At 38.5% G+C, this 64033-nt stretch overlaps 2 protein-coding genes across 2 annotated transcripts; one reads left to right on the plus strand and one right to left on the minus strand.

Annotated features, from left to right (window-relative positions):
- Nucleotides 1-4382: 4382 nt before the first annotated feature.
- LOC134664634 (dynein regulatory complex protein 11-like) lies at nt 4383-15881 on the minus strand. The gene is made up of 19 exons (XM_063521370.1): nt 15736-15881; nt 15201-15367; nt 14899-15110; nt 14610-14793; nt 14382-14516; nt 14201-14312; nt 13972-14120; nt 13645-13804; nt 13193-13360; nt 12909-13057; nt 12393-12555; nt 11942-12045; nt 11583-11728; nt 10771-10928; nt 6105-6210; nt 5731-5851; nt 5208-5327; nt 4825-4894; nt 4383-4590 (listed from the first exon to the last, which is right to left on the minus strand). The coding sequence occupies exons 1-19, from the start codon at nt 15817-15819 to the stop codon at nt 4423-4425; spliced, it is 2676 nt and encodes an 891-aa protein (XP_063377440.1). The 5' UTR covers nt 15820-15881; the 3' UTR covers nt 4383-4422.
- A 19442-nt stretch (nt 15882-35323) lies between these two features.
- Nucleotides 35324-40826, plus strand: LOC134664694 (uncharacterized). Its single transcript, XM_063521439.1, has one exon. It carries the CDS (start codon nt 35673-35675, stop codon nt 40824-40826), a length of 5154 nt encoding a protein of 1717 aa, XP_063377509.1. The 5' UTR covers nt 35324-35672.
- Nucleotides 40827-64033: the final 23207 nt, after the last annotated feature.

The following is a 64033-nucleotide window of genomic DNA, read 5'->3' on the forward strand; positions in this document are numbered from 1 at the left end:
ACGGAACCCTCGGTGGGAGAGTCCGACTCGCACTTAGCTGGTCTTTTATTTATACATATTTTTGCGAAAAAATGCCTTAAGCGCAAATATTTTACCAAAGTGCTGTTGGTTGGGTTTTAATGCTGCGTTGCCATATAAAAAGGGAAGACTTAATTTTTCATATTTTATAGCACAAGTTGTCTAAAGGTAAATTATAAATTCTACTTTTAATACGATTTTTATTATAATTGTATTGACTTTGTAACATTCCTATTTTTTGTCAAGGACTATTGAAACCAAGACGCATACCTACTAGTTGAGTAAGGGATGACTTTTGTTTATAGATCACTTTAAGGTGACATTATTCGTACCTAAATGTAATGTGTACTTAAGTTTCTTTTCATTACTAGGTCAATCGGCCCCATTCGAACTTTAAGATACGTCAAATATTACGTCTAGATACGATATGGATTAGATATGTCAGTGTCAAAAGTAGGTAACGTTTTTTTCAAACAAAATTTTACGTACCTATCTTAAAGTTCGAATTGGGCCGAATATCGGCCTATAAACCACTTAATTTCTAACGAAGTATATTAACCATTTTGATCGTAATTCAGATTATATTGTACCTAACATATGATATAAAGATAACATTGTCTATATAACAACACCTTTATATCTTGTAAAGGCATGTCCAGTAGCAGTTTAGTACTTGTAGGTATACCTTTAAGTGTGAAAAGTCAAGGATTGTGCCAAGAATGTCTATAACAATGTGACAAATCACTTAAGTTCTTACAAAGGCAAATCAAATTATATTTTATTTTTTATTAACCTTCGAAACTAAAGGTTTATATTATTAGATAGATTTGTATTAATAAGGCCCACTTGCACCATCCTACTAACCCGGCGTTAAGCGGTTAAACCGTTAACCAAGTGTCAAATTGTATGTATGGGTAACCATGGCAACTCCAGGTTTAACCGATTAACCCCGTATTAAGGGAATGGTGCAAGTGGGCCTAAACGTCATAGAAATAATCTCGGTGTTAGACTACGACTACGACGTCTAATGATATGATATGACTTTAATAAAAAACATACTTAATTATTTTTCTGAAATTTTGTCAATTCGAAAGTTATTTGTATGATTTGTATCTAATATACACAATAAGGCCCACTTGCAGCATTCCACTAACCCGGGGTTAACCGGTTTAACCTGGAGTTACCATGGGTACCAGTACAATTTGACAATGGGTTAACGGTTTAACCGTTTAACCCCGGGCTGATGGGATGGTGCAAGTGGGCCTAAAGGATTCAAATTACGAATTAAATAACAAATAAAGCTTACAAATAAAAATTAAAACTAATAATTTATAAAAACAAACCGCTATACTTGTCGTATTTGTATTATAAATTTGAAATCATTAGTTTTACGTAAGCTTTTATTTAAAATAAGACCACTAAGGCCCACTTGCACCATTCCACTAACCCGGGGTTAAGCGGTTAAACTATTAACCTAGTGTCTAATTGTATGGCTAACCATGGCAACTCCTGGTTTAACCGGTTAACCCCGGGTTAGTGGAATGGTGCAAGTGGGCCTAAGCAAAAGTATTGTCAGTACATAATTTGAAAATAGACATGTAGGGTAGGTATAGAACCTACCAGTCGGTACCTACCAAAAGTCCTACTATTTAACTCAGACGGTTGTTAGGAAAGTTGCACGTTAGTTTTTTCGTAAAAGATGCTGAATTTAAGCATAGTGCGTAAATTATACTTTTAATATACTGTAAAGTTTAGATTAAACTAGATTACGTTTTTTTACTTACTGAAGCAAATAAGCCAAACAGTGAACCGTAATAACTTCTCACGAATCCTCCGAGTTAAGTGATATACTTATCCCACTAACCCGGGGTTAAACCGTTAACCCAGTGTCAATTGTACTGGTAACCATAGTAACTTCAGGTTTAACCTGGTTAACCCGGGTTAGAGGGATGGTGCAAGTGGTAATGAAAGGGTTTAACCCTTTAACACGAATCACAACGAATAAGCTGTACGTGTTTTTGTAATCACAATTTATTACTTTGTAACATAGTGTACCTAATCTGTCTTATTATGGTTGTTGTTATTCTTTGTATTTATTATGTGATAAAATATAGAGAAATGTTGTGTAACAATTGTTTCATTTTATATCAAAGCGTATTAAAATGTCAAAACCGTTAGTAAGAAAACTGATTGTCATACAATAAGTCACAAGTCATTATGAATCTAGAGTTGGACCAAAAAAAGTCTGCAGCGGATTTGATAGCCCACGTAGTCCAAGTGTCACTTATACGTCATAATTTCATACAAGTTTGACGTTTAAAATAACACTTTCACTGCGTGGGCTATCAAATCCGCTGCAGACTGTTGGTCTGACTCTACCACAAAAAGATTTTGTTAGTTGCACTTTTTTCCCATGTGATTTCACGAGTACTGTTCAAATATATTTATTAATAGTAAATATTAAATATTCTGGCCTATTAAATATTAGTAGTAGTAGTAGTAGTAATCACTTTATTGTACACAACACAGCACAATATTTTGTTTAGAGTTCCGCCAATTTTTTACCATTTGACCGCCTAAGACGTCAAGGGCCAAGGGACAGCCCAATATCAACAATACATTGTGAATCCGAGAAGGTTCACAATGGCTCGCCACTGACGTTAAAAATTACGCTCCATCACGTGTTTTTATATCTACACTAAACGTGTCAATTAGTGGGGTATCAAATCAAGAATCCAACGAGTTTTATGTTATCCGGAGTATCCGGACGAACCCGGATTCGACTGATCTCTCGTATATTTTGAATCTGAATTGAAATTGGAAATGACTCGGCTGTATAAACTGTAAACCATAAAATGATTAGATAACAAGCGATGGAAAGTAAACATGGCTCGGTTAATGAGAAGCGAGTTACCGAGCGTGTAAACGAGACCGGATAATTGCGAACGGGTTAAAAGGGTGCGGCGAGGTGACCATGGCATTAGGATAGTCAAGACTGCGTTCACCAAAAGTAAAAAGTAGATCGACGATATAAGCGGCACTTGCACCATCCCACTGACCCGGGGTTAACCAGTTATACCTACCGTTAAACCAGTATCAAATTGTACTGGTAACCATGATAACTCCAGGTTTAACCGGTTTACCCCGGGTTAGTGAATGATGCAAGTGGCCCTAACGGATACTAATGTTAATATAGGAATCACGAAAAAAATAAACAGCATGCATTTCCATCGCCATCATGCATTCAAAGACATGTAAAAAATCATAACTAATCAGGTACTAAACGCCGGACGACCGGACCCGGACGAATTCGTAAAAAACGGAGTTCCTTTTTTGTGTGGAACATTTTATTATGTAACCCTGTATCTTTACGCGGAATAATTTCTCAAGTAATTCGTAGTTTTATTTACGGAAAGTTTATTCACGGAATAATTGGGATTAAAATCTAAATAAATAATAAAGCCAAACTCCTACCGTGTGGTCACCGCGCGAACCAACCACTGAAAGCTAGCATTTTTGCTCAATAAAGAGCAGAAATCGCGGCGTCAGCACGTTGATAAAAATCGCTAAAACGCTCAAACACCCTCCGATGGAAAGGGCGGGCCTTATTATTTGCATTGCGGCCATTTGGGCAGTTTGAGCGGATTATCGTTGGGCGTTGTTTATAATTATAGCGATTTTTATGAAAAATAACTGTAGATTATACTGTATACTGCATGGTATGTTGGTAAATGGACGTAGGTAAGGTTGAATTTGATTGCCAAAATATTGCTCAAATTGCGCTAATATACAATTATTTCTTTTATTTATGTAAAAAAGGAGAATTTAATGAGAGTGATATTTGAAAAAATGCGTCAATGTGTAGGAATTATACCTAGTCAATGGCCTCAATGGCACATATGATTGAAATTAAAAAAAATCGATATGAAATTCGTAAGTATATGATTGAGTCATCTGCAATAATATACTTACCTATTACTCTTCGAAGGCCACAAAAATATCTGACATGACCTTACTGGCCAGCCATAAGTTTGTTGTGTAACAATAGGTATTATTGCAGGTGATTGTACTTATTCAGAAATAAGTACCTACCTACTCACATGAAAGTTTATTGTATAAAATTAGACATAACTACTTACAGTAAATCACGTCCCTGAGTCCTGATCTAGGAAACCCTGGGTCCTGTACCCAGTTTCGTTACTTATACTAGTTTCTTTAATCTAATGTACCTATTGGTAGGTACAAATGTATGATGCTTTTAGCACTTTTGTTGTGGTTACATGGTGGTTACCTCTTTATTTAAAATTTAATTAGATACCTAATAGTTGAACTATTTAATAAAACCACTCTTTAGCAAAAAAAAGCACGGTTGTAGTTCAATTCTACAAAACTTTTGAACTGAATTTATTCTTCTTTCAACACTGCTACATGTTTCTTATCCTTCTTCTTCTTCTCAACTTCTGCGTACTTCTCCACTGCTGCCCGGAACTCACGGGCTTCCTCAAGCTGCTTAGTTTCTTTCTTGCCCCAGATTGTCTTCTTTGAGTACCATTTCAAGTATTGTTCGTAGTCCTGTCAGTTGAATTGAAGTCAAATTTAATTTACATCTCGACTAACACTTAGGCAAACTCTCATCTCCGTTGGATTATAACCGCATTGGTTGATTTCTGCACAACTTTTCTCATCTCCACCTCAGTGGAAAGGCAACCTTCGGCATTTCCTATAAGGTGCACACACAGTTCATCTTTTTCGCTATCCTAGGTACTTATATTTAAACTAAAGCTATAGGTACTAAAAACAACTCACATGTTTTTCAACACCTGTCTGGATGACATACTCGAAGATTTCTTTCACAGTTAGACCATACGCCGCCATTCTGAAGAGAAATTCATTTTCTTGTGCAAAAGTAGTATGTACCTATCGATAATTTGATAATTAAGTACCTAAATTCTAATCAATAAGTGACCAAGTATTGTGAAAAGAAGATACATACATATGATCTGATATATATTGGTTTGATTGAGTCTGAATAAGCTAACTGTTGCGTGGAAATGTCATTATTAAACACAATGAAGTGCGAAAATGCCACTATAAATGTCGTATTTTCACTCACTCCTCAGACACTGGAGAGTGGAGGAACTATTTCCATACAATGCTTAAGTTTCGATTGGCTAAGTGTAGATCCTCACTTGACTATGCGATCAGGCGTCAGAAAGTCCTGCAGTGTGGTCTTAAGGAATGCGAAATCATATCCTCTGAGCATCCGCGCCAGGGTGTGCACGTCCAAGTCCCGAGGAAGACAGCGGTTACTGAAACAGAAGACTCTTAATTAATTAATTAATTAATTAGGGTTCCGTACTAAAAGGGACCCTATTACGAAGACTCCACTGTCCATCTGTCACCGGCTGTATATGTATATGTCATGAACCGTGATAGCTAGACAGTTGAAATTAGATAGATAGACAGCGTAATGGTACGGAACCCTTCGTGCGCGAGTCCGACTCGCAATTGGTAAGTTTTTTTATGCATGTAAAACAATTACAAAGTTACATATATGTAGGTTACCTAAAATAAATGCGCTGGAGTAACCAGTTTGTTGGCGCCCCGCGCTCAGCTCTTACCTACTTCATATTATTGTTGCTGTAAAAAAAACTCTTGTGTTGTGTTGTTGTAAAAAAACTCAGCCTCAGTTGATTTTCAAACTTAACTTACCTGATCACCCAATTGTTTAACAATTGAACGACCACTGAGTATGTGGTGTCAGGAAGCAGGAGCACATCTGGAAACTGCTTAATAAGGTTTCCGGTTGTCAGCCAAGGCTCGGAGCAGCTGGCTGAAACAGAAGTTATAGTTAAGTAAGTACCTAGTTAAAAGGTACTTACGTTTCGTTCATTAAATCATTGTTGTATCGAGGAAATTGTACCTCTATAATAGGTATCGACAAAAGGTATCGGAATGACAGGACAGGTGCTAGCGTAAATGAAAGTTAGCCTTAGCAAGTCGAGGTGTAAAGTTTCATTTGGCTCGTTTCATTTATCTAATAAGGCATTTGATTCTGCTGAATAATGCTCAGAGAGATAACTTACCAATAACAGTAATATTATCAGTTTTGTTAAACCGTTTGCAGAGCTTCTTAAAAAGGTATCGTTTTATCAGATCTGCATTCGGAAAACCTCCGATAGATTTTTTTTTCTGAAATTAGAATTAGCAATGAAATTATTCTTGTATCCACTCTCTTATGAGTCTGCGTTCAGGCCAAGGCGTTCGACACATCGTATTCGATAGAAACATCAAGTGTGATCACAGAAGGAAGCGTCATACATTTTTGCTTGGGTCCGGACCTTCAAAGCAAATGAATAGAATAGTACCATTAAAATATAGTAGGATTGTGCGGTCATCTACAATTGGGTCAATTTCACCAAACGAGCATTTTTGTCTAATTCCCATGGAATTTTGAAATACCAACATTACACAAAAAAAAATATGCTGAGAATTTGATAAAAAATATAATAAATATTAATTTTCTTATGGGATAAAAATATTCATAAAACTATAAAAGTTATTTAAATTTAAAATTTTGGTCAGGGCATGGGAATTAGTGTGTCCATGGAAATTAGATTTTACTAGGACATAAATTAGAACACGGCACGGGAATTGTTTTCTTAACTTATTTTGGTACTTAAAACTATTATTTATGTATATTTTAATCTACAATAATATACTGCAACCATACTGAAGTGGCATCGGACATATTTACCTTCTTTAATTTTAGTTTCGAACGACAAATCTACGAAAGTATGTTACACTAAAAACTACGTATTTGACTAATCCTTTCCTTTATTTTAATGGCAACTAATCTCTCTTTCTTAGTAAAATGTACATATTTCAAAACAATACTTTGAGTAGTTTCGTAAACTTGTCCGCCTTTACATACAAAACTATTCATTAAAAAGTGTCATTATGTATCTGCATGTAGATAGGTACAAGGTGTATGATCTGGTATAAGGTCGTATAGGAAATGATACTAAGAAATAAATAGGGGCACAGTGAGAAGTTATTGTGTAAGTTAATCTGAAGAAATCGAATATGCTGCCTTCATAAATTAATAACCCAAAAAATTGTTTGAACACATATGAGGTAAGGTGGGGTAAGAATATCACCGGGGTAAGACTATCACTTGTATGGAATCCTCATACTGTTAGTCTTGCCCCGATCAAAATAAACTAAGTTAGTCTTACCCCGCCTTACTTTACACATAGGTATACGGGGTGTCTCTTCCCTGCGGGAAAATCTTCAAAGTGTAGGTTGGTTAAGTAATTTTTCAAAAATATCATAATCTTCCTAAAAAAAACTTGCTTACAAAATACCTCCTGGCACTGACTAAAATAACCGACTTGGTTTCACATTACATCCCAAAACTTTTTTGTAGTAGAGTAGAAGAACTGCGTTGCGAGATTTGCATCTTTTTACATGAATTGAAATGATCCCATCTCTTTTTGTAGGCTGTCCTTCTTTTCGGGTAATCATACCCATACCATACTGATACTATGTATATGTCGCAGTAAGTTAGATATAGCCGTTATATAGTTATAACCCTAGGGATATAATTATATGTCGTAACATAGTTATACGAAAGCGATTCATTACTATCTTACTAGGAATATAACTATAATACGTCTTTAGTTTAGTGATATAGTTATATTACTGGATTAAGTTTAGTGAAATAATTGTAGGTACCTAGGAGTGCGGCGGTGCTGCGGAGGTATAGCTATATCCCTAGGGATATAGTTATATGCCGTATATTACGTATTATAATCATATTCCTAGTATGATAGTAATATCTTATTAGGAATATGATTATAATACGGTATTTGACTAAACTAATGTGGTTAAATGGTTATAAATCTGCCAGGGAATCAAAGAAAACGGTAGGTAAGTATATTCGTTTTTATTTTTATTACAAAATCAACTTTGTTGGTTGCAATCAGTTGTAATACTTTTTAGCAATATTACGTAAAATAGTATATATGACTAAACTAGAAACGTATTATAGTTGATTATAATACGTACTATACGGCATATAACTATATCCCTAAGGATATAACTAGACCTCCGCCGCACCGCCACACTCCTACCTACAGTTACTATCTTACTAGGAATATAATTATAATACGTAATATACGGCATATAACTATATCCCTAGGGATATAACTATACCTCCGCCGCACCGCCACACTCCTACCTACAGTTACTATCTTACTAGGAATATGATTATAATACGTAATATACGGCATATAACTATATCCCTAGGGATATAACTATACCTCCGCCGCACCGTCACACTCCTAGGTACCTACAATTATTTCACTAAACTTAATCCAGTAATATAACTATATCACTAAACTAAAGACAGATAGAGGAGATAGTTATATTCCTAGTAAGATAGTAATGAATCGCTTTCGTATAACTATGTTACGACATATAATTATATCCCTAGGGTTATAACTATATAACGGCTTTATCTATCTTACTGCGACATATATACATATCATAATACATCTTTATTCATACTCACATCGTCCATCGTAGTGTACCTTTACTTTCCCTACTAATTGTAAGAACTAAAAGGTAACGTTGTTATCGCATATATTTCTATAGGATTACAAACTTAATTATGCAGTTATCTTTAGAACGTGACTAATATTGCAGTATTATTAGATTTTTATTGGCTTAAAAAGCTAAAACCTAATTACGTTTCAAATTTGGAACTTGTGGGTATGCTAGAAGTACCTTAAAATAATATTGATTGAGAGTGATTGTGCCAGTGACAAAACTAAGGGATTTTAAAGTGTATTAATTCTTAGACTACATGCTCAAATTAAATGTTATTTAGATAGAATGTTATTGAGATTTGATGGTACGGCCGTGCCACTTTGTTTTGCTCGACTTGGCGGCGGCACTGCCGTGCCCCCAGATCCTTTGTCCTTCTTCAGGCCTCAAACTATCTCCATGCCAAATATGTATTATCAAGATGATATTGTTTCAGCGGCTTAAGCGTGACGAGATAACAGACAGACAGACAGAGATACTTTCGCATTTATAATATAGTAAGAATAGGATATCTTTAATTTTTCTTGTACCTATTAGAAAAGCTAATTTATAACAACTAATCTATTAAACGAGCAATTCTTGTATATATTTCGGGGATCTCGGAAACAGCTCTAACGATTTCGATGAAATTTGATCATATATGGGCGTTTTCTGGGATGAAAAATCGATCTAGCTACATAGGTGTCTCTGGGAAAACGCGCATTTTTGAGTTTTTAGGTAGGTATATGTTTTCCGAGCAAAGCTCGGTCTCCCAGATATTTAAACTTTATACGGCTTACGCTGTCAGCTGTCAAATTTACAAAAAATAACCATTGTAAATTTGATTCATTTTGTTTCATGTAACCTTAGGTACGGGTTTTATAATATGTAATAATTCCAAAAATAGTTTTATGTTTATATAATATTTTAATGTTATAATATGATCAATGAATAAGGTAAGGTGGCGCAAGACTAACAGTACGAGGATTCCATACAAGTGATAGTCTTACACCGGTGTCGTCTTACCCCACCTTACCTTACATATTAAAATTGCCCGGGTTATTCGGGTCCACCCTGTAAGTATGTACTATAGTACTTATACTAAAAAACCATTCATAGATTTTTGTGCATTCTTTGAGATTTCCTTAAATGTAAAATAGAAAGATATACGTCATATTATTATTACATATAATATATATTCAATGCCAATATATATATATGTAACAATAATATGACGTAAACATTGCCAATTAACTTACAGTGCCCCCAATTAAAAATTTGTTGACAATAAATGTAATACTTTCTAATTCCCGTGCCACTTAATCAGCTGTTTTAGGTAAATATTCCATGGGAATTAGGGCACGGAAATTAGAATTCGTAATAAAAAAATTCGCCAAAAATTTAAATCGTGTTTAACCAAACTGTTATGTTATCGCTTACATAAAGATACATAAAGGGCTCCTAAATATGACAATTGTTATTGAAAAGCCATGTGGGAAATAAAATTTATAAGGGGCATCGAAATTAGAAAAAAATTGTCGCCCACCCGGATTCCGAAATACTTATGTGATTTGCTCGAACACGCCGCGGCTTGACGTACATCCGCTTGCTTTGAGAAATAGCCGAATACTGCCCGTACAGGTGAGGCGGGACACGAGGCGGTTCAGATACAGACGTCGGCTGTCAGAGCCCTTTGAGTTTTGCCGACGAAATTTTACTCGCGCGCTCGGACAAAATTTAAACTTCGATCACGAGTTATTTACCACAATGAAGTTAATAGTGTATGTGCTCAGTGATAGTAAATATCATCTAGTTTAAGTATTTGACACCAAATTAGTGATACTAATGTAGAATTTTTCGTAGGATTTTTCATTATGCTCAAAAGTAGATTCCGGACAGGGCACGGGAGTAGTAATTTGAGCCTTTAGGTATTTTTAAGTGTACTCTATAAACCAATTAATCAGTGGATTCACATGGAACCCGGTGTGAAAGTGTGGCTTCTTTATGTAAAAAAAAATGGTAAGTATTATTTGATGCTAACCCGCGATTTTCATCACCGACAGAAAAAAAATCGTGTTCAGAAATTGACCCAATTCTACATCCTGTATTCCATAATGTATACCTACCTACTACAATTGTAAAAAGAGGTGGCCAAAGATTTACCTTCCTGTTAAATAATAAGTGCACATTTTTCATGTAAATGACTGTGGGCTGTGCATCACGAGCACAGACTGCTAGCGCATTCATTAGGTTTTGCAAGTATTCTGGTGTCACCAAATCCACGTCCAACGCCGAAGGGTTGACTTCCAAGAGTGTTGCGTCTACAGAAAATAATAAGTAAACCGTTAAAAAAATCATTTTTGATACAAGCTTTTATCGCTGACTGTACTTTTCTTTCAACTGGCAACTAATATTCATCGAGATATTCTATTATCACATAGTTCCTATGGCCATCTCCAGTATCTATTATCGGATAAGCTGGATGGTACCACAATTTTAGGTACATTGCAGTGGCGGCGCGTTTAGGTTGTTCGTAGGCAAGCCGTAGCTAAGTTGCCCTTCCTTTTCTTCATAAGTTTAAAGAAAATGGCCTAAGAGCCTGAATATCAGAGAAGCCCATGGGAATCGAGTTCTTTGGACGCTCCGCCACTGCAACTTACATATATAGGTAGGTATTTTGTGAAGTTTCAGCTCCATTGAATAATGGGAAGTGGGTTTAATTTAGCCATTTAGCGAGCACCCGAACATACAATTGCATAGGGGGCGCCACAAGTCCGCAGTAAAAATTGCATATACTTGGAAAAAATCGACCTATGCCGCCGTGACCTGGGTGGCCGAGGGGCTGATGCACCTAGGACGCTGGTTCGATTCCAGTCCCGGATCCTGGAGGGCTTGGTAATTTTTTCTAAATATGTACCTGTATGACATATACATATTTCGGTTTATTCCAAGTTAAATAAAAGCTTGTAACATACCGTTGACAGAAGCAAGCGCGTAGACTAGCGTGGACCGACCACTGCCAGCCGGACCGACAGCCAGGATTTTGTGGAACCCGTGGCTTACTTCCCGACAACGCTCCCACCAGAGGCTTCTTATTTCGCCGGCGGATGGGTGCGCCTCTCTGCAATACCATTTAAGTTAGGACAGTGAGAGGTATGGTTTAGCACATTGTTATTGTTACTGGTGAATTCTGAATATTTGAGACTCCGGTGACGGTTAAAACATTCTTGCTGTAGATGCGCTATGCGACTCCTTAAGGCGTGTAAAACAAAAAGAATGGAAAGATTGAGACTGTGCAGTTTAAAAATAATTACTAGATAATACCAAAACTTACATGTCTAAGCAGCGACAGTCGTCACCGACCATATTGTGGTCTCCGAGGAAGTCTTCTAACTTCGTCTGAGGATACTCTTTCAGAAAACCATTTTCAACCAAATACTAACAAAAGAAGAGATATATTACAAAATATTTAATGAGGAATTAGAAGAACCTTGTACTACTAGCAAATGATAATCATGGGGGCATTAAGACCGACATTTGCATATTCTTATATTATAAAAATTTACATTTTTGTAGTTTAAATTGAATTCACTTATTCATCATTTCTTTCATTGTATTTGCAACGCCTACTAAAATTGTGTAAATTTATTAATGTCCTCTAGCTGGATGAGACTGCTATGTGATGCTGTTTTCTTTCTTTATTGTTTTCTTGTATTGAGGTGTGCAATAAAGAGTATTTGTATAGTATTGTCTTTTGTTAAACTAAAAGAAGAATATAATATTACCTCCATTTTTTCTGCAATAACCTCATTGTTAGGTTCTTTGCATTTCTTGATTTTCTTCTTTTTTGCGCGCTTGCTCTTTTTCTCCGGCATCGACTCAGGCATTTCTTCTTGTGCATTTTCATAATCTTTCTTTAAAGCTTTGTTTAGTTTCTTTAGTTCTTGTCTGTAGAAATTCATTAAAATAAGATAAAAACTTCGGATCAACTCCTTCTAATTGAATTTTAAGTCTACTGTTAGGTTAAATAAATAAATTTACTAAAAGCAGACCTACATATTTTGCCTCGCCTGTTGTCTGCCTCTACATTTAATCAATTGTTCTTTTCTTTTAAATCTTTTTACTGAGGTGTGCCAATAAAGAGAATTCTATCTATCTATCTTTTCTTAATACAAAAGGGGTTAAGACGATGGTTCCTATTAAGTACATCAAATTGCATAAAAATATTTTGCAATAATATCTAAAGAAGAAGATGAGGACTACGTTTGTATGGAAAAGCGGTCACGTGAAGAGTAAATTACTTCATATCGTCATCGACTTCAGTGGCGATTTCTAATTTCACTTCTCCAATGAGATTTTCTTCGTCTACTTGTTTGACATTTCCTTGTTTTATTTCCATAGACTCGTCTGCATCCAGTTGGTCCCATAATTCGTGGTAATGGTCTAAAGCCTAAATCAGTGCAGAAAATCGATAGGTACTTCATTAATATTTACTTAAAGGGAGACGTTGCCATATTTGCTAATACTTAACCAGGGAAACTGCTTTGCCTATACAACCTTATACTTTCATAGTTAAATATCGTACCTCGATTAATTTATGAAACTTTTTGGATTCCGGGTAGTTATACCCTGGATGCATATTAGGATTTTTCATCATTTTCCTTTTTAACTGTTCTTCAAGTTTCATTTTCCTTTTCTCTTCCAATTTCAACCTTTTCTGTTCCATTAAAGCAGCCTTCCTTTCCAACTTCGCCTAAAAAATTAAGCAGGTTTTGAAAAACACGGAAAAAAGACAAGAGATTAAGTTCTTAACCTATTTAAAAAAAAATTACAATTTTGTTATTTACAATCTATGTATATATGTGGTCGAGTATACTTCTCGGGTCGAATAATTCCCTATGACAGTTCCTTCAAGTGTCTTTTTGTCGGATCTTCTTGTGCTTTTGTTGATGTGAATTGTATACTACAATTTCCATACTACTTAATTACTAAACGCTAGAAATCAATAAGTTTATCCATAACTACTGATTTTTGTACCTCTTGTCCTGATTTGTTTTTGTTTCGTTGTTTTGCAGCAATGTACTCTTTATATTGCTCGTACCAGTCTTCAGGTGATGGTATTTCTCCCCGCCAAATAGCAACTGACCCACCTTTATTAATCTTTGGTATATTATGGAAGAGTCCGATTTTTTCGTACCTTGAATAAATTATCTGTTATAAGTTCACATTTTTTCTACCGTTAAAAACCTTTACTTTTTGGCCAGTGTATGAAATACAACCAATGATGAATGATGTTATTTATGTTTTAAATATGTTTACAAATACTATATTCGGTTGAATAGACAACTATTAAGAAAAGTTTACCAATCTCGAAACCATTCTCTGATGCTATCTCGATAATGTTCCTTAATTTCGTCATGTTTTCTCTTATAAAAGTCTTCTTTTATTTGCTCGCATTGATGTTTCCAGTCTTTGTCCATTTGTTTATATATTTCAACCCGTCGAACCTTCACCTTAATGATTTGGTAAACTTAAATTAAATTAGAATCTATAATTGTATTCTTCAAGTAAACTATTAATAATTATTAATTACCTCTTTTACTTTGTCTCTTTCGCTGTAGCTAAATTCACCGCAGGGTTTGATTCCCAACACCTCATTTGTTTTACATTCTCTTATTTTCTTCCTTTTCAATTCCATGTATACTCTGCAAACTTTCTTGTTATTAACATCGAACAATTTATTTTCATCATAACGTTAAATGTTATTAAATCACCTGCCAACTTTTTGTATTAGTTTTGCAGCTCGTATTTTGAGTTCTTCTCTTGCCTGTGGTGCTAAAGTTCCTAGTAACTCCTTTTCCCACAGCGTTCGTTTTTGCATCCTTTGCAAGTTCAATTGAGTCGCTCGCCTAGAAATTATCCATAGCTTCAAAACACATTTTTTTATTTCTATGAAATAAGCGACGTTTCCTATTAATACCTAATTTGAATTTTATACCTACCTAGTTTTTTCGTGCGCCTGTATCAAAGCCACCATTTCTCTTGTCTTAAGTGCTTCTTCGGAAAGTTCCTCCTCTTTGTCATACCGAATGAATTTGTCCCCGGTTTCCCCGTCGTCTTTTTTGTCATTATCATCGTCCCACCACGCATCTATTGATTCTGTTTCTGAAATTTCTTCTTCTTTCGCTGCAATATTGCAATTAATGACACAAAGTCGGATTCGGCATTTATAGAATAATAAAAAAACATATTTATAAGTGTCGTGTTGATGTGTCTAAAAAAGTACCTTACCTAGCTCTAATTCCTTTTGAAGTATTTTCTCTTTAACGGCATTAATGGCATCTGTTATCATCTCCTTGACATGTTCACCTCTGTCTGCTCTGACCGGGATATCGTCGAATTCTGCATCATCGACGGTCAAATGATGACGGATCGCACCCTTACTCAGGAATTGGGCCTGACATCCTTCTAGTTTTCGCAGCTGGTGCTTGAGTTCAAGGATTCTGACAAATTTAATCGAAATTAGTCTACTCTCTAAGATCTTTTCCTTTTAGCCTGTCTAAATTTTTTCCATAAAAAGGAAAATCTCTCACCGGTCCACTACTGCACACAAAACAGCATAGATGTCCTTCGTCTTCTGCACCTGCAAGTTCTGTTGCGAGCATTCCAGCACTTCGTTGTAAATGCTGATGTAAGCTGCTAGCATCTCGCTCAGGCGCTCGACGGCCTGGCAACGTCGCTTGTCATGTGCTTTGGTAATCTGACATAATGAAAGGATGTTTTTTTGAGCAAATAACCTTATTCTCAAAAATTTAAGCGACATAGTTTAAGACCCGGTGCAGCATAGGCTAGAATCTATCCATCATCATCATCCTTTCACAAAGATAAAGTCACAGGCAGAAGCTAAGTTGTTCTATAGAGCTCTCAACCAGACACATCACAATACAATACAAGATAATGTTCTTTATTGCACAACCTCAGAATAAATGTAGGTACATGGAAAACACAAAAAATACATGAAGACAGAGGTAAACGACAGGCAACCTAATCGCTATTTACGTATGGTGGAGAAATGAAACTGATACATATTATCCAACTAGGATTTCAATCACTTGACATTTATATTACCTGATATTCTTGATCAATTTGTATTAATGATTTTAACTGCTTAAGTACAGTCTTCCATTTTTCGAAATAAAAATTACTAGACATTTTTGATTTAAAAACAATTCTACATAATTATTGTATTTAAAATCGTCTAAAATTGTTGACTTTGTTTCTAGTTGGCCTTGCTTCAGCAAGGTTTAAATCTCAATGGATTTGCACTTAGGTAGGAACATATCGTAAAACCATATATCCAACTTAGGTAGGTAGTCCAGAACTAAATACAAATTATGATCCATATTTTGATTGTCTTGCTTTTATAAAAATATTTTACCTCAGACCTTTGCGACATTGAAATAATATAATATAAGACACTTGAACGAAGATATTCGATTTAATTTTGGTACCATAGTTGGGAGCTTTTGGATTATTTTACGGTACCTATCTATTATATTATGAATTCATGATTCATATTGAGCAGTGATTATTATACAGGATGATTCTGAAACGGTGTAAGATTAAATTGTCAGGGAATGCCCTGCCTATTTATAAATACCAAATACTATTTTTTATTGGCGAAGTAGCATCACCTTCCGATCGATACTCAAGTGGAGCCTAAAAAAATACCTTGAATGTATTTGAAAAATAAAAGAACTCTGTAAGGACAATATGTAATTTAAATACCTAATAAATTTCGAATAACCCGTCAGCATCGAGCCGAGATAATTTCAAATCAAATCTCCATTGATCTCACATCGTCGAAATATAAAATACATTTACGCCTTTCTTGTACCTACCTAATCCAAGTAGTACAGTTTTAAGCTGTAAAAGTTAGATTATATGATATAAAATCGCTTGAAAATTTGTGTATCCAGTGAAAACATCGCACGTCGTACGCTAATATCATCTGTCACGTATCAAGTCTTCTCTCTGATGTAAAACAGTATTTTTTTACTTATTTTCTTTTGTGTCACCCCCGAGATGTATCGAATTTTTATAAGGTGCCTTATGAGTTCGACAGTTCCATTAAGGTTAGTGTCGGTTACGCCCACGGGAGTGGGGAGAATTTAAAATTTTTCAGAGTGACATGTAACCTGAGTGTAATGAAAAGTGCTCAAGTCAACATTTATGACGGGAATGTGTGCGTAGTTTCAAATTGAGATGTGACAGCAGAAATATTTTATTAGAGTTTGAATTCTAAAGGATGACTCATACTAGACCGAGCCCGGTCCGGGCCTAGGCGTCCCACATGTCATTTTATATGACGGCTGATCGGTGATCACGTGGTGCTTTCCATAGAAAACGAAGCGCCAGAAACTCCGGCCCGGCTCCGACCCGGTCTAGCGTGAGTCATCCTTTATATAACGGGAGACGATACTGATATATTGATAGTAATAAATAATAATATTGAAAGTGATAGATGCACTATTTTGATTAACGTAAACCACCCTGATCATTGTGTGACGCTACTCAATGTTAAAATAAAGCTTTAAATCTTGATTAGAAATATGTACTAGAGATAACCAAATATATTAAGGATGACTCACGCTAGAACGGTCCGGTTCGGGGCCGAGGTGTCTGATACTTCGTTTTTTTTATAGAAATCATCACGTGATCACCGATCACCCATCATATATGTACCAAATTATTTAGGTCAGTTGTCTACGAAGGCGATTTACAAAACACCCTCTTATCAAAATATAGAGCAGCATCACTCTAACTAAAAGACGCATATAATATAACACAGATTTCACAAAGGCAAACAAGAAATAACCATCAATTTTAAGCACCAAACTTAATCACATTCACATCACAACGCCCGTAAAGATAGCTAACAGCAGATTTAAAAGCATAATGAACTCCAAACCGCAGTGAAAGGGCAAACGACCCCCATTCCCCGTTATCAGTCGGAAAACTTTACATCATACCCAATGAGGGAAATAACCGATCTGTGACAGGAATGCTCGGTCTATTCCTTTCCTTTGACGCTTTCAACGCCCTTCTTAACCATGCTTTGCCAATGCAAACTGAACCCTAACCTATACATTTTAAGTAGTTTACCATATATTGTGCCAACGGACGCAAGCGCAATTTGGTTAGGTGTTTTATCGTGCAGCGCCACAGTTTCCGGGCGCGCTGAATGGCGCTGTCAGCGGAAGTAGTAAAGCCTTCCGCAGACAGCGAAATGTGTCGCTGCGCCTTTTTTATTTTGCTTTTTCGTCCTTGTTTAGATTTTTTGTTGGTTTGAATGTTTGGTATTTTAAATCTGCATTTAAATTTAGTCGTTGTGAATTTTACGGAGGCAAGAAGGGTTCCGTAAATTGTGTCCAGATGTGACATTAGGTCGTATTATGAGTTATCACCCTATGATTAAGATATTCAAAGCTTAATACATACATATTATTAACTACATAGGTATACAAATCTTTGCATATTATACATGGCTGACACCGACAGAGCTGCATGGAGAATTATTGCAATCCTGAGACATAGTGACATAACGGAACGACTAGATAAGAAAGAAGAAGACAGACATACCTACTCAATTACTTATACTTGGACAGAAAATGGCCCATGATAATTCTGTATATTATACCGGGTGTGGCGTAAAAATTTAACTGTAGGCTGTACTCCTCATACTGATCAACATTTGTTCAGCGACTTTTGAAAATAACTTGTACTTTGATTTTTAATACACTTTAAAGGTTATTCAAAGAAATAATGTATTGCGAATTTAGTTATGTTTAAGGCTTGACATGCAACGTCATTCACAATGATATGGCGTGGCGATGGCGTCCATTGAAGATAATATTTATTTTGTATGAAAAATAGGGAGTCTAAATACTTCATAATTTTTAAAAGTTGTTGAACATAAGTGTCACCGTTTGAGGAGTACAATCTATGTTTTAATTATTTGCTCATGTTACAGGCCCCATCCGGTATGTTTCTTCTTGGCAATATGTACCTATTTGAAAACTGCATACCTACTGTTCAGGATAAAGCATTACACAAATAAATAATTAACTGCAATAACTAATTTTATCCACAAGCACAAAAAAAAAACGCCAAAAACCCAGTCTAGTTTGAAGCGGTGTAGACGTTGAGGAGCGTTGTATCAAGTTGCCGATAGATGTCTCTGGGGGTCTCATAATGCCGCGCCGAAATGTGTCCACAATATATGTAATGCTACATAAACAGCATTTTAACTCTTTAGATAGATAGATAGATAAAATCTTTATTCAACCACAACTTACGTGCTTTGTGACACAATAAATAATAGCAAGAGACAAAAAAAGAAAAAGGCAATCATACAATTTTACACTAATAGCAGTAATAGCAATTTACATATTTGACATATTCTAGATTTAACAAGTGTTAGTTTTTTAAATTCATAAAATTGTCACAAGTAAGATACTTACATATTCACTATATTGCCCACCAAGATTTAAGGTACGTCGAATTCAGATTGCACCAGCATTACCGCAGCAGTATTGCAGAGCGACATTAGGTACTGCTGTCTGCATGTGCAAATGCTCCTGCAAATGTCAAAAACCCAGGAAGGTCATTCCATTTCTGACCGCAGCTGCACTACTGGTACTGAACGCGTCGGTTTTATTGTCAATTTCCATAGTACAATGAACAGTAATGCAGCTGTCGTTGGAAATGGACTGTCACCTTCATCCATCTTGACATTTGCGGCAGCTACGCAGTCGTCAGTAATGTCGCGCTGTCATACTGCAGTGGTAATGCAGCCGACTGCATTGCTGCAGGAAACGTCAAAAATTTGCTTGAGTGGTTATCGTAGCGGAAACGATCCAGATGGTAACTGATGGCACATTTTTTATTTAGGTACACTGAGGCGATTAAATATAGACACTCGGTAATCCGGTACATGACATTTTACCCTTATGCCGAATTGCTGTAACATGCGGATTTTTGGATTTGTATGGGAAATAAATTAGGAACTACGAGTAAAGTCCAGCGTTTGGCTGTCAAACTGCCGGATTATAGAGCGGGTTAACCGCGAAAATCGAAGTTCGCAAATTGCGGGGATTTTTCTCTGTCACTCTAATTACGCCTTCATTGGAGTAAAAGAGAAAGATCCCCGCAATTTGCGAATTTCGGTTTTCGCGGTAGCCGCTCTGAGTCGCTAATTACCGGATTACTGGGCATACCGGATTGGTGAGGGCAGGAATACCGACTCCCTACTGTACTGGAAAATAATCATAACTGTGACGTCGCTTCGCATGTCCTACTGAACGGCCCCGCAGGGAATACACCTACCGCGTTATGAGCTTAATTATTTCGCTGCTGTATTCCTCTAGAAGCCGCAGGGGTACAATTAAAAAAATATGGAATTTTTATTTCTGAAACAATCTTCTGGTGTCCAAAACGGATATATCAATAATTGAATATGTCATGCAGTACACTGGCTAAACGGCTAGATACAGACATGCTAAGACGAAGACCGAAGTCGCTCCTTCAACTCGGTAGTGTCCGTTTGTGGATGGTATAACCAGTGCCATAACAGGTCATGGACCAATCAACAAACATAATTATATTTTTTTAATGCAGGTGATACAGACAGTCCCCTATACCGAGGTTGCATGGAGGCAGAAGAGACAACCTCTTCAATTTTTTCTCCCCACCTTTTACATAAAAAGTCCACTTCGTCGAGACCACCAGTGGTTTTAGAACAAAGAAAACAAACTAACCCCCCCATTTTAAAACTCACATTAGGAGCGGTGGCACTGGGAGCTAATAAAAGAGATAACAGCGGTAGATCACATTTTAGCGCAAAGTATCGCGGGCGACAAATCGGCCGAAATGAGCCATTCGGAGCTGGAAGTACTGCCATTTATAAAGAGCGCGCACTTATGACCTGTGCCGCAAGGGACGAGAGAAAGACAGGAAAAAATTACGTAAGTTTGGCTATATTTGCACGGTATGTAATTGTCCGTGTCCATTATTGACCCCAGTTTTGTATCAAAAGACCTTCCGCACCTATATATATCGATTTCCAACTGACTCCCCCTATTTAAAACGCCCAATTTCCTGAGACCCACCGCCATTGAAAAGACAACGGTTCAATGTAGGTACAAATTTCTACCTACGCTATGGCCACGCGTAGGTAGGTACCTACTTTCTTGCAAACTGGTTGACCAGTATTACAAACTTCCCTGTAAATCGCTTTTAAACCTTTAAGCTCCATTTTAACACCTTGATCGATCCTACTTATGTAAGAACATAAAAAATATAATTATCTCAAGTACACTTTAGAACTAATTTAATGTGAATGTTCTATAGCCTATAAGAAAATATATCGCGGAATATCTCGGATGTGCCTCTAGCCAGCTTTGGTCTTTTCCAAGTTGAATGTAAGAACATTTTGCTTCGCTCGGGTCGGTCCTTCGAAGATTTAGGCGATGACGTGTTAGGTACTAGGAGGATATATGGTTATATCCTCCAAGTGTTAGGTTTGTCATGGAATAAACGTCCGCAGCTTGCAGTCTACTCTTTCACATTGGATTAATACGAGATGCGCCCACTGCATAGAGGGCCTACCGCGAACACCAAAGTTCGCAAATTGCGGGCATCTGTCTCTGTCATTCTAATTACGCCTTAATTGGAGTAAAAGAGAATGTAGGCCACAATTTGCCAACTTCGCGGTAGGCCCTCAGAGTCGTCCCGCTCCGCTCATAACCTAGGCCACGCCGCCAACAACAATATTTCAAGGCGGTGGACATTTTTATAGGTATTTAGCGAAAACGTCGCTCCTACAGGCCAATTTGCAAGTTGTTGGCGCGATAAATCGCCGCAAGCGCACTTTGTAGCAAAAAGTGCAATTTCTATTTATTATCCCATAAATATTTACCCATTTAAATGATTATTTTCAACGGTGGCAAATAAGCGCACGGCTTGCGCCTGCAAGCCTTTGCGCAAGCAGCCTTGCTAAGCAGACGCCGCAGGATATGAACGCTTGCAAGTCCAGGTGGCACGGATTCGGAGATAATAAATATTATCATATTATCATTAATAATATTAATGATATTGCGCTATGGTTCAGTTCAGCCTGTAACGATTTCAAGTGATTTAGACCAAGTCTAAAAGGACATATAATATATTCTTGTGAGATTGTAACACTTTAGGGTAGGCACCCAGTGTTATAAACGTCTAAATGTTATTATAGATAGGTACTTTATAGGTTAGAAAAGTAGATGTTTGTTTGGTAAGAATTTGGTGGTTAATATACGTTCTACACGGGTATTAGAGTAGATAGGTCAAGGTCGGAGACCAGTAATGTTGTTTTTAACCTTCATATATACGCTTTTGGCTATATTTAGAGGATAAAACTTACCGGAATGGTAGGTCAACTATCATCTATAAATCGTCGCATTTGGCGCATCCATTTCTCGTTCCTGCGGTGTGCTGGGACATAATCACTTTGTTTTCTTTGGAGATTACACATTTCACCATGGAAATACATTTGTAACATGGTTATACTACATATAAATAGCTTTAACTTGGTAAAACGGGTTGAATTGGTGTTGTTTACTGTCGTAATAAACATTGACGTCTGTCAATGTCAGTCGGTTTGTTGTCTGTGGTTTTGCACAGACAATCAGTCATACATAAAGAGTATTTATGAATAAACATTTAGTATGTGTTCTTTTATATTTTGCAATTCGTAGTTATAAATAATGTCCTTATTTTTTAGCTTTCGAAATTAGTAATTCTTTTTATTTTTGGTGACTTCGGTTTTCTGTAAATTGGATCCGGTCAGTTGCGATGCCATTGAATGGGAGGTTTTCCATTCACCACTTTGTCTGTGGCTTTGCCATTTCAATTTCGCTTGATCTATGGAGTGTAGAAGTAAAGGAGAGCTATCTTTTATGATAAGACGGTTGTAAAAGTGTCCAGCTGTCAGCTTAAAGAATAGTTCGAAATCTCTCCGGTGGCGCTAGTAGGTAGTACCGGGAACTAACATGAATTTAGACCTTATTGACTGAGTGAAGTGCGCTGTCAGTTTTTTGAAATTTTATTAAAAATTTTCATAAAGTGATTTATTTAATTTAGGATTTCCTTGTGCAGTAAAACTAGCCGCCCCTGTCTCAGTACGCATCATATAGACTGCCACCTCTGTTATCTAGCCACCTCGGGCCTGGGCTTACCAGGCCTTAAGCCCCACATTCACACTCCTACCCTGTAGGCCGCCTCGTAGTCCGCCTCGTTGGGTAGGATTGTATATGGGGGTTGCGGACTACGAGCCGTCCTACAAACGGCTAAACGGTAGGACGGCTCGTATTATCGTATTATCGACTACGAGGCGGCCTACAAGGTAGGAGTGTGAATGTGGGGCTTTAGGGCAAATCCACCGCTATAGGATATATTTTCTATAGTAAAAATGGGAAAAGTTTGCATCGTAAACAGTTGCCAAAGTGGGCGTAAGAGGAAAAAACAGAAAAATGTTACGAAATCCGTATCTTTTTTCCAACCAACGGTAAGTATGTAATTTTCACTACACCTTATAAAACAAAGTCCTCCGCCGCGACTGTCTGTTCGTGGGTTTGAATGTATCTTTGCGATAAACAAACTACTGGACGGTTTCAGTTCGATTTTCATGCGGTTTTCACCTATCAATAGAGTGATTCTTGAGGAAGGTTTACGTATATAATTTGTTGACTATAGTTCGTTTTTTTTAGCATTAGAAAGAACTTGCAAGAAGGTAAGCGATTTTGACATGTCTTTTAATTGAAAAACGCTTTTTAAAATTCAAAAACTATTACTGATGAAAGCAGAAGAATATAAATGATCGTATTAGATTCATAATTGTTACATATTTGCCGTAACTTATTTTTAAAATGTGTTTTTCAATTAAAAGACACATCAAGATTGTTTACCTAATTTCTAATGCTAAAAAAAACGAACTATAGTGCGAAGCCGGTTGCTAGTTATTTAATAAAATATTATATTGTGATTTTTATATTTTTCTTATAAAATTCACAATTTCACTTCAACAATTCTTCATTTTTCTATTAATTCTCAGACTCCGGCACGGTTAGAAAGTTGGAAAAAGTCGTTAGGAATTGCATTAAAAGCAAATGATTATATTTGCCATCTTCATTTTAAAGAAGAAAATATAAATATGTACGAAAAGTTAACTATTAAAGGAGAGCTCAAATATATTCCTACACAAAGAAAAACGCTTAAGGAAGAAGCTGTGCCCACGATTGAGCATCAGTTTATTCCCATTCCCGAACATGAACTCCAAGCCAATACTATTCACATAGAGGAATCTTTCGAACCATACCCCAATCAACCTAAGGACGAGCAGCAACAACAAATCAATGCCGAGCAACAGGAATTATCAGAAGATCAAAATGATTCTAATAATTTAATGGATTATGAAATGATACAACAGGACTTTGCGGAACCATTGTTTAGTCAATATCAGGATACTAATGTAACAATAAATCCAATAGAGAATTTTAAAAGTAAGTTTCGGGCATTTTCGTTGTTGCCGCCTTTTTGGCTACATGCAGAAAATCCTAATGGGCTGGTATTTATGCGAATGGATCCAAAAACTCAGAAGATTAAACATCATATACGTTTAAACGATGATCTAACTGTCACTGTAAGTGTTTATTAATGTAACAATAAAATTCGGTTGGCATGATTTGAATTTGTAACGAAACATAATTGCTATTTAAATGCAGGTAATTTTTCCCAATAATGAACAATTGCCACTAAAGGAGAAAATTAATTCATATGACAACACCTACGATTACTTAAAATCGGTTGAAAGATGGCCTTTGTGCGTTGGTACTCAGATTGACGACAATAAGTAAGTTTTGGTAGATTGTTAACCAAGGGATGAACGCAGTGAGAGTATAGTCCGAGGCTAAAATGATGCCATTCACCCGAGTTAAACACTCTACTTTTCATTTCGAATACGAGGAACCTAGCCCCAAAGCTTGTACTATGGGTGTAGGCGATAATACAACTGTTTGCAGTTGTCTTATGAATATATATACCATAATGTAACAGTTGTATTTAAAATAAAAGGATAACTCGTAAGCCTAACTTTGATTTTATTTAACATTTTTGTCATTCAAAATATTGTATGTAACGGTACATTAAATAGGTCTTAATTCTTGAACCTATCCTATTAAAACTCGACTTTTATGTGTATTTTAAGAACCCTTATTATGTAGGTACCTGTAGATTAAAGCACTATTTATACATAAACAATGGTACAGGAGAATAATAAAAGATAAAAACGAATTTATCTAATATATATATAATTACATCAATTTTCAGATTTTGTAAAGGTGTGATTATTGGTGATGATACTTACGAAAGAAATCAACAGTACCCAAGATGTAAATCTTGTCGAATATTACGAAATCGTTTGCAGAACCGTAATTCCACTTCAACTCTATTACAAAAAATGGCAGAAGCAAAACGGCGCGCTTCAAATCTTGTACATAAATGCAAGCGTCTGAAGAGGACGGTAAGTCTTATGCCGGCTACATACGTACGATAAATCGTTGCGATAAGACTGTGCAGTCCGACTGTGCAGATAAATCGAACCGTGTGTATGACAAATCGTTACGATAATCGACAATCGGACAATCGGACTGCACAGTTTTATCGCAACGATTTATCGTTACGTATGTAGCCGGCATTAAAGCCGTAACAGACTACCGCACCGCGCCACGACCTTGATGGTGCGGTTAAAATATCTCTTTCACGCTCCAAATTATACCTACATCCTTAGCCCCCTCCAGACTATGCGCGTGAATCGCGGGCGAAGCCGCGAACGCGAGTGTGGAGTCGATTTCGCAGGTCTGCGTTCTGGACTCCACACTCGCGTTCGCGGCTTCGCCCGCGATTCACGCGCATAGTCTGGAGGGGGCTCTTAACGCACGTACGGCGACCACCTTACGACTATCGATACGTGCGTCGCACCGCACTAAAGTCGCGGTATGGTGCGGTAGTCTGTTACGGCTTTTTATCAAAAACATATTAAATAAATAAATAATAGGGAACATCTAAAGGCCCCTGTACATAATGGGCCAGCGCCGGCCAGGCCAAGGGACGCTGCCATGCGGTAGAATGAGGTAGCAATATCACTTGCTCCCTCTAACGCATAAATGCGTCCCCCAGACTGGCCCACGCTGGCCCATTGTGTACTGGCCTTTACACAGGTCAACCTAGCCCCAAACTAAGCAAAAGTTGTACTATGGGTACTAGGCGACGCTATAATATACTGTATTTGTATAATTGAAGACGTAAAATAATACAAAAAGAAACTTGAGCAAGAAGTTTTCATACATATTTTTCGAAATCATTTCGAAGTCCCTTAAGGCGTATCCAGATTAGTAAATTTTTCGCCAATCTGATTCAATTGCCCGATCGAATCAGGATCGAAGTGCGGATGCAAATACCAATTTGGCTCGCCGAATTCAACCGCCGATAATGACCGATATTACCGATAAAATGAAGTGCAGATGCAAGAATACCAATTTGTGAGGCCAGTCTGGATACCATTTCTGGATTTTTTCAATGTAGAGGGCTCTAATATCACCATAAATCTAAAATTAGAGATTGACGCCAATTTCATTTCTGATAAAATCAACCGATTTGATCAGTCCCGTCTGGATACCACTTTACTTAGCTGTTGTTTTTTATTCGCACACCCGCTTATAGACCAACAAGAAATTGTAGAAATTAAAAAGTGGCAACATCGTAGTGTCGTCCCTTTCAAATCAATCTAAGAAAACGGGACGACACTACGATGTTGCCACATTTTAATTACTACAATATCTTGTCGGCTTATAACTTTATACATTGTACCTACTTGAGTAACGAATTTCATATCGACCGTTCATATAATTGCAGAATATCCAATTAAGAGCGGAATTTGTGTTGATGCTGTCGTGATGGACGGTGCACCTTGGAACCGAGGAGTATGGAAAATATTCGGTGTAAATGAAGACACTGTTAGCTGTGAACACCCTTGTGACTGCTCACGACGGTTATGGATGATTTCAGATTTTAATCATTTAGTGAAATGTTTTCGAACATCTACTTTGGATGATAAGCTACAAGAGTTCAAGGTTAATTAAGAGTAATGCATGAGTACCTAATGATAATTTTAAAAATATACAAGGTGTAATTATTATATCTGACCAAACTCTGAGGGGTGAATATGTAGGTCATACTGAACAACTTTTACTATAGCCAACCCTGAAATCACGAAAAAGAAATCGCCTGTTTAATAGAAAACATTGACTCTACTGATTCACCGCAATATGTATGAGACAGCAGATTTTTTTTCACGATTTCGGGGCTGGTCCCATAGTATAAGTTGTTAAGTATGACCTATATATATTCACCCCTCAGAGTTTGGTCAGAGATAACAATTTCGCCTTGTATAAAATGATAATACGAAGTCAAACTAATGTAATATTCTTTTTTCAGACCCCTTACGGAACTGTGAAAAAAAGACATTGGGAAGCGGTATTAGAGGAAGAGAATTATCGTCAGCCTAACTTAAAAATCGCTTACAAGTTAACACCAGCGCATTTGAAACCGAAAGGTTTTCAAGTAATGAATGTTCCTCTTGCAACTGAAGTATGTACCTATAAATATAATTAATAATTTTCATTGATTGTCCGGATTTATTTCGTAGGACTTTCGGCTCATCAAAACTAATATTATTAATCTTATAAAAACAGGTGTTTGGTCACGAAATTTCGGTCGCCATGGCTCACTATCAACCCTATTGCGAGGAATTGAAGGATTCAACTGCAACACAAAAATTTATTGATCTTGTATTCAATTTGATACAAGCTATGTCTTCGCGTATACCAAGAGATGCTCTGTACGTGAATGAAAATTGCAGACGAAGAAAGGTAAGAAATAGTTGGCGATTAAAATTAAGGTCAATGCGGAGAAGACCGTCTATCAGCTAAGTCCGTCTACTCACTATAACATTTAAGGGAAGACCGTCATAAAGAAAGACCGGCCGGACGGTGCCTTAAACCAGAAGTAGCCAACCTTTTAATGTATTTTTGTTAGTAGATACCTCTTATAGTGAAGAATATTTTATGCCGATTATAATTAGAATTAATATAATTATGCGTTGCTGGTAGTGAATATTATGTGTTAATGTTAATATGCCGGAACCGCCGCCGCCTCGCAACCTGAATATATCCCTTGGCACCTATACAGCCTATACTGTAATTTTTAGTTTAATATAAAAATTAGGAACATTTAAAAATTTGTATGGAATATATTTTTTGCTCCTTACTAATATCTGTAAATGTCTACTACTGACTATACTTTTGTGTAGAGAAGCGGCCGTCCCCTTTCCTCTTAATATTTCATTGTATAGCTTTGAATCTTGTTTACTTAATGAAGAAATACTTTTTTCAGGCGATCCAGGAATTTTTAGAATTCCTTGCAGACTGGGAAAAGCTCGAAAAAAAAATACCTGTGTCAAGGAGCACGTTAACTGGATTAAAAGTAACTTTACGGGCAACACTTGAAATTTTGGATATGCTGAATGTTGCATGTGATTACAAGTATTTGATGACAGCAACCCTATCTCAAGATCCGTTGGAGGTAATTAATAATTACTAATTATGTAATCCAATGAATATGAATCTGCTTGTATGGAATCTGCATCATGTATGCTGCCTTACTTTTGGAGAAAGTCCAGAAAGCCTTTTTAAAAATAAAAAATAAATTAAAATTCAGTAATTCAAGCTAATTATACTCATATTTTTACATTATTTACATTTTGATTACACAACATTAATAACATTACATTTAAATATAATCTACTAAAATTAACAATAAAATTTAAAAATTTACAAATCACATTAAAGAATAATGATATACAATATATACACAAAAACACAACAATACATACAAAACTAACCTACACCTGTCCTTACATGCCTGTTGCAACAGTGCACAATATAAGGAGTAAGGACAGTCAAGCCGATCTGCGATCATCGCCAGGACAGTGTTGGCGCTGGCCCGCACGCGCCGCACCAGCGCAGCTGCGCGCACGCGCATGGTGGCGTGGAAACAGGCCGTGTGGGCCCCCGCGAACATGCCCGAAGCGCTACAGTAGCGGGGCAGCCCCAACACCGCCCTGAATGCGTTATTGTACTGGACGCGGAGCGCGTTGTACGCTCTTTGCGTGTAGTCCGCCCACAGGCCACACGTGTACAGCGACGTGCAGTACGCTTTGAAAAGCGTTATCTTCACGTCACTACTACAACGAGCAAACCTGCGAGCCAACATGTTCGCCCTTACGCACAACGCCCTCCGCTCCCGCTCCATATCCACATCATCCTTGAGGTCCGCAGTAACAATATGCCCTAGGTACTTGAAACTCTGTACTCTGTCTAAGAGAGCTCCGTTAAGCATGACAGGTGGCACATATTTTTTTAGGATACAGTTCCTACCTAGTCCATATACTTAATGTACCCATCAATATATTTCTGCCTGGTGTTTTTGGGTTTAATTCTTTTGAAATGAGGCGTAACTTTGGGCTGTGGACGTTTTTTATCGCTTACCTTCTTTCTAATGCTAAAAAAACGAACATAGCCATACAAATATTAGTACTATTATAAATGCAAAAGTGTGTCTGTTACCTCTTCACGCTTAAACCGCTGAACCAATTTAGATAAAATTATGGAGATAGTTTGAGACCCGAGGTCCTATATTTTTTATTGAATAATAATTTTGACTTGTTTTCAGAGATTTTTCTCCGTCATGAGATATTCGTGTGGAGGAAACGATCACCCTGATCCCAAAATGTTTGCACAAGTTTACCGATTGGCGTCTTGTTTTTCCCTAATACGCCCTCCGAAAGGTTGTAACGTTTCCGGCAAAGATTTGCTGAAGAACTTACTAGGAGCAAAGGATATGGTAACTGGTTCAAACGAGGCTAAGCAAGCATGGCTGGAAAGCCTCGACCATATACTAGATAATGGTGAACCATTGATTGATGGTTATGAAGACCATGACTACAACGAGGCTGTCACCAGTGACGCGGTGCAGTCTTACATTGCTGGGTACATCGTCCGCAAATTGCGAAAAATCGTAAAATGCAATAATTGTTTGAAACTCATACAAATGAGTCCCAATGAGGGAAAAATGTTAATGAGAAACGACGTAATCGATAAAATGGATTTATACGGCGGGTTAATTTATGCTAGTGACGATCTATTCAATCTGACCAAAATGATAGAGAAATGTGTGTTAAGAGCAATAAGCAAAGCTTTAACCAATATGGAGACGATCAGTGAAATTACGCAAGAATTACAAAAAGAAACATTGATAAAAGTTGGATGTGCCGACCATTCCAAACAAGTATCAAAAAAAATTATCGATATGTACGTAGTTATGCGAGCCCACTTTCTGGCAAAATATGAAAATAAACGTTACGACGCAGCCAAAACCAAAACTAAAATGAACAGGAAAAATGCCAAGTTATTGTCTTAATTACTAGTAGTTCGCCCCGAACTAAGAACTCGTATTCGCTGAAAACTACTGCGCACACTCAGGTTTTGATTTCCAACTCAATCTCACTAGTGATACCTACTAATACTTTATATACGAGATTACCGCCACGTGGGATGTTGACTCGACGATCATTGTTGCGATAGTCGTCTCGGATTTTTTTCCGTCATGAGATATTCGTGTGGAGGAAACGATCACCCTGATCCCAAAATGTTTGCACAAGTTTACCGATTCGCGTCTCGTTTTTCCCTAATACGCCCGGTTGTAATGTTTCCGGCAAGGATTTGCTGAAGAACTTACTAGGAGCGAAGGATCTGGTAACCATTGATTCATGGTTATGAAGACCATGATTACAACGAGGCTATAAACCAGTGACGCGGTTCAGTCTTACATTGCTGGGTACATCGTCCGCAAATTGCGAAAAATCGTAAAATGCAATAATTGTTTAAAACTCATACAAATGAGTCCTAATGAGGGAAAACTGTTAGTGAGAAACGACGTAATCGATAAAATGGATTTATACGGCGGGTTAATTTATGCTAGTGACGATCTATTCAATCTGACCAAAATGATAGAGAAATGTATGTTAAGAGTAATAAGCAAAGCTTTAACCAATATGGAGACGATCAGTGAAATTACGCAAGAATGACTAAAAGGAGCATTGATAAAAGTTGGATGTGTCGACCATTTCAAACATATATTAAAAAATGTTATCGATATGTACGTAGTTATGCGAGCCCACTTTCTGGCAAAATATAAAAATAAACGTTACGCCGCAGCCAAAACCAAAACTAAAATGAGTAGGAAAAATGCCAAGTTATTGTCTTAATTACTAATAGTTCGCCCCGAACTAAGAACTCGCATTCGCTGAAAACTACCGCGCAGCGCGCACACTCAGGTTTTGATTTCCAACTCAATTACGAGATTACCGCCATGTGGGATGTTGACTCGACGATCATTGTTGCGATAGTCGTCTCAGCGGACGGTCTCATAGCGAAGAGTCTCGACCAACACCTAGAGACTGGATCAAGGGTCAGATGCAGGCAAATTGTGACAAAACATTCGCTGATGTTAACAAGAAATAACTCAAAATGTAGTCAATATGATGGGTGCTGAGAAAGGGGCGGCTACAGGGCCTGGGCCTTGGGCGGCAAAGACTGCAAATCCGCCACTACATTATACATATATAAAAATGTGTTCGGGTGTTTTTTTTTTTGTTTTGTAAGTGTTTTTATATTTTACTTTTATATTAATATTAAAAACGAAAAACAAAAAAGAGCCTTTTATTTCTCGCCGGTAAAACAAACACAATATTATAAACTTAAATTTACATTAGGTTTAGTATTACAATAATATTTAATATTCCTCAAATCAATGTTCTATTATGCTTGGTTATGTAATAAGTAGTAAGTAATTATATTTTTTTCTTGTAATTTATTCTGCAACAACCCCTCCTGTGAGGGTGAAGGCCTCCTCCAGTGATGCTGGTCATCACAATTTCTGTTCTCTATCTTTTTCAACTTACATATGTATATCAATATTAATTTATATATTAGTATTAAATACCTACAAATACAAATAATAAAAAGCTAATAAATACTCTTATCGGGATTCGAACCCGGGACCTCCTGCTTCATAAGCGGGGTCACTACCGACAAGGCTAAAAGACCGTCAAAAATTGGTTCGCGATGCACAGTGGCGCCGCGGCGCGGCCTATTTAATGTTTTTGAGGGACACTTTTTAATACATGAAGATTGTTTTCCTCATCTCTACCTTCCATAGCTTGATCATTAGATTTTTTCGTGACAAGATGTAAGACGTAATTTGTACATCATGCCGGCAATTGATTCATGGGCTTGGCCCAAAATATGATTAACCTAGCTTCCTATGCGCCTGTAATGGCGGCATAACCTTTTCACCTCTTTCAAACCAACTTGGTGAGTTGTTCACACTTTCTAAATATACGAAAGGAAAGGCGAAGTTGTTTATTGTCAATTGCAATTAGCTAATGTCGTGTTTTGGTGTGAATTTCCAGCAATTCCTTGACAAAGATGAGACATCATCTTGTTTCACCGCGTGGGCCTACGTCGCCACGGCTGGTGTCTAATATAAGGGACTCGGCTTAGAAACCGGTAAGGATTTGTTAATCTCATTATCTCCGCAAGCTAAACCGCGCTATGTCCCAATTAAATTTAAAATATAACTTGTTGTAACATAACCTCTCTAAAACCTAGAACATTCTCTTTGTTTCTAGGGTCCCTTCTTGGCTTGGCCTGTCCCTTGGCTTGCCTTCTTCCCCTTCTTGGCCCTTGGCTTTTGGAAGATTTAGGGTGGTGTCGCACCATGCTAGTTGGGAAGCCGTCTTCTCCACTTAATTTTTGGACTCGAGGTGAAGTGTTTATTCGATAAAACTGTGAGTTAAAAACTTATATTTACATTAATGACTGTGTTCCTTTGCTGGAAAGGATGAACAATATTTAAGTCTGAATTTCTTTTTAACGTGAACTTTCTACATGGTAAATTCTATTATTAATATGAAACCTGTAATTCCTATGTAGGATTTTGTGTGTGTATTACAGGCCCAAATATGCCTGAGATGTACTTAAGTTAAATGTAATTAGTAATAGTTACGGTACGTAATTTAAATGTTAAGTCTCGAGACCGTAGCAGGTCTTATTGTGGTGCAAAGTGAATAAAAGTATTTAGTAAATAAATTTGTATTTTCATTTGGATATGTCATACGTTTGATGAGGATAGTATCCTGGCGTCCTATTTTAAATATCTGGATCGCTATTCTCACTCCATAGTGGCAGAAACCACGACCCTATCTATGCTCGTAGTTAGCCGTAAGCATTTTTGAATTTTTAAGTAGGTAGATCGTGGGGGTTCTGGACCACTTCATGGAAACGCGTTTCCGTTTGCGGAAACCGTCTTAAAAATATAAAATATAATTTTCTCTATATCCAGAGCTCACCCTCACCTATTACAAAAGTTTCAAAACATACCTTGCATACACAATTTTGTCGATAGCACTGTAGGTAAGTAATTGTGGCAAATAAGTAGCACTGAGACGTCTGTGACGGCCGTAGCTTCAGGCGCATCGTTTTCTATGGAAAGCATCACGTGATCGCCTGTCATGTCATAGAAAAGTAAGCGCCGGAAGCTCCGGCCCGGACACGGCACGGTCTAGCGTGAGTCATCATGGTTACAGAACGGACAATTCCAGGCAGCCAAACTATTATTCGATTTGTAAAATTGTCTCAATCGGTGTTCGAAACACTCCTAACCCTATAACAACAAAGTTTTTAACACCATAGCCGCACAAATGCCGCTGGTGCTGCGCATGTAAGTTGTACCTACATGCCTAGGTGACAGTCCATTTCCAACGACAGCTGCATTACTGTTCATTTTACTATGGAAATTGACAATGACAGCGACGCGTTCAGTACCAGTAGTGCAGCTGCGGTTAAGGGAATTTTGTTTTACTAATCATACTCATAGATCATGTTCTGCAAGAGATAAGCACACAATGAGTCAGAGTGCTTTATGCATTAAAAGATCGTAGCTATATTTCACCACAAGATGGCGCGAGCTTCAACGCCCGCAACTTTGTAGGACAAAGTTTGGAGATAATGTGCAAAAACTGCTTCTGGATGAATTTAAAGCGCTGAGTAAATCAAGTTTATTTTGCATGAGCATCTTTCTGTATTAAGATCTCATAACAGGTTATTTTTGTAAGTACAAGACTCTATCTGCAAATGTATCCGCGTACTTAGAAGTTGGAAATACCTACTTCCATTATCCAGTAAGTACCTGATCTACGAGACTACGAGTAATAGTATGGAACGATATCGCCATACATCACCATCCAGTTAACTCCAGCATTTGCAACAGTGCTGAAATCTCGGGAACTCGTTTGAAATAGCCATATTGTTGTACCCATGCCATGGTAGCATGGAGAGACGAAGTGCAGAAAGACCTTAGCGAACTCGGCGCTGTCGATTGGACAGAAACGGCTTTGGAGAGAGAAGCATGGCGGTCTTTGGTGTCGCAGGCCCAGATCCACTTCGGGTCGTCGCCACAGCAGTAAGTACCTAAGTCAGGGGGGTGTCACTACGCAGTTTAGGTACATTTGGCCGGCGCGCCGCGCCGCGCGGCGTATGGCAGTGGGCTGCCGCGTGCCGCTCGGCTCGCACGATAGTGTTACGTGGCGCTCGCGCAAATTTGAAAATACACAATGGCTTCGAAACCTATATCTCGATCTAATCCCTATAAAATATATTGTTCTGTTTACGGATGTCTAAAGAACAAGGTTGCAGAAATAACATTTTATTAAATTCCGGACGATATTGAAAGGTGAATTTAAACTTTAAAACATAACATAAATACTAAGTAATCAAATTCGACAACTAATTCGTTTTGTTTGCATAAAACTTAAACGCTTTAGACCAATTTAAAATGATTATTGGTCGCCCAGAAACAATATTAGGAACTGACCGACATATTTTCAAAGGAATACGGCTGTGGCATATCTACCTACTTCCGTAAGAATCAGACATACTATCTCCGGATAAAAAACATATGTTTACAGAATCAACGTTAGTAATTCCTACATATTAATCTTAAAAATAATAAATCGGTAGGTATAGGTACAAAAACTTGTCAAGTTTCAACCCTGTGCCGACGCTCACAGCTCGGTCATAAAACTGCGGCGCGCAAGGAAGATTCACGGTTCGTGCGCGGTTACGTAGGTATATAAGTTTCAATTTTGCGTGCAGGTGGCGAGTATAGGTATAATTTTATACCTAAATGTGACTTTTGTGAACGAGTGAATTTTCTGTACGGTAGTACTATTAGTTATTCTGTGCCTAAGTTATGATAGCAAACATTGTAATTTTGCCGTAGAACATTTTATATGAGAGTGAAGACCCTAAAAAAAATTGAATTTATAGCAAACCGAGTAAAGCGCGCCACTCGTGGACAACTCCCGGCGCGATATAGTAATTAAGTAGAGCGGAAGCTATGGCCATCCGTCTCGTTCTAACCTAAGACGCAGAGTTGCCGTCCCGCTCCCGCGTAGCATCATGGCGAGCGCGGATCTGTCTTGTCTCTCGACACACGACGCCTCACCGCGCTCTCGAAGAGTTTTGTTTATTTTGTGAATAATTAATGAATAACGGTAGATTAAGTTTAGTGATTATTGGGTTTGAACCCCCAAACTGTGTGAACAAAAATAACTTGCTAGTGTACGGATTCTGTTGTTGTGACTGAATAGATTGACTATAACCTACACGGCAGTATTATTTTATCACTCCTGAGGTAACCCTCTCATATATGGCGCATCCAACGTGAAATAATAACAAGTTCGTTCGAAAGTGTAGTTGAAAGTACATTTCTTTAGTGAGTGTGTCGATATGCCGCCGAAAACGAGAAAAGCGGCCAGTACAGAGCCCGAGACCGACGAAGAACCGCAAAATGGCGGTGATGAAGAAGCTCGCGAGGCGGACACAGCCGACGCGGTGACTACGGCATTGGCCGACATTAATATGTTTTCGACTCAAAATGTGCAAAACATCATAGAGACGCTACAGCGATCGCAGACCGAAGCCCTGAAAGAGTTGTTACAATCAGTATCGTCGCGTACTACGTCGTGTACAGCTCAAGGTCAAGGAACGTTAACGGGCTGCAAGACCACGTTCTCCGGCCAGCCGCAGGAGTCAGTGGAAGCTTTTATTGACGCAGTCGACGCCTATAGTGAATGCGCACAGGTTTCGGATACAAATGTCCTGCGCGGTCTGGCGTACCTTCTAAAAGAAAACGCGGCGACATGGTGGCAGGGTGTGAAACAGCAAATTACTTCATGGCAGCAGGCTAAAGAGAATCTTATAAGTGCCTACGGTGACCGCCGCCCACCCCATCGCTTATATATAGAGATATTTTCATCGCCACAGCAAACGGAAAACACCGACGTGTTTGTGGCGCGAATACGTTCCCTTTTCGCGCGACTCCCCGAGGGAGATATTTCCGAAAAGGCGCAACTTGACATGACGTACGGACTCATGAATAGCAGGATAAGGAAGAGGCTACGGAGAGAGGACTTCGCAACTTTTAAAGAGCTACTCCGCCGTGCGCGAAGCGTGGAAGATTCTTTCGACGAGGGGGAGAGGAAACAAACACCGTCGCAGGCTTCAAGCCGCACGGTGACCTCAAACCAACGCGCGCCTCCCGCTTCAACAACCACGGCGCGTACGGGTACATCGCATGCCAGCGGCGCCGCGGCCGCGCCGCCCCGGGCGCTGCAATCGTCCGCGCTCGCGCAGCCGCGCGCGCCGGCGCCGACGCCTGCTCAACCGGCGGTCGCGCAAGGCACCGGCGCTGCAGTAACCAGTGTCACCACCGCCGCCGCCGCGGACGCGACCGCGAAAAAGCTGCGACCTGTGTGTGCGTACTGTCGAAGGTTTGGACACTCCAAAGACCAATGCCGTAAGCTCATGAACTCAGGTGAGTCCACGTCTAAGAATAACTCTGCAAATAGTGCAAATGTGCCATCTAACAGTGAAACAAGTGATATTAGCTTTTATAGTGTCGATTTTAACCCGTGCAATATCACGTCGAAAGATAGATCACAAAATCCCTATTTTGCTATGAGTGACACATGCAGCAATTTGAGCCCTATTCCGTATAATAATAAAGTCGAAAGTGGCACTACTCATAATTCTTATGAATTCGATGGGCCAAGTTGTAACAAGATTCCTGCATGTAACACTACAACTATAGGCGAGAAATGTGTACATTGTTTGGTACCTATAGCTTTTAAAAATATTATGTGTGCTAATCATTCTTTGCAAACGACTAACCCTCATTCATGTAACGGACAATTTCGCAGCCGCGGACCGCTTAGTTCTACTATAGTTCCGATGTGTTCTAGTAATAATTCAATAATTTCAAGTGAAGTCGCGCGAAAAGGTTCGATGATGGATAGTCGTGAACAAAACGAGCCTAATATATCAAACGGTCCTAACCCACTTTTGTGCGTATTTAATAATAATCGTGCCTGTAACAATAATAATAATGATTACTCGTCGTTCGCGTCAAAGTGCATTAACCCTTCAAATGGCAGGGGCGTTACGGAAGTTGACATGTTTTTTGACGCGGACTGTAGTAAAATTTCTGACGATGAGTTGTTAAATCTGTACATGACTTATGTTGATGGGGATTGCGAGACAGTGAGTCGAACGACAAGACCGATTTTTAATATAGAGATTTTAGGCGTGAAAGGCACTGGTTTGGTAGACACGGGAGCGAGGCGGTGCGTCGCGGGACACACGCTATATGCTATTCTCTTGCGTCGGAACCATCCGCTTCGCACGATAACGCGCAACATTAAGCTTGCTGATGGGGTGTCGCGTACAATGGAAGTACTAGTTACTGTATTAGAGGTGCGATTAGAACAGGAAATCGTTAAAATTCCGTTCATAATTTTCCCTTACGCGACTAATAATGAAACGTTGTTAGGCATCGATTTTCTTACTGCTGCCGGGGTAGATATTGATTTCCTCGAGTTGGTATGGTGTTTTAGCAAGAACCGCACCGTTCAGTATAAATTGTGTTTCGAGCCTACTTCGCCCAGTGTAACCTGTGCTGCCACAAACGTCCTACGGGCTGACGAGGGAAGTCATCTTACACCAGCTGAGCGTCAAGCGCTCGCTGGCGTTCTTACTAGGCACGCACACGTCTTCACACCAGGGGGAGCTCCGACCCCTTACGCTGAGCATCGGATAGAAACAGGTGAGCATCCTCCTATAGCAGTACCACCTTATCGACTCAATCCAGCCAAGAAGGAGTTGATGAAGAAGGAGATTGATAAGATGTTAAAAGACGATATCATTGAAGAATGTGAGTCAGCTTGGAGTTCACCAGCTCTGATGGTGCCGAAGGCGAATGGTGAGATCCGGTTCTGTGTGGACTACCGTCGTTTGAATGCAATTACCAAGTCCGATACCTACCCGATGCCACGCATCGATGACTTGTTGCAGAATACGAAGCGAGATTGCTACATGAGCACCCTTGACCTTCGTTCATCGTACTGGCAGGTAATGTTAAGAGAGGCGGACAGGGACAAAAGCTCATTTGTGTGTCCTTTAGGTACCTTCCGCTTTAAGCGTATGCCATTTGGCCTGAAAAATGCCCCGGCGACGTTTCAACGGCTGATCGACCGCTTACGTTCCTGCTCAGCATTAAAAGACGTAACTGTCTTAGCTTACTTAGACGACCTTCTAGTGATCTCGGAAGGTTATCAACGTCACTTACAAGACCTCGAGGCAGTTTTCAAACGCTTGGCCGAGTTCAACCTCCACGTCAACAGGGAGAAGTGCGCTTTCGCGCGTGAAAGCGTTAGGTACCTCGGCCACGTCATAACGCAACAAGGCGTTTCCACCGATCCTGATAAGGTGAGTGCTGTACTCGAGATGAAGGAACCAGGTACCTTGAAGCATCTGCGAACCTTTCTACAAACGTGCTCGTGGTTTAGGAAGTTTATACCAAACTTCTCTAAGGTTTCCGAACCACTGACACGCCTAACTAGGAAAAATCAAGTCTGGATCTGGGGATCAGAGCAGACTCAAGCATTCCTTGAGCTGAAGCGCCTTCTGACCACAGCTCCAATTTTGGTTCAAGCCGACTTCAGTCGTCCTTTTATTCTCAGGACAGATTCGAGCAATTACGCCCTTGGAGCGGTCTTACTTCAAGGTGACGGGAACGAAGAGCGACCTATAGAGTACGCCAGTCGCCTTCTTAACGCAGCGGAGCGGAACTACTCCACTACGGAAAGGGAAGCTCTGGCAGTGGTGTGGGCGGTAGAGCGTTTTCGACCCTACCTGGACGGCCAGACGGTCGTCATTGGCAGTGACCACCAGCCCCTCCGTTGGCTGCTGTCACTGAAGTCACCAGCAGGAAGGTTGGTACGTTGGGCCCTTAGACTCCAGGCCTTTGAAATCCGTTTCGAATACACTCCGGGGAAGGCGAACGTGGTAGCCGACACGCTGAGTAGGCCAATCTGCTCCGGGGACTCCCGTGAGGACTGCGGAATCTGCTCGGTCGTGGTCGACTTACCAAAGAAGAATCCAGCAGAGTTGAGGCGGGAACAGCTCGCTGACCCCGAGGTGGAGAAGCTTATCAAAGAAATCGAGGGTTCCGACGAGGTGGCATCTCGACGATGGACGGAGCGCGGCTACTTAATGGATCAAGGGGTACTATACAGGTACAACCCCGATTCAGATAGTGAGACCCCACAGCTCGTGATACCCAGTAGTCTCAGAGCGGAGATTATAAAGGAATGCCACGACTCGCCGGTAGCCGGACACCCTGGCGTCGATCGTACGTATCAGAAGGTTGCCCAGCTGTACTACTTTACAGGTATGCGGAGAATAATCACTGATTATGTCAAAGCCTGCATACACTGTCAACGCTACAAAGCCACAAATACCAAGCCTCCAGGTCTTTTGCAGACACCGCTCATGAACCAGCGCAATGAAGTGCTGGCCATGGATTTATTCGGTCCTTTGCCACCAGGAGACCAGGGGGAGAGGTGGATTTTCCTCGTCGAGGACACTGCTACCCGGTGGACCGAGCTATACGCACTCAAGGACGCCACCGCTGAAGCTTGTGCGGTGATTCTCGTCGAGGAGTACTTTATGCGTTTTGGTCTACCACGTAGAGTCATTTCCGACAATGGTGTCCAGTTCGTATCCGCAGTTATGCGTCAGTGCATGGCAGCTCTAGGGATAAAACAGAATCTCGCCCCGTTATACCACCCAGAAGCCAACCCTGCGGAACGCAAAAATCGAGACATGAAAGCGATGTTAGCACAGCTCGTGGAAGAAGACCACACCTCTTGGCGACGGAAGTTACCGGTGATTCGGTTCGCCTTGAACAGTGCAAGATGCCGCACCACAGGTAAATCACCCGCTTATTTAACTTTCGGGAGGGAAATGCGGTCACCCACAGAGGTCATCCATGACCTACGTGCCATCTTGGATAAAGATAACTTTGTCCCACAGATAACTCCGTATCTCCGATCATTTTTAAACTCCTTATCAGGTATTCGGGAACGTGTGGAGGTCCAACAGGATAAAGCAAAGCAGTATGCCGATACGTCGCGCCGACCTTCAGATGAATTTGAGGTAGGTGACTTAGTCCTCCTTAAGTCGCATCTGCTGAGTAATACATCGAAGGATGTAACTGCTAAGTTTCTCCCACGTCGCGATGGACCGTACGTCATAACAGAGAAGGTTAGTCCTACGACGTACACAATCGCTAGCACCGACCAACCGGATATTTCTCTCGGTAGATACCACACTCAGGACCTTACCCGTTACCAAGGTAACGATGGCGATACCCCACGACCTGTTATTCCTAAGAGGAATCGCGGACGTCCAGCTAAGGCTGATAGGAATGATAGGGTACTAGTCCAGGAGCGGGGGCGTTCTCCAGGACTAGAGGGGGAGCATATAGCAAACCGAGTAAAGCGCGCCACTCGTGGACAACTCCCGGCGCGATATAGTAATTAAGTAGAGCGGAAGCTATGGCCATCCGTCTCGTTCTAACCTAAGACGCAGAGTTGCCGTCCCGCTCCCGCGTAGCATCATGGCGAGCGCGGATCTGTCTTGTCTCTCGACACACGACGCCTCACCGCGCTCTCGAAGAGTTTTGTTTATTTTGTGAATAATTAATGAATAACGGTAGATTAAGTTTAGTGATTATTGGGTTTGAACCCCCAAACTGTGTGAACAAAAATAACTTGCTAGTGTACGGATTCTGTTGTTGTGACTGAATAGATTGACTATAACCTACACGGCAGTATTATTTTATCACTCCTGAGGTAACCCTCTCATAAATTCATATTTGGATTGTCTATGTAAGGTGGTGGTGCTGGTGCTCGACGCGGTCCCAGTAAACAGTAATGACAGTAGGGTGTCATGTATTGGGCATTAGCATATCGAGCACTAGTACTAGTTCAAACAGTAGTAGATGTTAGAACGACTTTCCGAGACTGACGATAATCCAACTGAACTTAAATGTGATGGCCCTTCTAGAAGGCATTTTGACCAAAAGCTTTCCCAATCGCTCCATAAAATCTCTAACATATTCCAACCAATTCCATTTTCAGAGCAGATCCATCAGAGCAAACCGCGGGTAATCTCTCCCGCTCTGCCCCGTAAATCAGAGAGAGACGACGTTTTTACGAGCTCTTAATCAAGAAATATACGATTGCGCGCACGATTAAGCGGGATCTCGCTAATGCAGTTGTTCGGCTGATATACGGTCTTTGTTGCAGGGGAAATGTAATGAACGTTATTAATGTCAAATGTTAGCATAAATGCCAGTTTTAAAGGTCGAAAATAGAATCTGATATTTTTCTTCTATGGTGGCTGTGACAGTTGTCATATTAATACAATTTACGACTAGGTATTCAACGAATAAACATTCATAAAATTATATTGCTGGAGTAACATAATTATGTCACTATCACTAGGCATTTAAAACTGATTAACTGACTGTTACACAAGACGTCCTTTGAGTTAAAATTTGTATTATCCAAATAACATATTACTAGAACTTGATATGATTTTGACTAGTCAGTAGGTATAGCGCTTTGAAAAGGGGGTATGAAACTTAGGAAATGTATCACGGCCAAGTGAAAAACGAAAACCTATAGTAGATTGAGCGTCCATGATATAGAATCATAGACTTTAAGATGGAATAGTGCAAATAAGTCTTGTCTTAAGAAATTTGTTTCAAGCTTATCTACCCCTTTGTAATCATCAAAGGCTTAATCGTCGGATCAACTCAAACTTGTCACTACTTAGCAGCGTGTTACATCTTCTGCACGTTTCACTCCCCACACGCCGCCCGAATGAATTTGTCAGCCGCGTCAGTTCTCGGCGTTTTCCTAAAACCCCAACCCAAAAAGTCTTAAATCTCACAAGTTTTGGTACGATTTAGGTCCTTTTTCGTAACTGGGCAGAGATTTATGGGCCAGGGAATGTGAACTCAGAGGAAATTCCCTTTTTATTCGCGCGATATGTTTTATTTGGGGAGACGGATAGCCTGGAGGCGATGAGTCAAGTTCAAGTTTGTCTTTTTGATTAGTGCGGAGGAAGGATTTATAGCTGGGACTCGAGGTTGGTAAAGGAAATGGGTATGGAGGTATGAGTGGAGGTATATGAACGGAAGAAAATTGTAGGTGATAACTTCATTGTTTATAAATGAAATATAGTTCAAAAACAAGCGTAAAATATTATCGGAGTGGTTATAAATAGGACGTATACATCAGTAAATAAGTTTTGAAGATATAATACCTATTAACCTAACTAACTATAAAGATTTGCAGAACTTACAGATTTTTTGTCCTTCCATAGAATCATTGGTATAAAAAGCAAAATACTCTGCGCTTTTGTGACTTGAATGTCTCTTCTCTGATCTTGTTATAGTCTAAAATATACTTAACATTGAAAGACTTACGAGTATGTGCGACTCCGAGGATTAATAGGATCAAGTGACTATTTTTTTGTTTTTCCCTAGAAGCATCCTGGGCACAAGAATAATTCTGAATTGTTCATACTCCGTTTCTTCGTCTTTATGCAGCGAAATTAATGCCCCGCGAAGTAATTTTCTCACTACAGACGATTTAAGGGCTGAAATTGTGTCAACAATTTTATTGGTTCTGTCTTTTCAAGGGGATTCTTCTTAGATGTACCTACCTACACTTCTTACGGAAGATTTTGTACTTGAAAGTTTTAACTAGCTGCGTACCAGACCGGCAACTATTTGTTCCATATTTGGCTTCTTTCAGGCCAATTGTTACGGACGACTGTCGGACGTAGCTCTAAGGCGACTTTCCGTGTAGCTTTCTGGCTAGCTTTAGGTATATGTAAACGAACACTAAAGAAAACAGGTGTTATTGAATAATGTGTTTTTGAATTTCATGTGGAGACAATGCGTTTCAAAAACTTTTCTTAATAAATTGAGAGTTCTCTTTAAAGGATTCAAGTCTTAAAAAAGCCTCCGGTCTGGATAAAAACAAATTCATGCCTAGAGTCAAAACCGAGTCCAGTCTTAAAACAGAGGACTCAAACTGCGTTCGTCGGTACTTAGTCGGTAGCCCCAAAGTAGCACTCTCTATAGAACTACCAGTTGCACGGTACCACGGTACCCTAACGCGAACATTTTCCAAGTTTCTTTATTAAACCCGTGTTTATGGTCGCATAAATTCGCTTTATCTTTATGAATATTCAAGAAAATCGTTAACACAGCCCGTCGACTTTTTTCGCTGAATAATGACTTTGATGTGGCGGTTAAGATAGACCTGTGTGTTCTAGTTGGTTGACAGAATTCAGAGTCGAGTTCTCTGGGTGAACTAGTGTAGTAAATTGATCTTTAGATTTATGACGTTTTTTAAGTCAAAAATTGCTTGCTTACTTCAAGTCGAGGAGCTTTATCTAGAGTTGTTCGCTTTGGCTATTTGGCTAAATGTACCGTTCGGATTCAGACTACACCAGCATTACTGCAGAAGTAATATTGACACGCGACATCACTGTCAACTGCAGTGCTGCCACAAATATCAAAAAATTGTCACATTTGCGGCAGCAATGCAGTCGACATTAATGTTGCGCTGTAATACTGCTCCATTAATTCTAGTGACTGCATTACTGCAGGAAATGTCAAGTTAATTATACGAAGGACGTTTTTGCATTCTAAACACCCTAGCACGTTCGACGGCTGTGCCCCAGAGATCAACACCCTAAGTAAGGCTTGAATGGAAGTATCCGTAACACGCTGTTTTGAGATTGTCAGCCTGGATGCTAATCTAAACAGTGCATGACAGGCTGTGGCTAACCAGTAGCAGGTTGACTGGATGTGGAGACCATGACCTATGTGATATCTGCCTTTACATTATGTCTTAAGTATTTCAGTATCTTATTCGTCCGGCATGCCAACTTTAGCTATGTCTAAGTTCCTTAAGCGATCGACTCACCCGATTAGAGATGGGAATCGCAGCAGCGATTTATCGCGGGTAAGTTATGGCTGAGCACGGCACCGGCCTAGGTCTTATTCAGATTTATGTCCTAGCTAGGTTTCACTCGTGACTTACCTCATATGTTACTTTAATAGAATCCGTGGGTTATAGTTACGTATGTGACATTGTAATAACAAAATCTTACTTTGTGCGTTAGCTGCGTCTTTCGAAGGTTCCGGAGCAAACTGCCGAATCCGACTCAAGACCAGACGATTGAATGCAGTCATGGTGTTTTGGCGCCTAAATAGTTTTAATTTTAAATAATCCAAACGATTATTAGTTTTAATTTAGGTTTATTTTATAGATAAGTTAGTTTATTTTTATTTTTAACATTTGTATCTGCCTTATAAATAAAACTTTAATATCCAAACGATTAAATTATAAAGTTAGTAATTACAAAATAGGAGAGTAACAGTGCGTCTCTAAAAAGTCTTATAAAATGGTACCTACCGTACACATGGGCTAAACAGATAGGTACATATTATATTAAAACTAGAAAGGAAACTTGCAATTCACTACAAAAGTAGGTACTTGTTTCGTATACTATGCCACATAGTTTTTGAATCGATACGACATCCACTAAGACACTTTTAATGACACTTTCATTTCCAACCTCGTTGAATAGTTAAAACACACCTACTGAAACGTTATGTATTCTAATCGACTTTTTTTACGTAGGTATGTATTTTTTGTTTCATGTGAATTTATAACACTGAATCGTTATTACTTTTGTTATCGTCTGATCTAGAATAAAGTTTTTTTTTTCGGTTAATCTAGTAAAAAAAATGTTATTAAAGAATAATTCTTGCTTGAAATAGTAGCAAAGAGAATTTGAAATAGAGGCGGATTGTCAAAGTAAATTATGTAGCCAAAATAAATTTACTGTCATCTTTCGGCAGAAGATTAAAACTGTTAAGGGGGCCACTGATTAACAGTCCGCCGGACGGTATCGGCCTGTAAGTTAAAGAACAAAATTTTGACAGTTCCGAACAACTGACAGGCCGATACCGTCCGGCGGACTGTTAGTCAGTGGGCCCCTTTAGATTTAATCTTCGCCATTTAACTTTACTCCTTATTCTTTCACTGATATGTGACATTTCTTAAATATTTAAATTAACGCCATCTACTCAACACTAGGCCAAAGGTATGGTGCAATTTTTCTTTGATAGCAGGTATAAAATACTAAAACTATAGTTGGTTTCTTACACTTCTTAACACAATTTTCGCCCTTTTAGATGCCGGCTAGTAATATTAAAATCGCTACCCATATTGTTGGCTATCTATGTCAACTAAAGAGTTGCTTCACTATCCGATAATGCATAAGAACGCTACATACTCACTAAAAGTAAATAAAAGCCTATCACATCTTACATGTTTATGTTTATACACCTTTAACGAAAATTTGCTCATAGTTTTTTAACAGGCGTTGATAATCCAGCCACTCTTCAAATATGTACTTTGTCTACTTTACTAATCCATCTTATGGCTTTATGGTTTTGTTTTGGACCTTATAGCTTTTGTAATAAGGTTTACCAGTGTGAGCGATGGTACGGTACGGTCAGCCAAGAAAGTGGTCTATCACTTTTGGACTCTATTAATCAGATGATAGAGTCGAAAAGTGGTAGACCACTTTCTTGGCTGAATACTTGTAGGTATAACAAATCCTAAATGGTGAAAAAAGTGCGACAGCTATTTCAACAGAGAGAATTACGACGGGTCGCGGCGGGGCTAAGGGGTAACTTTTACAACGACTTTGTGTTCTCATGTCGACACCCGGCATTATTTAAACCTTTTTATTTAACTTACGTTGTTCGTTGGCTTGTTTAGGTTACATTTGTACCAATTTTTATAAAAGCACAATATGATAGGTTAGGGTCGCGCCACATTTACGTAGCATTATGTCATCCCGATACATTTTTTCTTTTCGTTTCATCATCATCATCATCATCTCAGCCATAAGACGTCCACTGCTGAACACAGGCCTCCCCCTTGGACCTCCATTCGTACCGGTTGGAAGCGACCAGCATCCAGCGTCTTCTGGCGGCCTTAACAAGGTCGTCCGTCCATCTTGTGGGTCCGTCCATTTTTTCGTTTGGTGTTTGTCAATGTTCGATTGTCACCTTAAGCCTTAATACGCTGCCTAGGCTACATCACTTAGATTAGAGTCAGGCTAAGCTAACTCTGTAGAGTGTGGACTGTGTGAAGGTGTTATCATAAAAGTTAAACTTATGAAATTATGACGTTTAAAATAACACTTTCACACTCTGTGCTATCAAACACGGTTTAGTCTGACTATCCACTTTAACGACGTGGCGAATCGATACTCTATAAGTGATAGTACTGATCATAGACTAGGAATCCTCTAGACCAAGTTTAGAGCAATTATTTCATGCAACCGATGATTCCAAAAATGCGGTGGTGCGCGGGACTAGGTGAGCAAACGTTTTCGTGCCGTGATTGGTCTGTTCAAAGACACGGACGTCACACAAAGACACTTTCGACTCGAACATGGAGTGAAATTACCGTATGCGTGGCAGACGGGGTAGCGCGACTATGCTCAGTCTGGTGGATGTCTTGTCTGTGGTACTGATAGTTCAAAATGACGACATAGGAACTGCCACGTGTATTGACAATTAGACTGTCAACTCCTGCTTATTTACTTAACAAAAGATCTTAAGAGACATCAAACTGGCAACTAGTTTTAGACCTTATTTAAACAAGTTTAAGTTGAAATTGGAATGAGTTGATTCGGAGATGGTGCGTTTTGTTATTGCTTGTTTAATAATCGGTAACTCGTTAGATATTTATGACGAGGAGATTGTCGATAATACAGGGTGATTCATGAGACGTGAGCAGGACTAATCCTGCACAATCAGTAACTGATAATTGATCGATCACCGTCGTATTTAGGTGAAACAACGACACTTTTTCCTATTTTTTATCTTTTTGGTGAGGGCAAATTTAACTCTCTACAATCATGGTTACCCTACAAGACCTAATTAATAAACATAAAACCTCTTTAACCGTAATGACAGCATTTTGATTATGAAGAAAATAAAGTGTCAAACAGTGATGACATTCAATTTGACACGGAATATCGGTAGTTTAGTATTCTAATTTTAGGGTGACCATGCATGTCGTAAATAAATTTATTAATTTTTTTTTTCAACACGTATGGAAAATTAACGTTAATCTCACTAATACTGATACGAAACAGTTGCTTATAATTTACAAAATGCGCAGTGTTAGTCCTGCTCACGTCTCCTGAATCACCCTGTATATGTCGATTGATCGTTTTATTTAAATTATGACTGATGTATTTTAATGATGCATTTTATTACCTTTGTGCATACTTAAGCTGGACCGACCTATATATGTATTATATTAAAATTATTGTAGTTATTCACGTATTAAGTCGAATAGCTCGCCGTGTTTCTATCCAACTCCATCCAATTAATCCAATTGAAACTTTCGACTGTAAATCAAATTGTAGCGTTGTAGAATGGCGTTTAATTTTGCTTACACAAATTATTTAAGAACATGGTAAAGCTAAGTAAAAGCTTGTAATAAAAACGTATATAACGCGTACCCCAATAATCGACAAGTTAAGAGCCAATATTCGACACCGTGCCGTCAACTTTATTGCTATAACATTATGATTAAAAATGTCGCTTATTGGAGCTGTGTCGAGCACTGGAGTCTCTGCTTTACCTAAATGGATTCACTTCAATGTTACTGTTTAGGACCCCATTGCGTCCCCTTTATCAGAATAATTCAATAGAGGGTTGTATTGTAAGCCCCTCATAAGCTGGCTACCAAAGGTAACACGAGCTTTGCAAAAAAATATATTTCACGCTATGAATAAAGCCCTCAAAGTATTGAAACCAAGAAAGTAATAAGCGAAAATGTGCTTTATGTCTTTGTAAAAGAGTCGTAGATACTGCAATAACAATAAGTAAGGTTTTTCTGATTTTGTGTTCGTGTTTTGTCAAGAGTTTGTAGTAGGATTGTTGTATGTCAATGATGTTTTAAGTAATGTCACGTCTGTCATTTTATCACCTTGTCAGTAAAGGTGACAGTCCCTTTCCAACGACAGCTGCATTACTGTTCATTTTACTATGGAAATCGGGGGGCACGGCAGTGCCCCCGCCAAGTCGAGCGCGAAGCAAACGGGCGTTTTTAGAATTAGAGTCCGTCACGTAATGGAATTCCACACACCAAAAAAAAATTTTTTTTTACTAAAAATGGGTTGAATTAAATCTACTATTAATATATTTTATGAAAATGTTACTTTCTTTCTATATACATTATTTATATTCTTAATAAATCACTTTAAACTGAATGACAGCCAATGTGACGATCCATTACGTTACAAATTTTAGGCAGGTTTTAAGTGAAGATCGGAGTGTTTTAAGTGAACCAGTTTTTATTTATTGAAATACAAAACAATATTAATTTTCTAAAAACGAATAACAACTGCAATACTAAGTATTACAATAAAGTTATTTAAAGAAGTCTTTCCAATACGTCACATTTTTCGTTTTAATTGTTGCTTTGCAATCATTTTTTTATAAAAAACGTAAGGTAAAGGTATTATAAAAAGTTGTTTTTAATAATTATCATATATTATTCTTGCAAATGAGATCGAAATCAGTATCAATTATCCTAATAATTAATATAAATTCTAATAAAATCAATCACAGCCACAGTAGGACAAAGTGACGTTATGGACCATAATATCGCGTTTAGGAACTACATGACGGGTTTACATGTGCGGATAAATAGCTACTTTTTTAATACCTACTCAATGTTGTACTAAATTAAATAATTTAGTAATTAATACCTATTATTATAGTTTAACTTAACAGATTTTAAAATTTCCTGCAGTAATTATGTTTTCGACTGCAGCAGTATTGCAGCACGAAAATACTGCCGACTGCAATACTGCTACAAAATCAAAATAGATGTTGCTGCCCAGTTTTTTGACATTTACAGTCAGCAGTATTGTCGTACTGCAATACTGCTGCAGTCGAAAGCATAACCTGCGCCTGCCAGCGTTTCTTAGGTCCAGCCGCCACTGGTGCTAACTTGCTAAGTAATTACTAGTAGGTCGAGTAGTTAGAAGAATATAGCTAGAATAAAATTATTTGTCTTTTTAATATCACTCTACCTACTATATTTTGGCAACTTAAAATGACGGCATGTAAACCGTGCATTTTCATTCCATACGTCACGTTTTTTTGTTCCACTAATACATCACGTAACGTTTTGGATGTGACGTAGGCATGCCGGTTGGTTAATAAAGCGAAATAGCGGTCTGATCGTTTGAATTTTCTTAATTATAATTATTTGATATCATACTACACATAATAATCTAACGTAATTCATAAATATTTAGTCAATAATTGGCTCCTTATCTTCAGTTTAATTGAGTTCGTTGTGGAAAACAAATTTCTGCACATCGTGACGCACAACCTACACTAGCTTTTTTCGAGCCCAATTGCCTTGTAAAACCTAAACACCGGGTAATTATAGGATCATAATGTTACGATCATCTAAAAATCCGTATGATATTAGTAGATTTTTGCTACTAAGTTGGTAAAAACTCCGTGACGTTGGTGGAAATTTCCACTACGTCGATATTGAAGGACAACAATAAATTAAACTTTAATGCATATTTTTACTTTAGGTGCTAAAAAATAAGGTTTTTAATAGATTTTGGCTGGTACGATCTTATCACACAACAACCAGGTTCGGGCCTAGAAGGAGGCAGATATATAATATTTGGATCCAAAGTATGCAAAGTGTGCATGGGACACTCAAAAATCATCTCCCTTTCTTCAGTTTTTGTACATTTTCTTTACTTTAAAGTACCATTTAATCAGTTTTTTTACCATAAATACTCAGATAATAAATCACTTTACAATTTTTGTATACATGTAGTACACTTTAAAACAGTATTTGACAGTAAAAAAGTATACCAAAGTCGTAGGACAGTGATATTTTACCCAAATATTTTTTTCCGAAAACGCCCAAACACTGCCGTACCATCCTTTACTGGAACCATTTCGCCGCATTTTCAGGCCCCTATTTGAGAACCTCTGGATAAGACCAGAACGCAGAAATTTTGGTCATCCAGTAAGCTATAATCACATACTTAAAATCCAAAATTTCAAGTCTGTAGGTCATTTAGTTCCGAAGTTAAGCGAAAGCAAAGTTTCGCATTTATGACACTCACTCATGATCATCAGAATAGAACTAGTACTTCCCATAAACTCAGAGAGCTGAAATTTGGCACAGAGTTAGGGTTTAATGGCCACATAAAGGGAAAACCTAAAAATATTGCAATATCAGTCACGTTTTAAAGATCTAAGAACTGCATAAGTAAGTTTGTAATCCCATATAAATATATGATATTACAAAGTTACTGTTGCAGTTCCTACAAATAGTAGGTAAAGTAAAGTAAAGGTACACTACGATGTACGATGTGAGTATGAATGAAGATATGTTTAGTTATGATATGTGCATACAAAAAACTACTCCTAAAAAGAAAAAAAATGTGTTAAATAAGAAAATCTAATAAAATAAATCAATATGCCCACGTTTCTACAAAAAGAAGTGAAATCCCACCAAAAACATTCTGTAAAAAACTAGCCAAGTCTCGATGGAGCTGCTTGTTTATCTCTAAAAAGTAATGAAATCTAGACAAAGTCGTGCCAAGTCTAAGGTTCCTTACTGCGATTTCTTTATTATTATAGTTAATGTTGTGTGACTTGGCCGTTGAAGGGTACAAAACCAGGTGCTCCATGACACCATTGCACCAATCTGTCGCCAGAACCGCTACCCATTGACGATGGAAAATTGCCACTTGGAAAACGTTGATTCAATAACCAGTCAATTGTAGGCTTGATAAAGCTGCATATTTCAATAATACTTATGTATGGGCGAGCCTGAAACAAACACTTCTTTTTGGTGCAATGGCAATTGATGCAATGGTGTCATGGAGCACCTGGTTTTGTACCCTTGTGTACCCTTCAACGGCCAAGTCACACAACATTAACTATAATAATAAAGAAATCGCAGTAAGGAACCTTAGACTTGGCACGACTTTGTCTAGATTTCATTACTTTTTAGAGATAAACAAGCAGCTCCATCGAGACTTGGCTAGTTTTTTACAGAATGTTTTTGGTGGGTTGACAATTACAGCAACGCGTTCAGTACCGGTAGTGCAGCTGCGGTTAGAAATGGAATGTTACCATAAGTTGAGTTGGTATTGAGGCAGCTGAGAATTGTCAGAAAATTGAGAAGCGGTATTATCATGATCAGCTACTTATGACTTTGACGGATTTTAAGATGTTGTGTCATATTGGGGTTTGTCATTGTTCGTCTTCTTTGTTGTTAAATGTTATTTATTAATATTTTTAAAACATAATAAAATACTTAAATTAAAAATATATTTAAAATAAAAAAAATACCTAAGTCGTAGTCTCTCAGTAGGGTGCCCAGAAGGCTGGCTGCATTGCCCCGTTCAGCGGATCAGCATTGGATTGCAAAGCTCATCCGCTGGGCAAAATATTGGCCAGCCCTCTGGTAGAAATACTACAGAACAATCTAAAAATAAAACATTTTTTTTATGAAAACGCCCTCTTCTACGCCGCTACAATTACTAACAAGCTAAACACTGCGTTCTCATATGTACAAACAACCGCAAAAACACCCCGAGCGACGGATTAAGGACCCCGCTCCATTGTGAAAAAATCTCATTGTCGAGACCTAATTACGCGCTTGAATGCCACCTTTTGACAGCCCTGTGACGCGCCCTGACGGATTTGTTATTGCGTGCACAACCCTAAACATTTCGTGCATCCAAACGAGTTTGAACATTATGCGATCGAGATAAGGTTCCATTTTGATTGATATTTTTTATTTTCTATTCATAATTCTGTAAATGTCAACACAATCCAATTTCAATCTTAATGGTAAGTAATTTGGTTGTTTTTTGTTTGATTGGTGGGTACTTCATACCTTAATAGGCTTGTTGCCGTATCGGGTCGATCTTGATTTGATCTCGCTAGTTCATAACTGTGGTTTATATTTCTATTGTGCCGTGATTAGGCTGCTTACTATTGTCAAATGGAATTATATTATTAATACTGTTTTAGGTACCTACCTACTTTAAAAAAATCACTAACACAATGTACTTATGGAGCTCTGGCTTATTTCTTTTATAACATTTTTAATTAACTGCGTAGTAGCGTATACGCTAACGAAAAATAATACGTGAACTACATTTTTGAATTAGAATTATGTTTCAGTTAATCTATATATATAAATGCAAGTGTCCTGACTGACTGATTCATCAACGCAGAGCCGAAACTACAAAAGGTAGAAAGTTGAAATTTTCACACCAGATTAAATTTATAAAGTGTACAAGAGATAAGAAGCGATTTTGAGACATTCAACCCCTAAGGGGGTTAAAAAGGGGATGAAAGTTTGTATGGTGTTCAAGATTTCTTTTAAGCTAGGAATTTGAAACTTCGTAAAAAGATAAATTATTAAAATACAAGAAAACTAATTTCAGCGTTTTTAAAATTTCATCCCCTGAGGTGGTGAAAAAGGGGTTGAAAGTTTGTATGGATATCAAAAATTTTTTCGAGCGCTGGACTGAATTCTTTGTATTTGAGGTTATTATTAAAAGACAATAAGAGTAATTTCAGCGTTTTGTAAAATTCATCCCCTAACAGGGTTAAAAAGGGGTTGCAAGTTTGAATCCATTACAAATGCTTTGAAACTTCTTAGAAAGGCATAATAGCCGATTATAAAAAAAAGTCATTGCAACATTTTTGAAATTTCAACCCCTAAGAAATGAAAGTTCGTCTTCGGGTACTTGAATCTTTGTATAAGGGCATAGGTAAGTACATACCTATTATTAGAATACAAGAAAAGTAATTTCAGCAATCAACATCAAATCCACTTGACTTAAAACTTGCTAAAAAAGAAAAGTCATTTCAACATTGCTTGGATATGAAAATTATAGGTACAAAAGATGTAAAATGTTGAAGATAACATACCACGCGGACGAAGTCGCGGGCAACAGCTAGTTAAAAATGTTATAAAAGAAATAAGCCAGAGCTCCATAAGTACATTGTGTTAGTGATTTTTTTAAAGTAGGTAGGTACCTAAAACAGTATTAATAATCAGAAATATTAAATTATAAGTCTCGTAAAAACTGGCGTCTGCTTCAATATTGTGATAAGTTTCATAAGTAATTAAGTGGGTGAATCAACTTTGAAACTGACATAAGTACTTATTATACTCGTAACATTTTAAACTTCGAAGCATACGTTAAATTAAAACAAGGCATTTGCTATGATATACCTATCTAAAATGTAGACAAATATTAAATTCAAAAAATCTTCGTAACTCCACACTTCCAGACACATCTTTAGTAACGCCATCGCCAGAGACGTGAAAAGTGTCGGTCTAAGAGTGGATTCGCTCAGGGATCAAGTCAGACAAGGTACTTGCTCTGATAGGTCTAAAATGTAGACATTCAATTGAAAAGGTAATTTCTTCGTAACTCCAGACTTCCAGAAACATTTTTGATAACGCCAATAACGTGAAAAGTGTTGGTGTAATAGTTGATTCGCTCAGGCATCAAGTCAACCTATTCCTCAAATTTTCAAAAATTTATCAAATCTTTTTGGAACAGGTCCTCACGCAAAGATCATTTCAACGGATTATGCGATGTTTATGCCATTATTGTTTCCACCTAGTCGCGATTCTACACAATATGAATTCCACGCAGCTGAAGTTTATCACGAGCGTTATTCTTCACAGTCATTATTTCAACACAGTCTTGATTCTACCTAGTAGCGATTCTACACAATATTTATTCCACACATCTGCAGTTTATCACATGCGTTATTCCTCACAGTCATTATTTCAACACAATCTTGATTCTACCTAGTAGTGATTCTACACAATATTTATTCCACACATCTGCAGTTTATCACATGCGTTATTCCTCACAGTCATTATTTCAACACAATCTTGATTCTACCTAGTAGTGATTCTACACAATATTTATTCCACACATCTGCAGTTTATCACACACAAATATCTATATATATCATCGGGAGACTGCAACTGTAGCGAGCGTCGTTCAGCCATGAGGTTTAAGGTTTGCTCGGTCAATTTCTGAGGTCTATCTTTACGGCGGGGTCTAAAAAACTTAGACCCTACTATGTGGACAGTTTCCACTAGCCCGTCGTTGATTTCGTCCACTGAAGCCAAGTTCTCTAGGCAAGCAAAGCGGTTAGAGAGCTCGAGTTGAAAGCTTTTGGGGTCTTGAACATGGGCTCGATTAGGTCGGAGCGTAGACTTCATCAGGCTGGACCTTTCAAGTTTAATATTGATATTCAGTGAGCCTCTTACGATTCGGTGATCACTACCGGTCTTTACCCTGTTGATCACAGAGACATCGCTGAATATCCGTTTCTTGTCGGTCATGATGAAGTCTATCTCGTTTCTCGTGGCACCGTCAGGACTCATCCAGGTCCATTTCCTGTGAGGCGGCTTCTGGAAGAAAGAGTTCATCACGAAGAGTTCCTCTCTCTCCAGAAAGTCGGCCAGCCTCTGACCCCTGGGGTTCCGCTGCCCATACCCAAATTGCCCCACTCTCAACTCATCACCGCTTCTCTTGCCCAACTTTGCGTTGAAGTCCCCCATAACAACAGTAAAGTAGGTTTTAGAAGTATGTATGGCCCTACTTACGTCCTCATACATAGCCTCTACTACTTCATCATCGGAGTGTGACGAGGTCGGTGCGTATACCTGAATGACCTTCAGCGAATATCTTTTGGATATTCTGAGTATTAGGTATACGACCCTGCTCGACACACTGTCGATGGTTATTATGTTGTTTATGAGGGACTTGTGAACGAGAAACCCGACACCACCTTGGGACTGTTGGTCGCCCTCCCGGTGGTAGAGCAAGTTACCAGACTTCAGGGTTGTCGTGTCCTCCCCCTCTCTACGGACTTCGCATAACCCTACAATGTCCCAGTGTAACCTGCTCAGTTCCTCTTCCAGCTCGCAGATCTTTTCGTCAGTCCTCATAGTGCGTATGTTGTGTGTTACCAGGGCCAGTCGTCGTCGGGGTGGGTAGCCGGATCTTTGCCGGAGATTCTTAGCACCCCTGACCCCGCTAATGCCCTGACCGCTACCATAGCCAGAGCACCGGGGGTCGCCGGAACCTCGGGGCCGTGGTTTTATTGTGCTCTGCATGATGGGGGGTGAATGCCATAATCGCCACGCTTGGCAGGCGGGTTGGCGATCGCAGTCGAGTACACCGAATTTGAGGGACGCTGCTGCCCGTCCACCGGTGGTCTTGGACGTAGTTTCAGGACATACCCGGGTCCTAGGATACTAGGGTCTAGGAGTTACTATTACAGAATCTCGAAAAGACAGATATCACTCATGAAACTCATCTGCTTTAGAAAATAAAATCTTTGATTTCGCGTTTTAAGTTTTTGTTTCTTACGATACGCCACTGTATTGGTTTTACAAAGAAATATGCAAAAATGACAGTTTTGTTTTTATTTTTTACAAAAATGTATATAACAGTTTTAGCTTCTAATAACCTCAGGAATGTGCTGTTAAAGTTATTCGGTTTCCTCCTGATACACCGTGTATAACTTTCGCCACGTACCCCAGGGTAACCTTTCTTAAAAAAAATCGCTACGTTTTCGTGAATAACTGGGACGATTACAGGTGAAGACCTGTGCGACAGCATAGTGTCTATCTCTTTCTTACTTACTTATAAGTACGTTAGTGAGAATAGATCGAAAGTATAAAAACGTTCAACTTAGTAGAGCTGATCTGCTTTTTACTGATATCCGTGGATAGGTAATATTGTCCGTATTGCCTCCATCTAATACTTCTCACCCAGCAAATACAAAAAATAAATGGAGTTGTGTCATCATCATCATCATAGGCCTTTCAGTCTATTGCAGACTATACAAACAGTGTCAGGCAGGGCGACAACGTTTTTCATGGCTGTATAAGCCAATACGGGAGCGGCAACCACGACCGCAAAACTGGCAGGTGTAGTGTGCCCGTGGCGAACACATGTCGGGCTGATGACGCTTGGCTCGCTTACTTGCCAGTGTCTTAAACCAAGCGTCATCGTGGATTTTACGACCATCGAACACCAGTTTGCGCCACTTATCTCTGTCCGCAGCAAGCTCCTCCCATTTATGAACCGGGATGTTGAAGGAGTTCATGTCTCGCTTGACGCAGTCCTTATGCCGTAGCATCGGCCGACCGACACTTCTCTTAGCATCAGCAATGGCGCCAAGCAAAACACGTCACGGCAAACGAGAAGGTTGCATTCGGAGTTGTGTAGAACCACATTAATAAGAGTTGCGACGATTGTATAGTAATATATTTGTGTGTGATAAAATGCAGATGTGTGGAATAAATATTGTGTAGAATCACTACTAGGTAGAATCAAGATTGTGTTGAAATAATGACTGTGAGGAATAACGCATGTGATAAACTGCAGATGTGTGGAATAAATATTGTGTAGAATCACTACTAGGTAGAATCAAGATTGTGTTGAAATAATGACTGTGAGGAATAACGCATGTGATAAACTGCAGATGTGTGGAATAAATATTGTGTAGAATCGCTACTAGGTAGAATCAAGACTGTGTTGAAATAATGACTGTGAAGAATAACGCTCGTGATAAACTTCAGCTGCGTGGAATTCATATTGTGTAGAATCGCGACTAGGTGGAAACAATAATGGCATAAACATCGCATAATCCATTTCAACGAATGGAAAAAAAACGGAGCAGCTGAAGTAGATTTACAAATGTACGATGACAATTCTTCCATGGCTGTTTAGAAATTTTAGAATGTATTATTTTCAAAAACACGCCCGTAAACCCTGTAATCGGAGCTAATAAAAGAAACATCTATTTTGCGCAACTACCAAACAGTGGGGCCAAATCTTATTTGTACACAACTAATCTATAATAACAACAATGTGACAGCTATAAAAATATAAAACACAGTAACTACCAAACTACCGAATACCATATTCAGTCTTATTGTGATAGTTATAAAGTATAAAATTCCAGAAAAACGTTTTTGTTGAAAAGTCTTTTTCAATTTTATATTCTACCGCTCACGCTGTCCGCAGCGCCGCAGCTTTGCATGAATACCAACTTGAATTTACCGTCCAAATTCAGCAAAACGACCTAATCTCTTTATTTAAACAGTTGAAAATCGAACAAATTTTTCAAATTAACGGTAAATTTAATGTGGTATGGACTGTGACAGTTGACAATAAGGTGTCGGATAACGTTAATTCGATTCGGTCAGGGATTAGATCACATCGTTTCATGAAGACCAGCCTTAACCTGATCTCTTGTTTCACATCATTGTTATGAATTGAGGGGTCATTTTAAACTGGGTCGTAGGTATTTGATGAAGTGCGTGTAGGATAACAATGGGGACAATGTGTCTATCTGATATTTTCCGGTTTTGTTAAGCGGACTCGATGGGGTGGCTAGTGGCGTAATAATGTTGTGTGTCATTTAAAATTCTTTTTCTCAAAAATGGACGGCAAAGTCGACTTTGCCGTCTAAAAAATAGGTCGCGAAGCGCGTAGTTTATGGTCAGTCAAAAATTAAAAAGTTAAAAACATTGCAGTCTCGATTTTGGGACTGCAATGTTGCATACAAATTCCATTATTTGTCGAGTTCCAAACTTTTTAAGATTTGAAATGGCCATATCAAATGAAGGCACAGGCCCATTAAACAGCCAAACAGATGATTAGTACCGCGACTATTTAGTTGTCTCAAATAGGTTGGCGTATTTTCGGCAGAAAAATACACTTCTATTTTTTTATTAAAAAAATAAAAAGGCGGCAAGGGCTTTTTCTGTGAAAATATATACGTAAGAACGTTGGTTTTGTAAAATATTTCTATGATATTTATATTTCTTGCACCATTTTTGAGAAAAGCACTATATATGACTCGGCTGGAAGGCTACTTGCTGGCTTCGGATTCAATTAAACGGACTCCCAAGGTCGTCCGTTTAAAACGAATCCTCAGCCTGCAAGTAGCTACTTCCGAGCCTCGACAATAATGTACTATTCTTGCCCATGAGCAGATCTATTATCAGTTCTACATGTAAAAACCCGCCAAGTGCGAGTCGGACTCGCGCATGAAGGGTTCCGTACCATATCTAGACGTAATATTTGACGTATCTTAAAGTTAGAATCGGGCAGTGTGCATATAAATAATCCTAACGATTGAAGATCTGTATAGAGTCTGTGCGGAAAGAGAAGAGTCGTGGAATGTATGGGACTCAATACATTCCACAACTCTTCTCTTTCCGCACAGACTCTATACATATTTCTAGCTATGCATCATCGGATAAGGGCTCGCGAGCGACCCCTCCACCGACGCTAATGTATGCGCGGGAGACAAAAGAATGATCGTGTTGTGGGTAATTGATATCGCATACGATCTGCATGGATTATGCGAGATTATGCGGCGACACGACCCGAATCAGAGGTCGGGTTAGAGTTCCGTGAAAGTATACTTTTTTAATAAATTTACTCGACACATCTTGCATAGAACTATCCATATCTGAAACGCAGTCAAAGCGATTGTATTTGAAGTCAATGCGGCCAATTCCTTCATAGGGACAATTCCGTATACGAGCGTATATTTCTTTTATTTCCAACCGTAGTGAAAAAAAACAATCTGCTTTTGACTGCTGAAACTAAAAGCAATCGCTGCTTTGTAGATAAAATTATCAACTGTGTACTATCGTTTGAAATAAGTTTTTGGCAAAAATTTCATTTTTGGTACAAGCTTTTATCGCTGACTGTACTTTTCTTACGACAGACAACTAATACTCATCGAGACAATTCTAAAAACTCCTAACACAATTAGGTTGCGTTGTTTCATCACAGAGTTCCTATGGCCACCTCCTGTCTCCATCATCAGATCAGTTCGACAGTACCATATTATTGTATTGTCACCAGAACTACATACAGCTGCCAACTTTCATGAGGCTACGATCCTTGGAAGATGGTTAAATTAGCTACCTTAGATTCCATTACATAGTTATAGTTACATACAGGTCGAAAGTTCATGGTCACCTCCTGTCTCCATCATCAGATCAGTTCGACAGTACCATATTATTGTAATGTCATCAAAACTACATACAGCTGCCAATTTTCATGACGCTACGATCCTTGGAAGATGGTTAAATTAGCTACCTTAGATTCCATTACATAGTTAGTTACATACAGGTCGACCTAATAAAAGCTTGTTAAAAAAAAATGGCCGTGTTCGCGGAATGTCCCTATGACGGAATGTTGTGTTCCTGCCGGGCCGGTGAGTAAGGTCAGTGACGGTGCCGGGTGTTAGGGTCGGCAACGCGCATGTAACACATCTGGAGTTGCAGCAGGCGCCCATAGGCTACGGCAACCGTTTACCATTAGACGGCCCGTATGTTTACATATTTGCCACCGGCATTGTATTTAAAAAAATGTTATTTTTATAACTTTATAACGTCGAAAATGAGATTATGGACGGAACCACTTCCTCAAGCCTGTTTCAAGATTCGCCTCGTATTTGCAAGTCAAATGCCTGCTATTAGTCGAGCAGCTCAGGAGTGATTTTATGGTAATCGACGATTATCATGCTAAACCTGGGGCCAAATTCGACATGTACAACTGTCAGATTTCGCATCCACGTCAAATCAACAGTTGATTTTATCGCATAATGAGTGTTGATTCCATCAACGGTGGATAATATCATTTGGTACAACCAAAACTCAACTCTAAACAAAGGGTGGTTCGGTTTAGTTTGCTTGTCACCCTAACTGTGGATTGTTAATGTAAAATTTTGACATTGTACGTATTCGAGAACTTATGATTTTTCCCACATCAACGGGAGATCAACACGATACGTCAAACGTCGCTTGTCGAATAGGGGTCCTGAGCGGGCACCAATCATATTCGACATTTATACCGCACAATTATGTTGTTTTCTTGTTTTTCGAAACGAGCAGGAAGGTGATTTGGTGCAGAAGGGATTAGTGGTGACAAAGAGAATAGAGTGTATAGAGACGGATTGTCAAAGTAAATTATGTAGCCACTGTAAATTTACTGCCATCTTTCGAAAGAACATAAAACTGTTAGAACGCCATTTGACTTTGATAATTATTCTTTCACTGATACGTGTTAACTTATTTAGCGTTAACATTAATATTTAACAAGTTAACACATATCAGTGAAAGAATAATCGTAATGATCAAATGGCGTTCTAACAGTTTTCGTCTGTCGAAAGATGGCAGTAAATGTACTGTAGCTACATAATTTACCATGACAGTAACTCTCTATTTCAAATTCTCTTTGGTGATGGTTAAGACTAGAGTCCTTTGAATACTCTGCTTTAAAATTTGACTTAGTTTTTAAGATTCTAATAATAAAGTAGTTGAAACTTGAGTTCTTTTAGTTGTATAGAGATCCGAGTCTTTTGTAGACTTAAGTTCTTTTCAGTTCAGCCTATGTTCAGCAGTGGACGTCTTATGGCTGAGATAAAGTTCTTTTTCAGAGAACTCTCAATTATTTTACAAACAAATTTAGATAAGATTCCAGTTCCTACCCACACTAGAAATGATTAACGTGTTGATTGATACCTTGTGTTAGTTAAAATTAAGTATGCAGTAAACTTTAGACCTACACTACCTTTCTACCACCTTCTTCTCTTTCTTGTCTACTACCTTTAGACTTTTGCAGTAGACCTGTGTTGTGTACAATAAAGTGATTACTACTACTACTACTACTACTACTACTTTTTAAGTTTTAAGATTAAATGAATGAATAACTAGAAGCCAGAGTCGACTTCGCTCCGTAACGACCGAAACGCAACTTCTGTCACTTTCGCACTAATATGGAAGAGTGATAGGACGACACAAAGCGTTTCGTCGTCGTAGCGATAGCTGCCAATTTGAGCATCGCCCGAGGCAAATACTTCTGATTTTTTTCTTTTATTCCATAAAAATGTGATTTCTTTAGAAGACGGCTCATCAGACTATAGACGATAAATATTAAATATGTATATTTATATTCCAGAAGTCACTTGAATTCAAGACAAACGTTTGAGATTTTATTATTATAAGTCTAGAAACTCATCCTTAGCTTTAAATTAAAATAAGCAACTCACGTTCTCAACTTTATAACATTTCCACCCAACATCATCCACACTACGCATTTGCAACCTTCTGAAATCCCTTAAATATCCTTCCTTCCTTCCTTAAATATCCTTCCTTCAAAATAAAACCTTCCTTAAAGTATCCAATCCTATGAATAACAAACACGGCAGCCCTTTCCGTAAGAAGATTTTATTAAAGAGTGTTTTTTAAAATGCTCGGGGGCGGCCATTTTGAATTGCGCGTCGCCATTCTGTGTCAGTGAAAATTGTAAGTTATTGCGCGCGGAGTAGCAACGCTGCTAACGGACTTTTAGGTGGTTTGAAAAAAAAAGAGTTATTATCTCTGTCGGACGGTTTTAGGTAAGGAACGGTTATGAGAATGGCTAGAATCTGCATTTTAAATGGCGCCTCTGAACGTTTTATGTTTAGTTTACGACTTTCCTTTTTTTCATTGAAATTCACGGCGAATTTCAATAAAATTCGGCCTGAAATTTTAGGTTGTAGCTATAAGACTACCGTGCTGCAGTTTTTTATTACTACCACGGCCCGATTTTATTAAGCTACAAGTTAAAAATGTATGTCTGAAGGTACCGTTTGGATTCAGACCAGCACCGCCAGCATTACTACAGCAGTAAGTATTGCAAGTGAATAGCAACGTTACTGCTGACTGCATTGCTGCCGCATATGTCAAGAATTCTGGATACAACATCGATTTTGACGTATGCGGCTGTAATGCAGTAAAGTTGCGCTGCAATACTACAGCAGTCTGGTGTAGTCTGAATCCGAACGGTACCTTAAACTCACTATGTGCAACCCCGGCGAAAAAGCTGCTCATAGGTGACCAAGCAAGAAGCGTCTTATATGAAATTATCATAGATATTACAAAAAAATTTTTTTATAAAATTGTAACTTGAGCTTTTATAAATTTGAGTCCAGTCCGGTCGTACTCTCTTCTCACGTCTCTTTTTTGTCATTGTGGTATACGAAAATAAATAAAAAGTCATAATAATATACATATGTTTGGTTTGACGAATAGGGTCAGTTTGTTCTACCCTCTAGACCATAACGCCAGAAAGTTTCACGAACCATTTGACCTAAGATTAGTTTCCCCCGACTTTTATGAATCTGTCCCGCGGCCGTTTCTCAGCTTAATGGCGCAGGGTCGCGATATTTCTGAATTATGGCCCGCAAATACACCCAAAAAATGCCTAGAATCCACTTTAAGAGTCTACTTCGGATAATTTGTTGAGAACATTTCGGGCCCGTGTTTTGGGGTTATCTTTTTGGCCAGTGACGGCAAACTTTTGGTAAGCATGCCATTATCTTAATATTATATTATGACCACGAAGTGCTGTAAATAACCTTGACTTCTTGTGGGATAACACTGATAACAAGTATTTGAAAGGATTAGGTACAGCCTTTTTGCATGCGCTTTATGCCATCCGTGACGATACGTCCCCTTCTGTAATATCAATAATTAATAAATATTATGGGACAATCTAACAGAAATCGTGGGACTAGATAAGCTCAATACCAAAGCCTTGTGTGGTGGGTACTAGACCATCGATATACATATTTAATAGATATATATAAATGAATACTTAAATACATGGATATTGGTTTTAAAAAAAATACATGTAACTTTAACTAAAGATTGTTTATACCTATTGTTTGCTTTTTATTTCGCATTCGCAAAGCAATCAAGAGGTACTCAAGCATTAATAAATCAAACATTTTAATAACAACAGTTGGACATCAAAGGCTAATTGAAGAAAAACGTTATTTTTAAAACATTAAAGAAGTAACGATGAGAGACGAGGGGTGTTCCGAAATTAATTCTTGAGAGGTAACAATTTGTCTTGTGAGATTAAGAGTGCAAAAACTGGGGGCTTAATAGCTTAACTTTTCATCTGGTGGACGAATTAGCAAGGAGGGTGGGACTAAACAACACTTAGAATATAATGATAAAATATAATACATGTCTGCTGCGTAATACTTGTACTTGTGGCGTTAATCGTCTTTACTTAGACATGACAAAATTATTTTTATACTTACCTACTAACATACATAGTTGTTGTAAGTTTTAACAAAAAAAGTAATCGATGAATTCCCTTCACATAAAAATAAAATTGCGCATATTTAGAAACTATTTTCATATTTTTAGCTTATATAGAGCGTAAGTCAAAAAATCAGGTTTCGTACCGATGAAGTAACTAGAGAAAATCCTTGTCAATTAAATTGTGATCATAGTGATACGATTACGTCAAAAGCAGTACGATTTTTCAAATTCTCCGCTCTCTGAACCTACGGACACCTGCATAAGAATTTTGTATGCCTGGATGATACTCTCGTGGTTATTTCTTAACCTTACTAAGTCGCATATTCATTGGACTCGAGTTGTGACAATTAAAGGGGATTCAGTTTAATACCACCTGCATCAGTTTTTATCCGT

Source organism: Cydia fagiglandana, chromosome 5, assembly GCF_963556715.1.
Source record: "Cydia fagiglandana chromosome 5, ilCydFagi1.1, whole genome shotgun sequence".
NCBI classification, from domain to species: Eukaryota; Metazoa; Arthropoda; class Insecta; order Lepidoptera; family Tortricidae; genus Cydia; species Cydia fagiglandana.

Bases quoted from the DNA above. Each gene is read 5' to 3' on its own strand.
- LOC134664694 (XM_063521439.1), top strand. From the start codon at position 35,673: ATGCCGCCGAAAACGAGAAAAGCGGCCAGTACAGAGCCCGAGACCGAC.
- LOC134664634 (XM_063521370.1), bottom strand. From the start codon at position 15,819: ATGTCTAGTAATTTTTATTTCGAAAAATGGAAGACTGTACTTAAGCAG. The intron at 12,556-12,908 runs GTAATTTACTCT...GAATTTCTACAG, and splicing joins GAAGTCGATGACGATATGAA to ACAAGAACTAAAGAAACTAA. The intron at 4,591-4,824 runs GTGAGTTGTTTT...TTCAACTGACAG, and splicing joins AGACAGGTGTTGAAAAACAT to GACTACGAACAATACTTGAA.